This window comes from Lactuca serriola, chromosome 8 (assembly GCF_051521515.1).
Source record: "Lactuca serriola cultivar US96UC23 chromosome 8, Lser_US96UC23_V15, whole genome shotgun sequence".
Lineage (NCBI taxonomy): Eukaryota > Viridiplantae > Streptophyta > Magnoliopsida > Asterales > Asteraceae > Lactuca > Lactuca serriola.
Window position 1 is genome coordinate 127,393,819 of NC_136415.1, and position 61,360 is coordinate 127,455,178.

The 61,360-nt window shown below is 38.5% G+C and overlaps 1 pseudogene; it reads left to right on the forward strand.

The window, feature by feature from the left end:
- The first annotated feature begins 41,117 nt into the window (after positions 1-41,117).
- LOC145065582 (putative fructokinase-7) lies at positions 41,118-41,848 on the forward strand (annotated as a pseudogene).
- The last annotated feature ends 19,512 nt before the right edge of the window (positions 41,849-61,360 follow it).

The window sequence follows — 61,360 nt, forward strand, 5'->3', positions numbered from 1 at the left end:
CCGATATTTTCTAAAAAGACTTTTGTTTATCAAAGTGTGAGATCCATAAGTTGATGCATGAATGATTTTAAAAACATATATATATATATATATATATATATATATATATATATATATATATATATATATATATATATATATATATGAAGGGTATTTTGTATTATAGTTATAATATTTCGAACGAGTAGTATTGAATTCCCCGGAAAACCCGATGTTTCCCGATGCTGAAATGTATTCGTGATTACTGATTTTTGTATTGTCTTAACGAATGAATATTGAATTAATCCATATTGTATATCGTCCTAATTTTGTCTACTTTGATTTCTCGTAAGCCTTAACAAATGAAGAGAAGGGGAGTATTATGTCCCACTACTATCGTAAGTTCCTTTAGGCTGTCGTGGATGCGAAAGACACGATGGTCTAACTCGCATTTGATTACTGTGACCTTACTAGCTTTTCTAGCGGGACACTTTGGCCCACTAGCACAAAAAACAATTCAAAGTCCTTTTATAAAATATTGGGTCATTGAAGGCCCAATAAACATATAAGCGTTATCCCTTTGGGCCCAAATATCATGTTGGTGGGCTTGCAAGGCCCAACAAGCGTGATTTGAAACTCATAAGCCCAAAGTTTGTAGGTTTATTCATTTTAGTCGTCACATAACTCATTTGGAGAGTTTTTGATTTAATGATTATTGTATTGTATTGATTCGAGATCGAATCAATTCGTTTATAACGATATTTGATATTGAGGTTGTATTTGTTTTCCGTTTTGTCGCTAGTCGGACATCTTGTATTTTGGTCTTTTTGAATTAAGTTGTTTAGAAGTATTGATTTGGACCTTTTCACTACCTCTCTTTTAGAAAGTAACATTTTTAGTCCTTTATATAAAAGAATTTCATTTTTAGTCCTTAAAAACATTTTCTTGACACTTTTGTATCATAAACTTGTTGAAAAGAAATTTTTAATCAAAATTGTATTTAGTAAACAGTTTTAGCCATTCCAAAATGGTGTTTCTCGGTTAGAACCCTAAATTTTGCAATTTTTTACAGTTTTGGCCCAAAATACAAAAGTTACATTTTTTATCCTTTTTGGAGTTTAAAAGCATTTTTGACCTTAGAAATAGTTTTATTTCACTTCATGTCCCCTGTTTTACAGAATGTTACAATTCAGCCCCTTAAAACTTCAATTTTCGCAATTTTGGGCTTGTTGGGCCGAAAAGCCCATATTTAGCCCAATAACTCAAAATTTTGCATTTTAAGTCCTTTGAAAATTCTAATATTCAGAAAAATGATTAAAAAATTTGTTTTGACTCTTTTAACCCTCAAGAAACCGTGACTTGACATTTTTTACCCCAAGTTTTGTATTTTTAACATTTTATGTCCTAAAATGGGTTTTATGTTAAAGTATGTTCCTCATAACCTTATAAGCTATTTTTCTTAACTAGCTTAGTGTAAAAGAACTTAGTTTTTGTTTGTTTCTTTTCTCATGTCATAGATCTCGAATTATCACCCCTTTTTGTTACATATTTATCACATAAACACATAACATCACACACATACATGCATAAAATCACACATAGCATACACATACACATAGATCTACACATTTTATTGTATTCTCCACCATAAAACATATGAAAACCGAAAATAGAGGGGTATGAAGCTCACATTGAGTTGTAGTTTCGGTTTTGAAGAAGACTAAAAGAAGAAATTTCAATCCTAGAAAGTCTTCTTGGAGGATCTCGAGTTTTGATGATTTCTAAGAGCGTGATCATGATTTTGCATGAGTTAAGGAAGATTGTTAGTAAGATCAAGAAGATATGTTATGAATCAAAGAAATAACTTACCAAAGATGTGAACTACTTGATGAAAATCCTTAGATTTCAAGCCAAAATTTTGAGATCTTCAAAGGAGAAGAAGATGGTCTTGAGAGTGGTTTAGAGAGAATTTTTGTGAGGTGTGTGTGTTTGTGTTGTGTTCGGCCGAGAGAAGGAAAGAGAGGAGAGAAGAGGGAGTGAGTGAGGTGATGGTTGTATAGAAGCATTAGATTTTGCATGGAAACCCCATAAATAATAGTGAGGTGGCCATGAGAAGTCAACTCTCTCTTTCCTTTGTGGTTTGGGCCGAGAATGGAGAGGGGAAAATGAAAGAATTGGGCCTTGTATGCTTAAGCCCATTATATGGTTATGTTAGATGATTTTTGGCCCTATAAAAATCATAGAATGATTTTTATGACCTATTAGTGCTAATATAAATTTGTTTTGGTCCAATAAGGCCCATTAAAGTTAATCTAGTATGTTTTGGGTTCATAAGGCCCAAAAATGTTCATTTTCATGTATATGGGTCCAATTAGGGACCATTTGAGAGTTCTAGGTTCAAGATAGTTAAATGGGAAGCTCATTGGTCCATTAGGTCCAATAAGGAAGTCCTACTTCAAAGTGAACTCAAATTGGAATTTCAAAGGTTTCCAATTCTTTGTTGACCACTTGTAGGGCTAGAATGTAGTATTTGATGCAGTTTTGTTGTTATAGAATGAGCATCATGCATGCTTTCATGTTATTGATTCATAATTGTTATAAGTGTTGTAGTTACAAGGAACCAAAATTTCTAGTTGTGACATCATCCCCCCGTTAGAGGGAATTTCGTCCCGAAATTCTTTTGAAAGCTAGATTTGAGAATGCGAGAATAGATGAGGGTACTTCCGCTTCATTTTATCTTCGCGTTCCCACGTGAATTCTGGTCTGCGTCTCGCGTTCCATCGAACTTTCTCAATTAGAATGCGGCTCTGCTTTGTACGCTTTTCCTCTCGGTCCATGATTTCAACCGGATCTTCGATGAACAGAAGGTTCTCATTGATTTCGATTTCCTCTAACAGAATGATGAAAGTCTCGTCGGATAAGCACTTCTTCAAGTTGGAGTCGTGGAACACAGGGTGTACACTGCTGAGCTCAACGGGTAGTTGCAATCTATAAGCCACTGGACCGATCCGGGCAAGAATCTCGAAGGGTCCAATGTATCGAGGGTTTAGTTTGCCCCGCTTCCCAAAACGAATCACTCCTTTCCAAGGATAGACTTTTAGTAACACCCTATCTCCAACTTCGAATTCCAAGGGCTTTCATCGTTTATTGGCATAGCTCTTCTGTCTGTCTCGTGACGATTGCAGCCGTGCTCTGGTCTGAATTATCTTCACGGTCGTCTCGCGAATGATTTCCGGTCCTGTTAAGGCTTTGTTTGGCGTTTGCCCTCTCGCTAGCTGGGTGTCTCCTACTTCAGCCCAACACAATGGTAATCTACATTTACGCCCGTATAATGCTTCGAAAGGAGCAACTTTGATACTCGAGTGATAACTGTTGTTATACGAGAACTCGATCAAAGGCAAGTGGGTATCCCATGATCTTCCAAAGTCTATTACACATGCTCGGAGCATATCTTCCAGTGTTTGAATGGTTCGCTCGCTTTGACCATCCGTTTGTGGGTGGTAGGCAGTGCTCATATCGAGTTGTGTTCCCATAGCTTTCTGAAGTGATTGCCAAAAGCGTGAAGTAAATCTACTATCCCTATCTGAGATGATTGATACTGGTACTCCGTGGAGTCTCACGATTTCCTTGATATAGATTCTTGTCAGGTGCTCTATCTTGTATAATTCTTTTATAGGCAGGAAATGGGCGGATTTCGTTAGTCTATCAACTATTACCCATATCGTGTCCAAACCGTCCGGCGACTTGGGTAGTTTGGTCATGAAATCCATGGTAATCCTTTCCCATTTCCACTCGGGAATTACTGGCTGCTGTAGTAATCCAGAGGGCTTCTGATATTCAACCTTTACTTTATCACAAGTGAGGCACTTGCTCACGTAAGTGGCAATCTCTGTCTTCATATTTGGCCACCAATAATGTTGCTTAGCATCCAAGTACATCTTGTCTGAACCCGGATGGATGGAGTATCGCGTCTTGTGAGCCTCTCTCATGTCTACCTCTCTAAATCCCCCAAGTTTAGGGACCCATATGCGGTTCATGAAGTAGTATGCTCCATCTTCCTTCACCTCCAAGTTCTTCTCCATTCCACGCAACGTTTCACTTGTTTTGTTTTCCACCTTCATGGCATCTGACTGAGCTGTTCTGATTTGCGAGGTCAGGTGGGATTGGATGGTTATCGAGAGAGTTTTCACACGACGACTTGAGTATTCTTTCCGACTCAAGGCATCGGCTACCACGTTAGCCTTTCCTGGATGGTACTTGATGTTACACTCGTAGTCGTTCAGCAGTTCGAACCATCTTCGTTGCCTCATGTTTAGCTCCTTTTGATTCAAGATGTGCTGAAGACTCTTGTGGTCAGTGAAGATAGTGCGCTTGGTACCATATAGGTAGTGTCTCCAGATCTTCAGGGCGAAGACCACTACTCCTAGTTTCAGATCGTGGGTCGTATAAATCACTCCGTGTGTCTTTAGCTGCCGGGACGCGTAAAATATCACCTTTCCACGCTGCATGAGTGCACAGCATAAACCCTGATTTGACGCATCGCAGTAGACTATGAAGTCTTCTGTTCCTTCGGGTAATGATAGCACCGACGCGCTGCAGAGTGCTTGCTTCAGAGATCGAAATGTGGCTTCCTGCTTGTCCGTCCATATGAAGGGTACACCTTTTTGTGTAAGCGAGGTAAGTGGCTTGGCGGTCTTAGAGAAGTTCTGGATGAATCTTCTATAATAGCCTGCGAGACCCAGAAATTGGCGAATTTTTGTGGCTGTTGTTGGGATTGCCCATCCTTCGATGGATTTGACCTTAGAAGGATCCACATGTATTCCTTCCTGACTAACAACATGACCCAAAAATTTCACGCTTCGGAGCCAAAACTCGCACTTGGAGAGTTTTGCGTACAACTTTTCGGTTCGCAGGGTTTCCAGGATTTGTCGAAGATGTTGGCCGTGTTCTCCTTCGCTTCGGGAATATACTAGGATATCATCGATGAAAACAATTATGAAATTATCAAGAAAAGGTTGGCATATACGATTCATTAGGTCCATGAATGCGGCAGGAGCATTCGTTAGACCGAAGGGAATTACGACAAATTCGTAATGTCCGTATTGAGTTTAGAAGGCGGTTTTTGGAATATCCTCCTCCCGAACCTTGAGTTGGTGGTATCCGGATCGCAGATCTATCTTTGAGAAGTGACTAGCTCCTTGGAGATGGTCGAATAGGTCATCGATTCATGGAAGTGGATATCGGTTTTTGACAGTGAGCTTGTTAAGTTCTCTGTAGTCGATACACATCCTGAATGTACCGTCCTTCTTCTTGACAAAGAGAACTGGAGCTCCCCAAGTTGAGAAACTGGGTCGGATGAATCCTTTATCCAAAAGCTCACTGAGTTGGCTGGACAACTCTTGCATCTCCGCAGGAGCCAATCTGTAGGGCGATTTGGCGATGGGGGTAGCTCCTGGTACAAGGTCAATTCGAAACTTGACTTGTCTTTCTGGGGGTATCCCCGGAAGATCATCAGGAAAGACATCTGGGAAATCACGAGCTACTGGAATGTCTTGAATTATGACCTCTTTCTTGGATTTGTCTACTATATGAGCCAGGAACGTCAAGTCCTTCTTTCGTAGGTGCTTCTGCGCCTTAATGCACGAGATAAGACGAAGGTTCGTGTTGGGTTTGTCCCCATAAACAACTAGGGTTTCATGATTTGGAGATGAAGGCGAACGGCCTTCTCATGACACATAATTTCAGCATGGTGGGGGCTTAACAAATCCATGCGAATAATCACATCAAAACTCCTAATGGAAACAGGCATTAAGTTTATTTGAAAGACGTGGTAATTTAAGGTTAGGGTACATCCGATATAGATTTCCCCAGTGGATTCTGTCTTCCCATTAGCCATTTCCACCGTAAAGGTTTCATTAAGCTTCTGGGGTTGTTGATTTAATAGGTGTTTGAATTTATTGCTCACAAAACTCCGTTCCGCCCCAGTATCAAATAAGATGCATGCATAGGTGTGGTTTAGGGGAAACGTACCAGTAACAACAGTGGGACCTGAACTGCTTCTCCCCGACCCATAGCTAGCACCCTTCCTGTTCCTGCGTTCCTAGAGTTGTTGGCGTTAGGGCAATTCTGACAGATATGCCCTGTCTTTCCACTTCCGTAGCATGTGGGACTTGACCCCGCATTATTGCTGTTGTTGTTGGTGTTGTTGTTGTTGTTGTTGTTGTTGTTGTTGCGGTTGTTGTTGTTGGTGTTGTTTCCTTGCGGTTGATTCTAGGGAGGATAGGTCCTGCAATACTTTGCAGTGTGACCCTTCCGATTGCAGCTGGTGCAATGCATTTCCCTGCATTCGCCGTTATGGTGGTAGTTGTACTTGTTGCACTTTGGGAGATTCCCAGAATACTGCCTAGGAGCACTTAGATTAGCTGAAGCTGGAGCATGTGGTGTGAAGGGTACTTGAGTGGTTGCAGCATTGACCGCCACCGTTTGTTGCTTCTTTGCTGATTACGAGCCTTGTCGCCCTTTCCTCTTATTGTTCTTCCCTTTCTTGTTGTCATTCTCTTTCTTGCCCTCGGTTTCCGCTGGCTTCTGGCCCTTTTTGTTGTTGTGGTCGTACAGCTTCTTGGCCAATCTATTGGCGCTGTCGAATGTTTCAGGTTTTTCAGCGATCACATTTACTTGAATTGGGGAGGTCAGTCCCAGATGAATCGTTCGATTTTCTTTCCTTCAGACATAATCATGTCAGGGCACAATAATGAAAGCTCGCTAAACTTTGATATGTATGCATCTATATCAGAGTTTCGGACGGTGAGATCCCACAACTCTTGCTCCATCTTCTGAATTTCGCCGCGAGGGTAGTACTCAGCCATCAGCATTTCCTTCAGCTCCGTCCATGGCATCGAGTTGGCTACAGGGAGAGTCATGGCCTCTATATGCCCATTCCACCAGGTGAGAGCCTGGTCGACAAAGGTGAACGCGGCAAACTTCACTTTCAATTCCTCGGGGCACTCACATATTTTGAACACTGATTCCACCTTCTCAATCCACCTTTTCAGGGCTATGACACCACCCGTGCCATTAAAGGTTCACGGATTGGCATTGGTGAAATCCTTGTAGGAGCATGTTTTGGTCGGTCATTGATTTATCCCGTTGTCTGAACTTCCGACCCCTTGTCTGTTGACTCCTCCATTGTTCCCTTGGTGAATTTATGCCATAGCTGCGATGATCGCAGCAGACACAGCTGCTTGGAATGCAGCTGAGTCAACCTCTGGAGGGGTTGGTCCAGGGTTACCGCGAGTTGGTCGTCGAGGTATCTTTCTGTCATGGAACGGAAAGATGTTGAGTGTTTGTGCTTTTGTGGGATTGTGATCCTATAAACTAGGTGTGTGGCGCGAACTTAAGTAATTTCACAATTTAGCATACAATCATGGATATATAACACATAGCAGATTACAACATCACAGTGGAACACATAAAACCTTTCATTAATATTATCCGCATTTTTCGATACATGAAAATTTTGCTCGAAAGAGCAATACATAAGTGGTGCAAATTCGGCAGCATAACGGCTCTATGAGTAGTGTAATAACTTAAACATAGAGTCGGGGGTATATAGCATAGATCTTAGTGACATAGTACTAAAGACGGGTATGACTAGTTCTAGTCATGGTGGGATGTGCAAGGGAGTGGTGCTGAGGAAGTGGACGCTCCCTGAAGGCGAGCCACCTGTCGTTCCGCATCTCGGAGCCGAGTCTCCCACCTCACCTGTCTCATGTGGAACTCTTGGATAACCTCTCGCGTTTCCTGCTCCACACGCTCGACCCTACTCCGCATCTGGTGTATCTGATCGGCGGTGCTCTAGGCTAAGTCGCCAGTGTTCTGCAATCGTCTCACCATGACTGGAAGAGCGCGATCGGCCGGTCCTCCATCCCTTCGGTTAAAGAATTCGCGTGACATGCCAAACGGGGATCGTTGTCCCTGCTGCCTGCTCCATCTCCAAAGATCAATACCCCAGGGGGGTGTAGGACCAGTAGGGCCCACCCGATAAGCAGGCACCCTAATCGGATAAGGGGGTTGATGACTTCAGACTCCGCGTCCGAATCACTCTCTTCATTATCGCTGGGTTCCTCCTCGAGACCTCCTTCGGCTTCCTCCTCCTCATGTTCCTCTACTGGCTCGTCAGGTCCGCCCTCGTCTTCTGCTTCAGGTTCCCCGTCGAATTCCTCCTCGGGTTCCTCTTCAGACTCCTCCTCGGGGTCCTTTTCAGGTTCCTCCTCGGATTCTTCCAGCCATCCGTTATTCCCCTAATTAGGGAAATAAGGATCTCCAGGGTGATGGAAACCAGCCATGCTGTCTGCGAGGGTGTATAAACATGCTAATATCATTCCTAAGACGTATAGGTCGAGTTGCTGTTCTCTTTTTGGTGATAAGGGGTATGCTTTTATGTTCCCTAGCCATCAGGATTTCCTCGAGACATGTGATAGTTGTACCTTGGAGGAATGTAGTTGATCAGGCTACATCCACTCCTTGATACGAATATAAACAGTCTTGGCTTAACCGAGATGCTAGCATTATCTTGTTTGGTTCGGTTTTATGTTATGTTTCCTAATTCACACAAGCATAGATGTTTTATAGTTGTGTTTTTATTTGTTTTGTTTTGTTTTGTTCAGAGTTGGGTTAGTCCCCTTTTTGGTTTATAGTTGCATATCAATGTGTGGTTAGATATGCTAGTTCACTATAAACAATGCTCTGATACCAACCTGTCACACCCCCGAAACAGACGGCGGAAACGTCCGAGGGCTCGCGTGACTTAAATTGAATACCGTCACAATGAATATACATGAATCATAACATAAACGTCACCATGCATCAATGTATTACAACTGAAATTGTTCACATCAAGTACATTGTTCGAGTGTTTTTAACAACATAACATCTAACATTACTTCATAATACTCTTCCGTTTACCTGTTACCTGAGAATACAAGTTATTTTGGAAAAACGTCAACATATGAAATGTTGGTGAGTTCATAAGCAATGTTGTGATAAAATGATTTGTGTAGTTTGTAAAAAACCCAGAAAATCCGATATTTTCTGAAAAGACTTTTGTTTATCAATGTGTGAGATCCATAAGTTGATGCATGAATGATTTTAAAAACACACACACACACACACACACACATATATATATATATATATATATATATATATATATATGAAGGGTATTTTGTATTATAGTTATAATATTTCGAACGAGTAGCATTGAATTTCCCGGAAAACCCGATGTTTCCCGATGCTGAAATGTATTCGTGATTACTGATTTTTGTATTGTCTTAACGAATGAATATTGAATTAATCCATATTGTATATCGTCCTAATTTTGTCTACTTTGATTTCTCCTAAGCCTTAACAAATGAAGAGAAGGGGAGTATTATGTCCCACTACTATCGGAAGTTCCTTAGGCTGTCATGGATGCGAAAGACACGATGATCAGCATTATCGAACAGGTAAAACTCATGATCCAATCTAATAATTATAGCATGCATGATTGTCAACCTTTCTTAGACAAACTTTATGACACTTGTGCAGCCATCCTTTCAGAATATAACAAGGCCTTACATGAGAAGAACAGATCGCCCCAAGAAATGTTTCATGTGAGAGGATGACTAGAAGATAAGAGACTTAAAGTTACCATGTTAGAAAAGGACTTAATGAAAGTGAAGCTATTGAAAATCTTGTGATAACACATACAATTGGGGTTGGTCCAATGGTTATTCAACTGCAAAGGACTCATGTCCTCGTTTTAACAAAGACCGTACATATGTCCTTCCGGATCGAGAGTTTCATTTCCCTGTCAATGACAAAACATTCCCCGAAGACATAAAATGTCACTTTGATAGAATTTATGAACTAAGTAACAACTGTGTTATTGAGGAAATTCTCCACGAATCCTCTGATGCAAAACCAGTCACTGACACAAATTGTCCCAATTCTCAGTCATCTTTGGATGTAGATGAATTAATTGTTTTGGAAGGACCAGACTTAGTCGATGATTGTCCATCTTTACCATCCATAAAGTGTCCCAACAAAAATCCATCCTTGACATACTTTGCGATAGTCCAGTCATCCTTACCGCATACCGCAATCAAAAGCACAGTGACCATTAAGCCTATCCATCATGAATTACCAATTGATAATTTTAAATATGGTCGATGTTCACAAAATCTTGAATTCTCTAGTTCGGCTTATTCAATTCCTCATTTTCTAAAACAATCAAAGATTTCAAGGAAACCACAGTTAACATTTCTGACTGCGGTTCTCCAAAAACTCGAGCAAACAAGGTTTCAAAGAACATATAAAGTCTCGTATCAAAAAGCAGGATGATAAATACAAAAACCATTTCAAACATCCAAACATTTCAAATCATAAGAGTTTAGAAAAATCTGTCACTAACAAAAATCTTTCGAAAACCACTACAGACAAAGAATTCGAAAAAAGGGAGTATAGTAACAAAAACTTTTTCAAACACTCCTGCAAAATCTGCAAAGAAAGTCACGTCTTTTTAAAGGTATATTTTACAAAATTATTCCTTAAAAGATCCAAATTAGAAAGGTCTCTTACCAACTCCTGAACTAACTAAATCACCTCAATCATTTTTAAAGTCAAAACCTAGGAGAAACTCCCATGCAAAAGTTTTTTCAAATCCCAAAGGTCATGCAGTCAAAAGCCATTCATGGACTGGATAAAAGACTCAGACTACACCCTCTAGACCATTGACCAAATCTGTTGTTTGGGTAAAATCTCTTACTACTGGACTTTATCTTCTGAAAACATCACGACCAATCCAGCCTCATAACATTCCAAAAGTTACTAAGCACCCAGGAGTAGGTCTAAACTCGCATGATGCATCTTGTCAGAAAGGTTCTCTTTTGACCCAGGGCTCCAAACTTGCTTGGGTGCCCAAACTAAGCCATTAATCTTGTAGGCAATGTGCAAGGAGGAACAAGAAGAGGATTGGTTAACTGATAGTGCCAACTATGGAAAGCATTAGGGGTTATGATGTGTTAACTATAGGAAAATTTTCAATTCAAAAGGTTGCTTACATAGAAGGCCTCAAGCATAATCTCATCAGTGTGGGCCAACAATGCAAAGCAGGTCATCAGGTTGAATTTTATAATGAATACTGCTACATCATGACAAGTGATAGAAGCACCTGCTTGATCAAATCCAAGTCCGAAGGGACAATGTATCCTTCGGATGCTTCCTTGATCTTTAGAAAACCGTATTTTTGCTTTCTGTCCAAAGCAGTATCCGAAGTTAGCTGGTTATGGCACCGCAAACTAGCTCATCTAAACTTCCGGTATATCAACAACCTAGTGACTGAAGAACTCGTCCGTGGCCTCCTAATTCTGAAATACAATAATGATACACTTTGCCCAGCTAGTGAGTGTGGAAAAAAAATCAAAGGGAAGCCATCCACTAGTTATTGATTCATCAATTTATGAACCATTGGAGCTACTTCACATTGATCTTTGCGGTCCATCTACCGTAGCCAGTCTCCATCACAAAAAGTACATACTGGTTATAGTTGATTACTTCACTCGTTTCACGTAGGTCTTCTTCTTAAGGCTCAAATCCGAAACACCATAGAATCTGATCAACTTCATCAAAGAAATTGAGCTCCAAATCAAGTTGCCAGTCCGAAGAATCAGAAGTGACAACGAAACCGAATTCACTAATCAACTCTTGAATAGTTTCTTGGTTTCAAAAGGCATATGTCACAACTTTTCGGCTCCTACACACCACAACAAAATGGAGTTATAGAGAGAAGAAATTGCACATTGGTTGAAGCATCTAGATCCATGTTAAACTTTGCAAACCTTCCTCTATACTTCTGGGTCAAAGCAGTGGCAACTGCATGCTTTGTTCTAAACCGAAGCATCATTTGCAAGCGTCTCAACAAAACTCCATATGAGGGCCTTAACAACTTTAACCAAATGTCAGATTCTTCCATATTTTTGGATGCAGTTGTTTGGTGATCAACAACAAAGATTATCTTAACAAATTTGCACCAAATTCAAATGAAGGCATTTTTCTTGGCTACTCAACCAATAAGGTAGCCTACAGGGTTCTCATTAGACATACAAGGCTAATAGTCGAAAGCTTCGATGTCAAATTTGATGACTATTATGTCTGCAACACTACTCCATCAAATGAAACTAAAGCTATCCTGGAAGGTGATATCCCAGCCTCTTCGGGTCCCTTAAACATACTTGAAATCAACTACGATGATCTTTTTGACCCCGTAGAGACGACTCATCTCTTTGAAATTGTTGTGTCTCTGGTAGCTCAACAACAACATGTTGAAGTATCTGGTCTAACCTTGTCCGAAGAATTATCGCATGATACTTTCACCTCGCCGGTTGAGGGGGAATGTTTAACTCCATTTCAATTGACAACCATCCAGGGTTCCAGTTATTGAAGATACAACTCCGATATCTACCGCAGAGTCACAACTCAATCAAATATCTCTTCAAACTCTGACAATGAAGAAATAGTAAACATAGACACAAGAACATGTCTGAGGATTATCACTCAAGCATCAATCCATGGGGAACCATCCTTGGTTAAAGGGGAACCCCATCTACAGTTCAGAGAGAACCTCAATCAAATGCGGATCAACATCCTACAGTCCAAGACACTTCTGTAGGTTGCTCACAAGTCGAGGGGAACTGCCTTCTCCAACCACAGAGCTCTCTGATGTTGAAGATAATCCTTCCACCGCAGCCGTTGATCACCAACAACCTCGCGTGCATGTTTGGACGAAGGATCACCCACCAGGTCAAATCATTAGAAACCCATCCCTAGGTATTTAAACTCGATCCTCTAGTGATTTAACCTACCACTGCCGCTATGCAACTTTCATGTCCTCAGTCGAGACTCGAACCATAAAGGAAGCACTCATGGAACCCGAATGGATCACTGCAATGCAAGAGGAGTTAGCTGAGTTTGAAAGAAATAAAGTGTGGAAAGTTGTACCGAAACCAAATGGACACACATTTGTTGGAACAAGATGAGTATATAAAAACAAGCTTGATGAATCCAGTGCGATTGTAAGAAACAGAGAAAGGCTAGTGGCTAAGGGGTACAGTCAACTTGAAGTCGTTGACTACAATGAAACTTATGCCCCTGTAGGCCGAATGGAAACCATACACATCTTCTTAGCGTATGCGGCACATAAGGACATCAAGGTTCATCAAATGGATGTAAAAAGTGACTTTATTAATGGTGAACTAAAGGAAGAGGTTTACTTGCAACAACCTCCGGGCTTCGAAAGTCAAGAATTTCTAAACTATTGCTACAAGCTTGAAAAAGTGGTATATGGTCTGAAGCAAGTACCGAAGGCATGGTATGAGACTCTTTCTGAGTTTCTTCTCATGTCTGGTTACAAAAGAGGTGTGATTGATCCTACATTATTTAGAAGGGAAAATGGTAATCACTTGATGCTCGTCTAAATATATGTGGATGATATCATTTTTGGGTCAACAGATCTAGGTATGGTGAATGAATTTGCAAAGCTCATGACAAGCAAATTCCAAATGAGCATGAATAGAGAGATCAATTTATTTCTAGGTCTTCAAGTGAAACAAGTCCCTCAAGGGATATTCACTCATCAAGAGAAATACACCTCTGAGCTACTAAAGAAATACTCAATGGACAATTCTTCCGTAGCCAAGGTCCCTATGGCCTTCGGATACAAGATTTCAGCTTATCCTTCAGGAGAATCAGGTGACCACAAAAGTTATTGTGGGATGATTGGGTCATTGATGTACCTCACCGCAAGTAGACTGGATATTGTCTTTGCCACATGCTTATGTACTCGATACCAAGCCGACCCTAAAGTATCACATCTGACCGCAGTTAAGAAAATCTTCAGATACCTTAAGGGAAGTAAAGATCTAGGCCTCTGGTACCCAGCCGTAAATGACTTCAGCCTTCAAGCCTTCACAGATGTGGATCACGCCGGATGCAGATTGGACCGAAAAAGTACCTCCGGTGGCTTTCAATTTCTAGGAGGAAAACTAGTTAGCTGGTCTTCAAGGAAGCAGAATTGTGTCTCATTGTCTACCGCATAAGCAAAATATGTGGTCGCAGCCAAATTTTGTTCCCAAGTTCTATGGATGAAAACTTAACTCATGGATTACAGATATAGAACGCTGCGGATACTGATTTATTGTGATTCAGAGAGTACTATAGCAATTCATCACAATCCTATTCACCACTCGAAGACGAAACACATTGAACTCAGGTACCAGTTTATTAAGGATCGCATCCTTAAAGGTAACATCGAACTAATTTTTGTTCCCACTCATGCAAAAATTGATGATGTTTTTACCAAGGCACTTGATGCTACAAAGTTAAACAATTTTCTTGAAATGCTAAGAATGATGAATCCAGATCCGCAATTCTATTTCGATTGATAGGTACCGCATACCACTTTTGGTTTCCGCTGCGGTCCTAGAATAATATACTTATCATATATCTTTTCAGTATACCGCAATCATATATAATACTTATATTCCTTGTGTCTTTAATTTTTTTTGTTGTTTCTAACCTTTTTATCAAGTGTTCCTTTCATCTTCTCTACCGTAATCACACTACTATCCACCGCAGTCATCAGAATGCATCAGCAACTACAATAAATGATTCTGCAATCACTTCATGAATTCACTGATAACGTTGGTTGCTATTTAATGATCTTCATTAAATAAAAGATTCCTCATAAAACATTCATTTTGTAGCATACAACATTTCGGTTCCTTTCAAAATCACTTTTCTGTATTAGACCTATTTTAGGTTAAATGACAAATAAATTATTTTTTCCATAAAAGAAACCTTTTAAGAAATCTCACAGCCCCCAAACTGTCTAATCCGTTTCAACTCCTTCCTTTTTTTACAACGGATAAATCCCACTCACCACATATTTCTCAAACGTGTGAACATGGGTCTGGCATTGAATAAATGCCCCGTTTTTTCAGTAAAATCTTTTATTTTTGATTTAATTTTTGCGTGGTTGATAATGGTTAAAACCCAAGGGTTTTTACCGTTAACAACTATAAATAAGTTAATTCACATAATATTTGAAATCCGGAGAGAGATATAAAACCCCCCTTTTTCTCCTAAGAAGGCTTTACGCTTTTTGAATCCCTAATCAATGAACTTCATCTTCTTCCCTCTTGCTCAAACAGTTTTCTTGCAAGTTCTTCAAAAAACTTTTCTGTAACAATGGTGAAATTAGGCATCTACAAGAAACAATCAAAGGCTTTTGGGTCTGCTCGACCCACTGGCTCTGAATCAACAATCATAGATCAATCTCCTTCCATTGCATCAAGCAATTTCAGGGCAGTGTTTTCCGATCATTCTTCATACAACGATCCGATCAGACTGATGATCTAGTTTCACTCAAAACACCCATTGTTTGGACCATTCAATGCTTTCACTGAAGTTGTTCCATTACCAACCCTGTTCAAGTGCGCATTCAGCGCCTTCCGACCATCTCACAACCTTCTAGAGGTCCATCTTAATCTGGTGGATGATTCTATTGCAGTTCTAACCAAAGCAAAGTTATTGGAAGCCATCAATCTAGGAGTCATGTCTAATACAATGTTCTTCTCCCCTAGCACCAACAATGTGAACACAACCCTATATCAGATGGGTTATTAGAAGAAACTAAGAGGCATTGGAGAATTAAAAAAAAAAAAACAGCTTCCGCCAGTGTGGCAGTTCGTGTGTCACTTCATCATCAGAATCCTTTCCGGCAGAACCGGTGGCCCCGATAACATGGGTATCAAACTTATGGATTTTGTTTGGAGTATCTTTACTGGGAATCCGATCAACTATGGTCAAATTATGTGGGATGACTTTCTTCAATATATCCCCAAAGAGTCTCCTAAAGAAAGCGCAATAGAGCTCACATCTGCTCATTTCAGGTTATTCTGTATTCTTGATCTACACAAACAAGCCAATCTCGACATGGGAGATGATTCAAGACTATTTGTCACTCGCGATCTTAAAAGGTACGCAGCCTCTAAAGATTAATCTGTTTTTGGACTCCTTAGGAGATTACCTGGACATATTTTGGAGTCTATTGGACTCAAATTCCGTGAAGTCACATATCATATTGAGGCTATAGATGGTATTGACCCATACCATTCTTTCCCGCCTCATACTAGTAAGTCTATCCCAGCTCCTACTAAAACCCTAGGTCCTTTCAGTACCGCAGTTCCTATCTCAACTTCAGTCCCTCGTACCGAAGAATAGTTTAGTCAACAAAAAACCAAACACAACAAGAAAATTGTATCCTCCAAGAAAGCTCCCTGTAAAATTGTCCAAAAGGGAGAAATGTTCTCAAAGAAACGCAAGTACAAAACCATTGAATCTTCAGATGAAGCTCCTCCATCTCTCTCCGAAACTCAAGACATACCTGTCAATGTTGTGGAAGACTCTGATCATGGCTCCGATGATCTTTTTAGATGCAAAAAGCTTAAAGATACCCCAAGTCATAGCCAAATGCATGACCGGACTCATACCACAGTCTCTTTATAGACTCTGGTAGTCCTTGGAGCCCCCGCAGGCTTATTCGCTTCTACCCTATCTAACTACTCAAATACATAAAGAGTGTCTATTTCATCAGATGGAGGCACACCCCCAGTTGGATCCTAAGGGATTCCATTGGTACAACACGCCAAAAGGTCTACATGGAAACCCACTTAGACGTCTTTGAGCCTGAGGAGTTGCAGTCCATCCTTCTTTCTGTAACCCAAACACTGCAAACACATGACCCACTGCTGGGCACTTCTTCAGCTCTTGCCAGAACCGAGCCGAGGCCAAACTTTACTACATGTCAAGGAGACCAAGGAATCTTGGGAAAACATACTCCAAAACCATTACATACAAGTGGTTTAGGCATGGTGAGCACCAGTGTACCAGGATCCTTGAACCTGGGGGACACCCCGGTGCGAACCAAAGGATTTGACAGATATCATTCTGATGATTCCTGGACTCGGTACCAACCAAGTACTGAATCTGGAATAAGGAAATATGATGTTTTTTGCAAGGCTTTTCAGGCACGCGAGGCTCGACAAACTCAACAACTTCACCAACGGGAGCAATTCATTCAAACCATAGCTAAGTACTGGGCTGATACAATCAACAACACGAAGACTGTTTATGATATCTTGCAGATTCAAGAATGGATGTCAAAAATGGAGGCAACATTGAAACAAGCTCAGAATCTTCAATATGGTGTTGGTCCATCTCAACCTCCCCCAAATGTTGAAGATCACAACTCAAACGATGATGGCACTTCAATAGACATCATCTTAGGACTGATGTTTGGATTTGATGATCTGGATGTGAATGAAATTGAACAGCCTGTGCATTCAGATGAGTTCATCATAATTTTTTATGAAGAAGAAGAATCAAGTGGATCTCAACACTCTATTTCAAAGCCGAAGAAGAAGAAGAAGATGGCAGCGACAAGAAAAGAATTTCTTTCCCTACAACCCAAAGTCGACCAAATTATGGCCGCAGTCTCCTCCATCAAAACTCAAAACATTGAGCTTCCTACCCCACAGTCGTTAGTTAAAAGGGTTCAAATTCTTGAAACCAGCGAACGACTAGCTGCATAGTGCATCACTCTCAAAATTGAAATGGGTATTGGAGCCCTTGATAACAGTTGCGCTGCGGATCACAAATTTTTTTTTTTGCATTGCTGAAAACCTCATCAAAGAGGTAACCGCACTCAAGGAAGAAATCACAATGCTTATGAGTCAGCTATTGCGGTCCTCCAATCCATCAAGAATCCCAGACGCTCTGTCTCTTCTCCATCTCATGTCAATGAGATTCTCAAACTTACAAAGGAAATCCATCAACTATTGTTCAACAAAGAAATCCCCAACAATCTCTGAGTCTCCGAGTTGATCAAATAATAATTCACTGAAACATTCTCTAAAATCGACAGACTGAAACAGTGGTTTGAGGATCAACAATTTTCTGATTCCTCAAAAGGGGGAAATGATCACGGTCCGTTAAATCAACAAACTAATCCTTCACACTCCAAAACTCCTTTGAGTCATCAAACATCACCCACTGCGGATCAAAACAAGCCTCCAACTCCACAACCTTCACCACAACCATCTCCTAAAACATCAACTCCGGTGCAATCTCATCAATCTCCTCCATTGCAACCAGATTCCCCGCAACAAGAAGTTCAAGAAAAACCCCATCCTCATCAAGAAACTCCTCCTTAATTCAAGAATTTGGAACTAGCAATGTCTTCGGAGCACTCCAATGACTCTCCTACAACTTGTCAACGGAAGAAAGACTGGAAGGCAACAAAATTCGTTGAACTAATTTGGAGAGAACATGGCTTTGACACAACCATGGATGAAAACCTAATCAATTCTTAGGTTAATCCCACTCGAAGATTACTTGATGATGATTACAGGCTAGTTCTAACTTATGTTGAACCACCTTCGGATGGATACTGGGATGTTCCGATTTCACCCAACTCCAAATTCTTCCCTGTCTTTGAACCTTTTGTACGCCTCGCGTACTCACGAACTTAGCGAACTTTTCCCTTTCAGTTGTTAATCCAATAATACTTCGATCCAAACTCATATTTGACTTCCTTAAGGTGGTTAATCACATAAGTTGCCAACTTTATGTGCATTCATGGCTTAATGGGGCTCTAGAGCTCAAAGGAGCTTAACAAATGACTTAATACTTGCATGAGACCAAAACCACCATAAATTTTGAATCTTTATACATAAGAAACCCTTAATGTGTCCAAATCTATAAAGCTAAGCTCCAAAAACGGCCTTAACACCCAATCACCAACCAAGGAGACCCAAAATGACCGAAAACATACCAAAGAGTAAATCTATGAAATGAAATGGAAAGGTTTGAACTTTATACATCACAAGCCACCAAAAGAAGAAGATAAAGTTGGATCTCAAAGCCTTCCTCCAAAGAATCAATCTTCAATCTTCTTCTTCCTCTTCAAGGTACACAAAACCTTCCATAAAAGCTTCACAAGAGCTCAAAATCACCAAACATAGGCTAAAGGACGAAATAGGGTTTTCAAGGGTGAGGAGGTTGATTAAAAAAGGAAAAAAGAGGCTAGCTTATGTCTTATATAGGGTACAACCCTTAAATTTAAGGTTTTCCTTTCCTTATTGTATGCCCAGCGTACGAGGCCTCAGGCCCACGAACAATCACCATTAGTACGTTGGGCGTACACATGAGGTATGCCTCGCGTACTAGCTTCTAAGCTAGTACGGTAAGCATACCCTATTGTACACCCTACGTACTACTTACAAGGGTCAAATTGGAATTCTTCCTATTCTGAAGGGCAACTAGGAATATCCTCATTTCCAGGCGTTACACTTCTACTCATTCGAGTAACTGAAGATACTATATCCAAATGTCACGACTTTCCATTATAAACTTGACTATACGCTTTTTTCAAGGTGGTAGCACTATCAAATTGTGGAGAGATAGAATATATAGGCTTTGGCTACAAAGGAATTTCATAGATAAAATTCCTTAACCATTTTGCTTCTTTTCCAGCAGCTACAAGGGCTACAAATTCAGATTCTATAGTTGAATTTGTGATGCATGTTTGTTTCTTAGAAGCCCATGAAATGGCACTTCCACCAAGAAGAAACTCCCAACCACTTGTAGAAGAGTTCTCCTCAACATTAGTAATCTAACTAGCATCTACATATCCTTCAATAACTGAAGGACACCCTACATATGCAAAACCAAAGTCCATGATTTTCTTAAGATACTTCATCACCCTCCTTACTGCTTGCCAGCGGTGAGAATTAGGATTGTTAGTAAACCTACTTATCTTTCCTATAGCAAATTAAATATAGGGCCTTGTGATGGTTAGAGCATACGTCAAACACCTAATGAGCTTTGAATACTCAAGTTGTGAAATTGCTTCACCAGTATTTGGCATAAGTTTATGTAACGCTCGCAGATTTGGGCTGGCCAATTTAGAGATTGTAAGCGTTAAAAATGAATTTTTGATAGAAGATTACTTAGAATAAATAATCTTAACCAAAGTATATCATATGTTACAAGGGTTAAGTACATATAAAGAATGCTGAAATCCAGCTTATAACGAAGAAGTTATGACCCGTCGAAGTTTTGTGACAAAACCGACACGACGCCGCATAACGTAAAAAGTAAATTTTGATAAACTACTTTTTAGCCTTAGAGATCTAAACTAAAGTAGTTGTATACGTTAAACTGAGAGCATTGATATAGACAACATCCAAATCAGAATCCATATAAGGAAGTTATCAATGTTTTTTTTAAGATTTAGCATAGTAGTGCACAGTCCGGAAAACGAATTTTAGATCGATCAATTTTTAGCTAACAAAACCTAAACAAGAATTTAAGTTATCATTAATAAGAACTCAACGATATAAAGACAGATGAAAACAGACGTCGGATGACCAAGTTATGATTTTTTAACGGACTTTATCTGTCAACGCCTGTTAAAATATAACTTTAAAAAGAACGTCAAAATTAGCTGACGGAGTCTAAACGAAAGTTGTAGATCACGTCACAACCTATGCATGGCTATAAACAACGTCAAAAACGGTGCTCGTATGCGAAAGTTATTAATTTTTTAAGAATGACTATTTTATCTGTGTCCTGTGGCATGTGTTAGCACCAGGCGAAGCCGTGGTGTCTATGCAAGGTCACGACGTGAATGTAAATTTCATGACGTGAATCACCCTGGACAGCATACAAATAGATGGCACAAATCACTCTTTTCCTTACACCTTTCTATCCAACTCTCTCCTAAACACTCCCAAACCCTCTAAGTTTTTCCTTAGCACCTCCTAGGTGTTAGAAGCGAGTCCCAGAGCGCCAGAAGGCCCTGAGATAAAGAGATTTCGGCTCAGAAGTTCTGGCCACACAGAGCCCTCTTCCTCTCTAAACCCCCTTGTAAATGAGTTAAGCTTACCATACTTTAAGTATAACTTATGTTTAAGTTCATTATCGTTATTATGAATCTAAAAAAAAGATTTATCAGTGATTCCAAATCGTTATACTGATTGATCTACTTATGGGGATGATGTCTAGGCTGTGATTTAGTGAGGTGTTTAAGGTGGGATTTCCAAACAGTATACTTCATATACCAAATGGACCCTACCTCCGATATGATTCTATCTGGTTGTTCCTTACTTGATAGATATTGAAGTAGGCTTTGAGTTAATAATGAATCCAGACTAATAATTAGTCGCAATAAATATTAGAATAAAACTTAGGAATAATGATACTAGGTTTTGTCAAAGGAAAAAACAATTGTTAGAAGCGAAGCGCTGCCCGAATTTCGAGTCGTCACTTTAACAAGTGAGTGCATAGTCCCTTTCATGAACATGATTTTAATACAAGTATTAATAAAAGTGTTAAATATATGTTGAAAGTTTATATGAGAGTTATATGCTTATTATCTGGAAATATGTGCTATATGTATATTTGATGATATACGTTATGTGAACCAGGAATGGTTCTATATGTGTTGACATGTATTTACACGATAATAATAATAGAAGTATTATAAACGAGAAGATGAATGTATGTTAATACTTAATACTTTGTATAAAATATTACACTAAATTAAGATAGCGTTGTCGTAACTTAGTTAGTATTGAAAGTTGATTATAAGAATTGTAGGCTTGCTTAGTGATGAAATAAGACTTAAAAGGGATGCTTAGTTCAATTAAGTTGGATATTGGGTAGTATCTTATTAGGGGTACGTGTGTGATCGGAATAGAGTATAGAAACTCTGTTCGAGGAGATTGATGGAGTATGTTCTACGTATGAAAAGTACTTTCCAAGTACCAAGTCTTTTACAAAGCTTTGTGTCTTAGGTACTGCTTGTGTCGGGGTATTATTATGTTCTAGGGTATGATTCCTACTCATACCAGGGTACTATAATGTGCTAGAAGTACTATCATGTACATATTCCCGCTTTTGACACTATTGTGTGTCGGGGAACGAGGGAGTACGAGAGTACTTTATTAGTACTTTTCCATACCTTTATTTTAAAGAGATTTGGAGTCATCGTTTCTTTTATGAATTGATTGGACAAGTTTCATGTGTCAGCGTTTCCTTTCATGAAGTAATTAAGGGAACTTCGTAGACTGCCAAATAGAGTGTGTCAGTAATAGACCTCTACCAGGTATGTCTGATGTTGTATTGCTGGATAAGGTGAGTTTAGGGGTAAAATACCTCACGGTGTCAGACAACTGCTAGGCAAAGTTTGATGTTGTATTGTCGGATAAGGTGAGTCTGGGGGTAAAATACCTCACGGTGTCATACCACTGCTAGGCATAGCTATCTAGGTAACCATCTGGGACTTCATTGTCTTGTTGCTTTAAGAATGGAGGTTCGTGGTGAAACGTATTCCATTCCCCTCATTTGATGTATTTATTGATCGTTGTTTGCTGGCAGGGAATTTTCGAAGTGTCACACCCCACTAAAGCGGAAATACAGGACGTGACAGTACAAAGGGTTTCATTGCAAAATTTAAAAGACAACACCAACCATAGTGTTAAAAAGAATTAAAATTTACAATTAGTTTGAAAAACTTTTTAAAATAAATTATAATGTATTTGAAAGTCAACACATGCAAATGCTCCTACAAGTGTTGTGTCTCAACGTGCTTCTTAGTAGATGATTCCTGAAAAAGCATGTAAACCGAGCGTCAACTACAAAAAAAGTTGGTGAGTACTCACAGGTTTATAACAAAATATAGTTTGAAAGCATGAAAATTGAAATATTGATAACAGGTTCCATAAACAAGTTTTCATTGCTAAAATAAGTAAATAAGTTTTCATGAAAAGAAGTTCGTTGCTAAATACGAGTAATAAAGTTTCCATAAATAGAAGTTTGTTGCTAATATGAGAAACGAAGTTCGTTGTTATCATGAGAAATAAAGTATGTTGCCAAAATGAGATACAAAGTTCATATTCTCATGGGAAATAAAGTCCGTTGCTAAAACGGGTAAACACGTTTCGTTGCTAAAATGAGTATACAAGTTTCGTTGATAAAATGAGTATAAAAGTTTCATCGCTAACTTGAGTATACAAATTTCATTAATAAAATGAGTATCATATGTTTCATCGCTAAAATGAGTATATAAGTTTCGTTGCTAAAATAAGTATATAAGTTTCATTGTTAAAATGAGTATACAAGTGTCATTGCTAACATAAGTATACAAGTTTCGTTGCTAACATGAGTATACAAGTTTGGTATGTGTATAAAGATTCCATTCATGAGTTCACAACCCAAGCTTAATGACTTAATCATGCCCTATTTACTAATATGTGTATCCCAAACATAGAGAATAAAATGGTAAAATGCACTCAAGCGAATCGTGCGAGTGAGGAGTTGTCTACTTCCTGATAGCGCTATCCATAATGACCATGGCCTCAAAAGAGTTAATAAGTTGTGTTGAATGATTCCATGGACTTAACCATGATACAGTACTCATGAGTTAAAATAACATACACATACATGCAAAATATAGCAACCAAGTTTGATACAAGTCAAATTAAATACAACAAACAATAAACAGTTTTTGGACATGCTTTTCCACCCCAAAACATTTAAAAACCGAAAATAGGGGGAGTTATGAATACTCACAATACTTGAGATAATACAAATGGTGCCTTGAACTTCGCTCCACTCGTACCACTATCGATTTCCTACAACGATGTTACATACTAATGAGTCTCTAATTGAAATATAATACTGCTATACTTACCACTACAATAGAATTATGCCAATAATCTGTCAAAATTTTGATATTGATAAGTTATAAATATTTTTCTGTGAAAATTAAATTTCCATGAATCAATTATTATATAACAACTTAAGTGGAAAAATTCTCATTATTGAAATGTTAATATTTAACATTTTAAGAGGTGTTCCAATGATTAAATATTCAAAAACTAAATCAATTTAGTTCTAAAATTTTCCAAACTTTGTATTTAAGTTTCAACTGAAGTCAAAGAGGCTAAGATAAAATTTCTTGAATTTTTGATTTGTCTAACTATTTTTCACAATTTTAATTCCATGAATAATCATAAAATCATGGAAAAATAGTAAATTATCATGAAAATTTCTTATAATATTTGTGTAACTGTTTTATAGTGTACATAATTTGGGAAAATTATTTAGACTTATTTTTGAACAGTAAATCCCTATTTTTAGAATTCAAGTTTGTTTAATACTAAGAAATTAGAAATTAATAGTAAACAGTTCAGATAAATCCTTAAAATATTTATTTATGGTATAATGTAATAAAATATTTTCTGGTAAATGTTTATGACTTTTAGATAAGTTTAACTATTTTTCCATAATTTAATTCATTTAATATAAATTAAATCTTGGAAAAATAGTAAAAGATTATGGAAAATTCATCAAAATTTTTTGTGAAGCTTATATAATATATAGAAGTTTTGAAAAATAATAAATGTGATTGCATAACTTGGAACCCCATTTTTGTTATTTATTTTCCTTAATAACAATAAAATAAAAACTAGTGGTAAATAGACATAAAATTTTCTCAAACTTCATGGGGGATGTTGGTTTACAGTATAGGTCATTCATGAATGTTTCCAGAATTTATTTAGTAGTGTAAGTATTTTTTTATACTTTAACACTCTATTTTTTATTATTTTCATGTAAAAATAAAGAAAACATATATTGAGCTGAAAATTTCCAGAATGCATCTTCATACAATTTAATAACAGTGAAAAATCGTTTTCGTATTTTGGATGTCGAAAAACATGCCTAAAGGCTCAATATATTATAGAGAAAACTTGGTTTTTGTGATTTTGGTAAAGGTTAGTGATGTCACTTTGATAATTTTTGCAACATGTTCCAAAGACTTTTGAATCAAAATGTTTTGTACCTTTGATTTTATGATGTTATGGGTTCAAAATAATTTTTGAAGGATTTTTAGTGATGAATAAGTCCTATGAACATGCAACACAAAACTAGTATTAACAGAAGGTGCTGTTAGAGCAACAATTTTTACAAAATTGTTAAAAGTCGAAATCTTAATGTTTTGCAGTGAGACCACTTGGGCTGGAAAGGTAACTCTCATCATTATAAATAAGGAAAAGAATCATGATGTTTGGTTAAGAAATGAGTGAGATATGGCAGTTCAAAGTTAGGTGAAGTAATCTAGCAGATTGCATGTATGATGATTTGTTAGAAAAGTGATTTTTCATCATTACTTTGAGTAAATCCTTTGAAATATTTTAAAGATATCATGATAAACTCATATTCTAGTCATGTTTCCAGAGATCAAAAGATCAAAACTTATCAAAATGCATACATGCATTTATGAACAAAATTTTGTTTCTCAAAAACTCTTAACTTGAGTTTGATGTTTTAATCCTTAAAATTGATTTTTTCACTAAGATAATGAACATGCAACCTTGTTAATCATACATGAATGGTGTTAAAACACATCCATGATGTTCTAAAAACCATTTAAACCAAAAGAAAACAAAGATGTTAAAAGGATTTTTAGATTCCATTAACTTGCTTAAAAGTGAAATCATACACCGTATTACGATAAGTATTGTGTAAACAGGAAGTAGGTTTTTGGAAATTGTTTACACGTATCATAGTCTTGTCTAGCAACAAAATAATGGGTAGTCTCATTATGGGGGTGTGCATGAGACATGAACGGAGAGTAGAATTATGTTCTGTGACACTATCAGGTGTCGATGTATGGTTTATGTAAATAGGTAGGAAATAGTATTCCTTTGGATAGCCAGATATAGTAGGTCTGATCTGACAACTGACAAGTATGTTTGTGATGGGTTTTAGCCATAAGAACATCCTATGTGCTCATACAAACCCTAATGCTTGGATCTAGGTTTCTCTATTGTACATGCAATTCATCCAAGACTATAAACCCTAGATCTAATATATGATAACATATGAATTAGGGTTTAGATCATACCTTAATTGTTATGTAGCAATAACAATCTCAAATCCTTCTTGTATTGACTTTAGAAAGCTTAGAGTCACAAATGTCACTCCTCTAATGGTTCACAAACACCAAGAGCAAGAGGATGAAGAAGAGAAGAGAAGGAGGCTGCCCGAAACATGTGGAAACCCTAACCAATTAGTTCACCACGTTTTTGGGGCTTAAGGGTTCCTTAAATAGTGAGGCTATTAGGGTTATCTAACAAGGAAACCCTAATTTGGATGCTTAGGCCCTAAACAACCCATGAACCCTTTTCTAAAAGGCCTTTGTACGATTTCTAATGGGTTTCCCCATAGAATTCGTCCACCCCTTTAATAAGGAGTTCATTAGCTCAATATTCAACTATCACACAATTGACAGTTCTAGTCCCTTAAGTTTAATTAATCTCTTTTAGCCACAAACTTAATTCTTATTAATTCTTGACTAATATTAATTAAACAATATGATTTCTCCTTTAATATATTATTCTCATAATATATTAATAAATCATAATTAATCCTTTCTCTCCATAATTCATCCTATCAAGTTGCTTTGGTGAAGGCAACCCAAAAGGACCATGCACCATCGGGTCAAGTACATACCAAAAATAGTTATGGACTTAGACACTAATCCAACAGTCTCCCACTTGGATAAGTCTAATAACTATTCTGCATATGACTTCAGATCCTGATCTGCAATCGTAGCTTTCCAAAGCCACTGTCAACTCTGATCTTATCAAATATGCATGTCCTTAGATAAGGGATCATATATTCCTCCATTCTAGATATCGTATAGACTGAGACATGGATCTAAATCATTCTCTTTGTCTATGTGCTGTATCCCAAATTCAGATTTATGACGACTGACAACAGACTACAATTGAACACATCAATTTAGTACCGGCTTGGCCAAGCACTTAGGTGCCATCACTAAATCATCGAGGGGCCCACAGATATCGCTCTTATCCTACTTTGGATAAAAGGAACGGATAAACTTTGACTCAATGCTCTCTTGCACTCACTCACCAAATCACACACAATAATATGTTTTATAACACCAAGTTACTGGTGCGTTTACATACTATCAATGTGCAACCGACTCATAAGATACAACTCACACATCTCGGTTTCAAGAATATAAGATGTTATCGTCTCACCAATCACTCGTGATACAAATCCATGAAGTGATCCAAGTGAGTGTGGGTTTAATCCAATGCTCGAATCATATTCATAAGCACTCATGAATGTTGCAGCGAACAATTGCTTATGTCTAATACACTTTAGACAATCCACACACCAATTCACGATAGTCTTCATTCATATCTACTTCCAACATATGAACGACTGTGGTCCGTTTGAATAATTTGACTGTTCTTAACCAATTAATTTATTCAGGAAGTCAAAACATGCAAAGTGAAACACAAGGATAATACAAAGTCGCATACCCATCGTGAAGGTTCGCTGGAACGCCAAGCGGGGACCCGAATTCACATGGGAACGCGAAGATCAGATGAAACAAAAGTACCCTCATCTCTTTCATGTTCACTAGTATCTTTGCTACTTTAAATTTCGGGACGAAATTCTCTCTAACGGGGGGATGATGTGGCAACCCGATATTTCAACTCCTTGTAAGGACCAGAATGGGTCAAGTATTGTAACCGCTTCTAAGTAATAAAATTTACTTTCATAATAAAACGTACAAATAGTTCTATTTAATTTCCTTCTATGATTAAATGTCTTTGAACCATGATCGTATGTGAAAAGAACGCCCAAATCCGACTTCATATAGCGAAGATGTGATTTTTCCAAGTTTGGCTTAGCAACAGACCGCTAAAAACTCGAATCGGAGATTGAGCGACTTTTGGCCGGAATGACCTAAACGAGAATCGAAGGTCTCGACAATGGTATTCCAGCGGTAAAAAGTCTGGCAAAAACCGACATCAGATAAAGAAGTTATGAATTTTCTAAGAAATTCCTTAAACACGATGGATTTTTAATAAATAATAAAAATATAATTTTGGAATTTGCCGACGGTGTCTAAACGAAAGTTGTAGAGCGTAGTCTCACCTACGCGAGGATATAAAGACCATCGAAAACGGAGTTCGTATGAAGAAGATATGGATTTTTGAAGTTTATTAAATAAATTATTTATTTATTTAATTCAAAATTCGGATATTATCCGAAGGGGAGTCAGCATCCTCCTCCGAAGTACGCGCTGCGTACTCCTGTACGCCCCGCGTAACCGAGAGGATTGGCCTCGGATCGTCCACGTCGCCATATCCGAGGAATCCGATCCATCCGACCCGTCCGACCCGACGTCCCATCCGACCCACCTCCCCAGCAACCCGTCCCATCCGAACCGAGGCAGTCGAGGCTTCGGTCATGCATGACGTACGCGTACGCAGCGCGTACGAGCGTACGCCCCGCGTACCGAGGCAGACCATCCTTCCTATAAATAGAATGCAAGGGTTTCCAAAGAAAGGGTTCATTTCTCTTCTCTCTCTCTCAACTTTGCCTCGTTTTCCGTGTCCGTTCAAACCCGAAGCTCTGGTCTTTTTGGCTCAAGTCCCGAAGGTCGATTTTACTCCCGAGATTCCCGAGAATCCCGAGGAAAATCCGTTTCCCGAGACGAAACTCTGCCCGGTTTTCCATCTCGCTATCTTCAAACTTTCAAGTGAGTTTCATACCCCTAAATCAACCTTTTTAATTAGTCTAAATACTTTATTATGCTTTCAAAGGGGGGGATTACAAGTAAAACACACGAGTATTATCGTGCGTTACATAAAGAAATTCTTTTATATACTGTTATATATTCAAATCACATGCGATTTATAAACATTTAAAGGAACTTATATATATATGTATATATGTATATATATATAACATATGTCACAATAGCATTTTACCTTTTAAAATATAATGTTCTTGTAATGCATGTATAAACTAAACTATTCTTAGATTTTTCTTGTCTATCCTAGACTCTACACCCAAAAATCTATACTTTCATAAACAAGCGATTCCTTTCTCAATGTTTCTAAACAAACAAGACACGTTTTTTTTGGAAACTATAATAGGTATGGTTTTACGAAACAAATTTCTAACTCTTATGTAGTAGAATCACATATTTCAAGAAGTTCACTTTCGTGTACAAGAACAAACGTAACATTTTAACAAGTAGATCTGTTTTTATACCACGGATTTGTGAGACACTAACTTCATGTACGTTCGAGTACACATTTCAAGTCCTGTATTATATACCAGAATCCCTTGGAGGGGGAGCATGGTGTTTGTGTATAGATCTATACGGGCTTGACAAACCCGCGCCCTGACTGTTAGCTGCAGTCCACCGTTTGGGGTGACAAACGTCATAACATTTCAACGCCTGAAGAACGTTGTGTATAGGCATTCAGAGTCAATAGTATGGTTATAAAACTCACAAGGGGTATTAAAATGCATTGATTTACAAGGTTTTCAAATTCATTGGTTCTTTTACATTTACATACATTTTAGAAACAAACATTGGTCTTGAGTGAAGGCTACTTTTATACTAGTAGAAAATATTGGATTTTCTAACCACAAACAAACGAAGATAAAACATTTCAGTTCATTCAAACATTGTCACTTAAATACTTATGAAATTCACCAGCTTAAATGCTGATCTACTCTTTCAAAATTACTTGTATGTCCCAGGGAATCAGTAATTTCAGGTATTCATTTCGCTTTTGATGAAGGGATGCTGCGGCGCCATTTTAATCTCGTATTTTGACATCATATTGTAATTGAGTTTTGAACATGTAACTTTTGACAAATGTAAACTTTCAATTATATATATGATGGTTGTATTGCTTTCTTTACTATGTATTCATTTGTTACGTTACCACATGAAGTCATCCGCCCCCGAACGTTTCCGTCGTTCAGGTTTGGGGGTGTGACAGATTGGTATCAGAGCAATGTTTATAGTGAACTAAGTATATCGAACCACATAAGATATACAAACTATAAATGCTTAGGGGACTAATAATCTCTGACAAAACAAATTTTCTTTTTACACTTAAGCAGCATTTCGTTCAATTTAAATTGGTAGTTCATTTAAGTACAAATACATGCCTACCACGAACTATTTTCATGTTATACAACTATACAAGTATTTAGACAAGTTGACACTACGATTGGGACTCGATATATGTAATCAGATTTTGGACAAATATAGCGTGATCAACTATATTTGCCCAAGATTGGACCAACGTATATCGAGGAATGATCGTAGTAAGCAACAAGTCAAAACTTACCAAACCATTACAAGAATCAAACACAAGCACTTAAATACTATAGGAGTATTTGCTATCTAAACTAGTTTAACTTACATGTTTTACATGTTCCGGCTTTACTCGATTCTTATAACCCTTTTTCTCGTACAGTCAAATGGCTGGATTTCACCACCCTGGCGACCCCTACTTTCCCAACCAAGGCAACGGAGGATGGATCGAAGATGATCCCGAAGAGGACGAGGAACCCATAGAAGTGGGTGATGACTCCGGTACCGACTCAGAGCCGGAAGTTATCGATCCACCACCCATTCAACCTCCCGTCTTCGTAAGGAACTTTCAAGGACCGACTCCCGTCTGGGGAAGTCACCTCCACCATTGGAGCCAACAGCAAAACCTACGCCCTCCCTACGGCATGTGCCGGGAATTCTATGATGTCCGCGGCGGAGGTTCGGCTGATCGAGCACTCCCGGTAATGGTGGGTAAGTTAGCCAATCAGTCCTATCAGTCTGGAGTACAAGCTAGTCGACTCCGGGATATCAACGTGGAAGTGCAGGTTCACACTTCTGACATCCGTAGGCTGGACAAGATGCAAGACAACGCCCAATTCCAAGCTGAATCGTTTCAAGCGCAAATGATTGCAGCCCTCGCCGAACTAAGGGAACAACAAGCCACTTTCGATAGGCGTCTAATGGAGTCAAAGCAATCAGATACGGAATCAAGCTCCAAGCGCAACCTTCGACGCAAGTAGTGCTTGTCTAGGACTCAAATTTTGTTATAGCTTAGGACCTCGGCTAAAAGTCTTTAAATTTCTCGAACTTTGTAATCGGAGACCCTTATGGGGGTCAAATTTTCATGATCGTTGTAACAACTTTTATATTAATATAAGTGGCACTATTACTACTATGTTGAGTATTTCGTTCGAACATTGAATGGTCTTTGTGAACCCAAACACTCGTTTCATACCTTCAGTCTTACAAATAACTTTCATTTTTCTATTTTAAGACTTATACTTTCATCTGTTGTTGAACTATAGCGATTTAGTTCATGAGACACATACATTTTTCCATTCTATGAAATTCTTATCCTTGTCTTTTCAATCTATAGTTGAAGGATGCCTCCGCGTAGGAATCCAAGGCGAAACAACGGTGAGGAAGCACCTATACCACCACCACCTCCACCACCTCAATTTGATGCTGTTATGTTTCAAGCAGCAGTCACCGCGGCAGTGGCAGATGCCATGTCACAGATCAATAACTCGAGTACTAATGGCTCGGGATCTGGCACACACCTATCCAACCATGGCGAGAGTCATGGACCACCTCGAGAATGCACCTATAAGGACTTCACTAATGCCAAGCCCCGGATGTTTTATGGTACTGGTGGTGTGATGGCCCTGAGGCAGTGGATCGAAAGGACGGAGGCAGTCTTTGAAATATGCTCCTGCCCCGAGCACAGCAAGGTCAAATTTGCAACTTTCACCCTTCTCGATAAAGCTTTAACTTGGTGGAATGGCCACGTTAAAGTACTCACCCTAATCGTGGCAAACTCCATAAGCTGGGAGAACTTGAAGGCCATGATGATGAGAGAATACTGCCCACGGGGAGAGATTCAAAAGCTTGAACACGAGCTATGGACTCTCGGAATGGTTGGTACCGACATCGCTCCTTATACCAACAGATTCTGCGAGCTGGCAATCCTTTGTCCATATATGATTGCTCCCGAGAGCAAGAAGATAGAAAGGTACATCTGGGGACTGACGCCCCAAATGCGATCAAGCGTGTTAGCTTCTAAACCTGACACCTTTGAAAGTGCTAAGGAACTGGCACAATCTCTGATCGACTACGGAGGTCATCAGAACTCAACCACTTCTGCACCAGCCCCACAGAAAGCAAACAACAACTACAACAACTACAACAACAACAATGGCAGGAAGAGGGCATGGATTAAAGGGAAGGGTGGATCTTCCCAAGAATCCGCAAAGAAACAGCTGGTGTCAGTAAATGCGGCCACTGTACCTGCTACAGCCCCTACAAATACCTACCCAACAAAGCCTTATATAGGCAACCTCCCAAAATGCACCAAATGCAATTACCACCACCATGGACTTTGTCGAGCTATGCAGTGCGCCAACTGCAGCCAGAAAGGGCACACAGCCCGTTTCTGCAAGGAACCCGCAAAGCCGATCACTCAAATTCCCGGTGCGGGTGTAGGGCAGGCTTGCTACGGTTGTGGCGAGGTGGGCCACTACCAGAGAAACTGTCCTAAGGCAGCAGGCACCGGAGGTGTGAGACGAGTTTTGGCAATAGGCCACAACGAAGCTGTAGCTGACCCAACTATTGTTGCTGGTACGTTCCTTCTCGATAATTCATACGCATGCATATTATTCGATAGTGGAGCGGAGAGAAGTTTCGTGAGTCAAAACTTTATTCATTTACTTAAACCTAAACCTAGCAAGTTAGAAAAATCATTCACTATAGAGATGGCCAATGGAAAAACCGAAAACACAAATTGCATATACATGGGCTGTACGTTAACATTAGACGGCCATTCTTTCCCAATCAATCTCATGCCGGTTCAAATTAAAAGTTTCGACGCCATAGTCGGCATGGATTGGTTGAGCCTTCTTCGCGCCGACATCATGTGCTTTGAGAAAGCAGTCCGTCTTAACCTCCCAAACAACGAAACATTAGTTATCTACGGCGACAAATCTAGTGCAAACCTTCGCATCATTTCGTGCATCCAAGCTCGAAAGTGCTTGCGGAAGGATTGTCGAGCATTCCTAGCGCACATCGTCGATACAAGTCAAGAACTGAAGGACATCAAGAGCATCTCGGTAGTACGCGACTTTCCCGATATCTTTCCAGAAGAACTGCCAGGATTACCACCGCAACGCCAAGTCGAGTTTAGAATCGACTTAATTCCAGGAGCTACCCCAGTAGCGAAGTCGCCTTATCGTCTTGCACCAGCAGAGATGCAGGAACTTTCCAGTCAACTTAATGAACTCCTTCACAAAGGATTCATAAGACCAAGTTTCTCACCTTGGGGAGCACCGGTCTTGTTTGTAAAGAAGAAAGACGGATCGTTCCGTATGTGCATCGACTACAGAGAGCTGAACAAACTTACTGTCAAGAACCGCTATCCTCTACCCCGTATCGACGACCTATTCGATCAACTTCAAGGGGCGAACTACTTCTCCAAAATAGACCTGCGATCCGGATATCACCAATTACGAGTTCTAGAGAGGGACATTCCAAAGACAGCCTTCCGAACTCGTTATGGACACTACGAATTCGTGGTGATGCCGTTCGGATTAACCAATGCACCAGCAGTATTTATGGACCTAATGAATAGGGTATGCCTCCCTTACTTGGATCAGTTCGTCATCGTCTTTATCGATGATATACTTATCTACTCTCGAAGTGAGGAAGAGCATAGTCAACACCTACGAAAAGTCCTAGAAACACTGCGAACGGAGAAACTCTATGCGAAGTTCTCTAAATGCGAATTTTGGATTCGAAGAGTCGAATTTTTAGGTCACGTTGTTAGCGAGAAAGGTATACACGTGGACCCTTCCAAAATTAAGGCTATTGAGAACTGGTCGGCACCAAAGACACCTACAGAAATTCGTCAATTTCTAGGTCTAGCTGGCTACTATCGCAGATTCATAAAGAACTTTTCGAGCATTGCGAAACCTCTTACTTCATTAACCCAGAAAGGAGTGGCCTTTGACTGGGAAGTGAAACAAGAGAAGGAATTCCAGACACTAAAACAGGCCTTGTGCACCGCACCGATACTATCCCTCCCCGAAGGGATAGAAGACTTCGTAGTGTATTGCGATGCTTCAAATCAAGGACTTGGTTGTGTTCTTATGCAAAGAGGGAAGGTTATCGCTTATGCCTCCCGACAGCTTAAGACACACGAAGTGAACTATACGACACACGACCTCGAGTTAGGAGCAGTGGTATTTGCTCTGAAGATCTGGAGGCACTACTTATACGGAACAAAGAGTACTATATTCACCGATCACAAGAGCCTTCAACACATTTTCGATCAGAAGGAACTCAACATGCGACAACGACGATGGGTTGAGTTACTGAATGACTACGAATGCGAAATTCGTTATCATCCTGGCAAGGCCAACGTAGTAGCCGACGCCCTCAGTCGAAAGGAATACACTGGTCGGAGGGTCAAATCTCTGACCATGACTATCCATTCCCACCTATCCACACAAATTAAAGAAGCACAAATGGAAGCTTTGCAACCTGAAAATGTGGCGGGTGAATCCCTGCGAGGAATGGAGAAGAATTTAGAAGTCAAGGGTGGCGGAGCCTACTATCTCATGGACCGAATCTGGACCCCAAATCATGGTGGTTTCAGAAACGTTGTCATGACCGAGGCTCACAATTCAAGATATTCCGTTCACCCGGGTTCAGATAAAATGTATCTGGATCTTAAGAAACTGTACTGGTGGCCTAACATGAAAGCAGAAATTGCTACCTTCGTGAGTAAATGTCTTACTTGCGCTAAGGTTAAGGTCGAGTATCAGAAACCGTCAGGACTACTACAACAACCAGAGATACCGGAATGGAAATGGGAGCGGATTACTATGGACTTCATAACCAAGTTACCCAAGACGACAAGTGGACTCGATACCATATGGGTCATTGTCGACAGATTGACCAAATCCGCACATTTCCTACCCATCAAGGAGACTGACAAAATGGAGAAGCTTACAAGAACTTACTTAAGGGAAGTAGTGCGACTGCATGGTGTTCCGATATCCATTATCTCCGATCGAGATAGTAGATTCACTTCAAGGTTCTGGCAATCACTACAAAGTTCCCTGGGAACTAGGCTAGACATGAGTACAGCCTACCACCCACAGACAGACGGACAAAGTGAGAGAACAATACAAACTTTAGAAGACATGCTGAGAGCCTGCGTGATTGACTTTGGAAAGGCATGGGATATTCATTTACCCCTTGTCGAATTTTCATACAACAATAGTTATCATACAAGCATAAAGGCTGCTCCGTTTGAAGCCCTCTATGGTCGAAAGTGCAGATCCCCTCTGTGCTGGACTGAAGTTGGCGATACCCAGTTAGCTAGAGGAAGAGTTCCTGAAAGCACTCTCACAGGTCCGGAGATCATACGTGAAACAACAGAGAAGATCGTTCAGATTCGTGAACGATTGAAGGCCTCAAGAGACCGACAGAAAAGCTACGCTGACCAAAGGAGGAAACCTTTAGAATTCCAGGTAGGAGACCACGTCTTATTAAAGGTCTCACCGTGGAAGGGTTTAATACGATTTGGAAAGCGTGGGAAACTAAATCCAAGATACATAGGGCCTTTCGAGATTCTTGCCAGGATCGGCCCTGTGGCTTACAAGCTTAACCTACCGCGCGAACTTAGTAACATCCATCCAACCTTCCACGTCTCAAACTTGAAAAAGTGTCTGTCCGACGAGACTCTTGTTATTCCACTCGACGAGATCGAGATCAACGAGAGCCTCAACTTTGTGGAAGAACCAGTAGAAATCATGGATCGAGAGGTCAAACAAACAAAACAAAGTCGCATACCCATCGTGAAGGTTTGCTGGAACGCCAAGCGGGGACCCGAATTCACATGGGAACGCGAAGATCAGATGAAACAAAAGTACCCTCATCTCTTTCATGTTCACTAGTATCTTTGCTACTTTAAATTTCGGGACGAAATTCTCTCTAACGGGGGGATGATGTGGCAACCCGATATTTCAACTCCTTGTAAGGACCAGAATGGGTCAAGTATTGTAACCGCTTCTAAGTAATAAAATTTACTTTCATAATAAAACGTACAAATAGTTCTATTTAATTTCCTTCTATGATTAAATGTCTTTGAACCATGATCGTATGTGAAAAGAACGCCCAAATCCGACTTCATATAGCGAAGATGTGATTTTTCCAAGTTCGGCTTAGCAACAGACCGCTAAAAACTCGAATCGGAGATCGAGCAACTTTTGGCCGGAATGACCTAAACGAGAATCGAAGGTCTCGACAATGGTATTCCAGCAGTAAAAAGTCTGGCAAAAACCGACATCAGATAAAGAAGTTATGAATTTTCTAAGAAATTCCTTAAACACGATGGATTTTTAATAAATAATAAAAATATAATTTTGGAATTTGCCGACGGTGTCTAAACGAAAGTTGTAGAGCGTAGTCTCACCTACGCGAGGATATAAAGACCATCGAAAACGGAGTTCGTATGAAGAAGATATGGATTTTTGAAGTTTATTAAATAAATTATTTATTTATTTAATTCAAAATTCGGATATTATCCGAAGGGGAGTCAGCATCCTCCTCCGAAGTACGCGCTGCGTACTCCTGTACGCCCCGCGTAACCGAGAGGATTGGCCTCGGATCGTCCACGTCGCCATATCCGAGGAATCCGATCCATCCGACCCGTCCGACCCGTCCGACCCGACGTCCCATCCGACCCGGCGTCCCATCCGACCCACCTCCCCAGCAACCCGTCCCATCCGAACCGAGGCAGTCGAGGCTTCGGTCATGCATGACGTACGCGTACGCAGCGCGTACGAGCGTACGCCCCGCGTACCGAGGCAGACCAGCCTTCCTATAAATAGAATGCAAGGGTTTCCAAAGAAAGGGTTCATTTCTCTTCTCTCTCTCTCAACTTTGCCTCGTTTTCCGTGTCCGTTCAAACCCGAAGCTCTGGTCTTTTTGGCTCAAGTCCCGAAGGTCGATTTTACTCCCGAGATTCCCGAGAATCCCGAGGAAAATCCGTTTCCCGAGACGAAACTCTGCCCGGTTTTCCATCTCGCTATCTTCAAACTTTCAAGTGAGTTTCATACCCCTAAATCAACCTTTTTAATTAGTCTAAATACTTTATTATGCTTTCAAAGGGGGGGATTACAAGTAAAACACACGAGTATTATCGTGCGTTACATAAAGAAATTCTTTTATATACTGTTATATATTCAAATCACATGCGATTTATAAACATTTAAAGGAACTTATATATATATGTATATATGTATATATATATAACATATGTCACAATAGCATTTTACCTTTTAAAATATAATGTTCTTGTAATGCATGTATAAACTAAACTATTCTTAGATTTTTCTTGTCTATCCTAGACTCTACACCCAAAAATCTATACTTTCATAAACAAGCGATTCCTTTCTCAATGTTTCTAAACAAACAAGACACGTTTTTTTTGGAAACTATAATAGGTATGGTTTTACGAAACAAATTTCTAACTCTTATGTAGTAGAATCACATATTTCAAGAAGTTCACTTTCGTGTACAAGAACAAACGTAACATTTTAACAAGTAGATCTGTTTTTATACCACGGATTTGTGAGACACTAACTTCATGTACGTTCGAGTACACATTTCAAGTCCTGTATTATATACCAGAATCCCTTGGAGGGGGAGCATGGTGTTTGTGTATAGATCTATACGGGCTTGACAAACCCGCGCCCTGACTGTTAGCTGCAGTCCACCGTTTGGGGTGACAAACGTCATAACATTTCAACGCCTGAAGAACGTTGTGTATAGGCATTCAGAGTCAATAGTATGGTTATAAAACTCACAAGGGGTATTAAAATGCATTGATTTACAAGGTTTTCAAATTCATTGGTTCTTTTACATTTACATACATTTTAGAAACAAACATTGGTCTTGAGTGAAGGCTACTTTTATACTAGTAGAAAATATTGGATTTTCTAACCACAAACAAACGAAGATAAAACATTTCAGTTCATTCAAACATTGTCACTTAAATACTTATGAAATTCACCAGCTTAAATGCTGATCTACTCTTTCAAAATTACTTGTATGTCCCAGGGAATCAGTAATTTCAGGTATTCATTTCGCTTTTGATGAAGGGATGCTGCGGCGCCAGTTTAATCTCGTATTTTGACATCATATTGTAATTGAGTTTTGAACATGTAACTTTTGACAAATGTAAACTTTCAATTATATATATGATGGTTGTATTGCTTTCTTTACTATGTATTCATTTGTTACGTTACCACATGAAGTCATCCGCCCCCGAACGTTTCCGCCGTTCAGGTTTGGGGGTGTGACATGTTTGTCTAAGATACATGCAAATAATTATTTTTCCAAGGTTCATATCCTAACTAGCATGGCATGGGGAACATGAATCAAATAAAGCTAGTAGAAATACTTACCTTGTAGTTGTAGTTGATTCCTTGGAGTTTTAGAGCCTAGCACCAATAGTGTGGATGCCTCAAATGGAAATCACAAATCACCACAAACTTGGAACTTTGAGAGAATAGTCACTACTATCTTGAAATCGGCCCTCACCTCAACAAGTGTCAACTAGTATGATTTCAAGAGCCAAGACCTCCTTTATATAGTGTGGTGGATTATGGTTACATCCATGTAAATCCTAATACCCATGTCTCTTCATTTCCATGAGATCCATGGGTTAAAGCTCCATGGAGTATCCATGGACTTCTTCCATGCAAGCCTAGCCCATTCCAAATAAGCATAAGCCCACACTATATAAACATAGAAGCCCATATTTAATTAGTAATATCTTTGATCACTAAATTAATCCTAGATTAATTATAGATCACTACTAATTAAATAATATGATCTTATATTAATATATTAGAACTTATAATATATTAATAAATCATAACTTGTACTATTCTCAAATATTATCCATAAATTGTTCGGGTGAAGTGCAACCCAAATGGACCATGCCAGGTCGGGTCAAGTACATACCAAATATAGTTATGGGCTTAGACACTATATCCAACAGTTTCCCACTTGGATAAGTCTAGTAACTATATTTGCAAGTATAACTTCAGGAACCGATCAGCAATCGTAGCTCTTTAAACTCTGTTGAACTAGAACGCGCCATTTAGATAAGTGATCATATAATCCTCTATTCTAGATATCAGCCGGACAAATACATGGAACATTGTCTTGCTTATTGTCCATCATTTGTTTCCCGATTTCCGATTTGTTTGACATAGAACTCAACTGAACACATCAATTTAGTTCCGACCGGGCCCGGTAGATAGGTCAAAACAAAATCATCGAGGGGCCCAGATATCAGCTTCTAATCCAAGAAGGAACAGATAAACTTCGACTCATATGTTTGTTCTACCACTCATTGAATTACACACAAAGGCACGTTTTATAACATCGAGTTACCAATGCGTTTTCGTACAATCAATGCATAACCAACTCGTAAGTAACAAATCATATCTCTACGTTTGAAGACTTATATGATATTACCGTCTCACGGTCACTCGAGATAAAATTCCATGAAGTGATTCCAGTGAGCGTGGGTTGAGTCCAATGCTCAGAACTTATGAGCACTCATGATTGTTGTAGCCATGTCCAACACCTTGGACCTCTGCAACCAATCATGACAGTCTTGATTCATACCTACTTCCGACATATGACCGACTGTGGAGGTTTGAATAATATGATATACCAAACATAATTATTCTGGAAGTCAAAACATGCAAAAGAAATATAGTAAACGATCGACAAGAGATAGCAACACTTTACTCATAAATAAAACACCTTTTATTCATCATCAAATGTCAATTACACTTTACAAATTTCATAAATTTATCTAACTACTAAAACTTATATCATCCTTTAGCCCTATGCTCTGAGCATGTTGGAGATGCTTAACCCTACTCAGTCCCTACGTGAGGGGATCTGCTGGGTTCTCATCCGATGATACCCTCTTCGCCATGAGGAGTCCTTCTTCGATTCGATGTCTGATCAAATGGTATTTTCTGTCGATGTGTCTGGATCTCCCGTGATCCCTTGGTTCCTTGGCTAAGGCAACCGCACTATTGCTATCACAGAAAATCTCCATTGGCTCTTTTATAGCTGGTACAACTCCAAGGTCTCCGATGAAGTTCTTTAGCCATATAGCCTCCTTTGCTGCCTCGCTTGCCGCTATATACTCTTATTCACAAGTAGAATCAGCCACTGTCTCCTGCTTGGAACTCTTCCAAGTGATTGCTCCTCCATTTAAGGTAAGGACCCAGCCCGACTGAGAGCGGAAATTATCCCTATCAGTCTGGAAGCTAGCATCACTATACCCTACAACTCTCAAGTCATCACTCCCACCGAAGGTAAGGACCCAGTCCTTAGTCCTTCGCAGGTACTTGAGGATATTCTTTACCGCAGTCCGGTGTTCCTTGCCAGGGTTCCCCTGATACCTGCTAACCATGCTCAAAGCAAAGGATACATCAGGTCGAGTACACGTCATAGCATACATGATCGATCCTACAGCTGAAGCATAAGGAAGTCGACTCATCTCTGCTATCTCAGCCTCAGTACTTGGGCTTTGTGTCTTACTCAATCTGGCGTTACACTGAATGGGTAACTCACCTTTCTTGGAGTTATGCATGTTGAATCTTTTCAACACTTTGTCCAAGTAGGTACTTTGACTAAGTCCAATTAGTCTTTTACTCCTGTTTCTCAAAATCTTTATCCCTAGGATATAGGCAGCTTCACCAAGGTCCTTCATATCGAAACACTTCCCAAGCCAGGACTTTACTTCCTGCAGGGTTGGGATGTCATTTCCTATGAGTAGTATGTCATCCACATACAGTACCAAAAAACTGACTATGCTCCAACTAGCCTTGATATAGACGCAAGATTCATCTTCACTCCTTGAAAAGCCAAATTCCTTGACTTTCTCATCAAAGCAAAGATTCCACCTGTGAGGTGCCTGTTTCAATCCATAAATGGATTTCTCGAGTTTACACACTCTATTGGGGTACTCTGTACTGAGGCTGCTCGAAAAGGCATCCTGAGCATTTGGGATCAAGCAGATGTTATCAAGGTGCAAAATTTCATAGTGGGTTGACTTTTTTTGACTTAAACCTTTTGATGGGTTATTGACTTTTCGGGAAATTACAGATTAGTGAAGATGAAATTGTGTTCTTGACTGGAGGTGATGATCCCTATGATGACAAAGTTGTCTTGACCAAACTTTTTCACCCAAATCTCAAGTTGTTGATAGTCATAGAAGGTCCTAATGGTTGCAGATACTACACCAAGGTTATTTTTGTAAATTTAATACGATTGTTGGATTATCTTAATTGATATCAATTTGTGAGTTTTATTTTCAGGATTTTCATGGGAAAGTTGGTGGTGTTAAGGTGAAGTGTTGATACAACGGGTGCAGGTGATGCTTTTGTTGGATGACTCCTCAATTTGGCCAAAAATACTCAATTATTTAAGGTTAAACATTTAAAAAAATTGGCTGAAAAAATCATTTTCTGAATATATTGATTTTTAAAAGATTTATGTCATGCCCCATTTTAGGATGAAAATAAGCTAAGAGATGCATTGAGGTTTGCAAATATTTGTGGGGCCATTACAGTTACAGAGAGAGGAGCGATTCCATCATTGCCTTCCAAGGAAGTTGTTCATAGGAAGTTGGAAGAATCCGAATTTGAGAGTAAACTTCTTATTCTTTTCTGTGATAAAAGTCAACCTTTCAAGCACAAATGATGGATACACTCCTCTCTAGCTGTTGTTCAAGCTTTTTAGTTCACCAATGGTGCTTGATCCCAGACCTTCTCCGAAAAGTTTCCTGTAATACAGATACCAAGACCATATATATATATATATATATATATATATATATATATATATATACTTATTACTTATAGATACCAAGACCACCCCATCCTTTGTTGATGATGCCCCTTTGTCCAGATATTTCTAGGGTTTTAACGATTGTCTGTGTCATTTTCTCAGGCTCTTGAACTGGCTGACAATGGATAAATAAAATTGTGGGAATTTATATTTAGATTACTTTTTTTATATATAATATAAATTATAAAAAGCATAAAAGAACTGATGATATGGATAAATAAAACTCACAAGGCTACCAAACCCAATGTAGATAGGCTTTGGGCCAACTTCAAGCTAGCGTACAAGTTCTTCAGGGGGTTTGTAGTTTGATGCGAGATCAAGCAAACAAAATCCAACCACATAAATTTTAGGTCCCCAATCTGTGAATATTATGATTTGATTAATCCATCTCATATAATAAAGTCTACTAAATAGTTAATACAGGGAAAATTTACCATTTGGTTTAGGAACAAGATGAGGACTCCATATGTATCCATGTGGAATATCAGTCTCAGAGCCTTGAGAACCACTAAAATACGTGACAGGTCACAGATTCAACTTTTTCTTCCTAACATCATTGATCATGTCTCGAATTCCAAGCTAGATTAAAGAGTCAACTATCTGATATGACAACTGCAACAACACATGCAAAATACAAAAGTTAATTATGTAATAGAAACAAAAAGAACTACTAATATTAACGATTGAACTTACTCTATATCCAGCTGGTTGCTTGACACGGGATAGAGGATGAGGAAATTCCTCTTGTTGAAGAAACTCCATGTTTAAGTTAGACAATATCCTAGCTCGATCACACTCTGGGATAAGGATAATGGGTTCATCATCAAGATAGCGAACCAGATCTCCATAAGGGCCCACCATCAGAAGTATATCATCCCAATACAGCAATACACTGTCCATTCCACACCAAGCAAGTTGCTCTGGAGCTAGGGTAGAATGTAGAAGAACCAAAAACAAGAAATCATTATCTAAGGAGAAGATAATGAAACCTGATTGAAGCCTTGAAGTTGCAAGGACGTCAAACTGAAGACAGAAAGAAGAAAAAATTTATTTATGAGAGAAGACACATGAAGAATGTACCTTTTGGGAGTGAACCAAGAAGGAGTAGGATCAGATGGGTCTCCTTGACGGGCGGCGCGTAGGTCAGCGACTGTGGCAGAGAGGAGAGATGGGCTGGAGGAGAAGGCGGAAGTACGTGCTTAGGTTGACGGGGAGCTTCGGCTTTGATTTCGTTCCAGACCCAGTCGCATTCGTTTTCTCAGACATTGACAGCGGTTTGTGGAGACGATGATGGCATCGTGGACTACGACATGGCGTTCCAATATTGAACCAGTATCTTGAGATGGCGGAAGTGTGTGCTTAGGTTTCTAGATGCACTCCAAACTCTTAAAGCTTATCGGGTTCGATGTTGGTGGTGGCAGATTAGGGCTTGTAGAGAGAGAGAGAGGTAAAGGAAGACAAGTCGATTCAAAAGGATGTGCTGATTCAAAAGGAGTATTAGGGTTCTATTGTAGGATTCTAGTGTGGATTGAGTTTTTAAGGTTCAATGGCGGTGGCAGTGGCGATGGCCTAGGGTTTACAGAGAGAAGGAAGGAGTGAATGAAAAGGGAGATACTGCGGAGAGAGGGTAGAAGCGGGGTTCTTCACAATTTTAGAATTTCAGACGATTTCATTTTCCCCCTTTAAAAACGCACGTTTAGGCAAAAAAAAAAATAAAGCGACACATTTAGAGGACGCACACTTTATGAAAGGCGCCCTCCGCATTTCTTTTTTTTTTCTTTTCTTACACTAATTTTAGGGCACGCACAAATGCGTGTCCACTATCCTTCAAATTTTGCAAAATTGACATTATTTTTTAGGGCACACACCAATGCACGTCCTCTATCAGCGAGTGTCATTGTTTGCGCGTCATTATAGGGCTGTTTTTGTGACATCCCCAAAATCTCGGCCAGAAAAGACCGATTTTCATTTATGCTTTTAAATATTTTCAGAGTAAATCCTTTTGATTTGAAAGAGTTGCGGAATTTGTTCCCAAAAACAAAAAATGATAAAACAATGTTTACCGAAGCATTTCATAAAAGAAATGTATTTTCATTATAATCAAAACTCGGGGTGTCATGTTCCGATACAGACCAATAAGCGTAAACGAATACATTACAAGTCATATAACAAATATAAACATATGCAGACTTGTAAACAAAACAACTTGATGGATCATCCATCTCATGCCCTTCCGCCACTTCCTGTAATACAATTTAAAACTGAGTGGGTCAGGCTTGGGAGCCTGGTGAGCATATAGGGTTTTCAACCCACAATAAATATCATATTTAATTTTCACCAACCAACAATAACCCAATTACCCATTCCCGTTATTCTCACTTTAATGTCCCTAAAACAACTAACATAAGGGACCTAGTCTAAGAATATTTCATCGGGGCGACAACACATGCTTCGGGGGTACCTCAGCAATATAAGTCAAATAAGGCAACCATGAGGGGCATGGAGTACAGCGAATGAACGCCCAAGTTCATTAACACCTACAGGTGGCAAACCTGCTAATGTTTCCACAAGACTGTCTAGAATAGCCAGTGGTCATCATCTAAACTCCGTTAGATAACTCAATCAAACAACAACGAGGTCTCTCATCTGTTTATTACACACCAACTATCTACCCATGTTCTACCCAACATATTAGTAGATAAAAATATACATTTGTATACATAGTTTAAAGAAAACCTATATAGCATGCTTTAATCAACACATACATCACATAACAGATGAGGCACACACACACATAACACATATCTCATAAAGAAATAAGCAGATCTATAAGATAGAAGAGAGTGAATACATTCACACATAACACAACCAAATATATACACATAGCACGTATTTTTATATAAAATACTTCGTATTATTGTATTAGAAAGAAAATAACTACACACTCACACTTATAAACAACAATATAATTAATACACTCGAACCAAACTCGTATTATTATTGTGTTTAAGAAAGTTAGTATACACTCACTTGATCAGAAGATGATCCGATAGCACTACGGCTTATAGAAGTAGTATTCCTCAGTAGATCTGGAAGATCTCCTCGAAAATCGAACTTCTCGCGGGCAGAGCTTCGACTCGGGAACCGCACTTCTCGGGATCTTCGGGGTCTCGGGACTTGCCTCGGGGCTAGAGTATGATACCGGGGCTTCGGGATATTTCTGGCACGCAAAACGATGCAAAACGGGAGAGAGAAGAGAAGAAATTGGCAATTGGGTCGGCTGCCTTCGGTTCCTATTTATAGGAGGCTGGAGCCTCGGAGTACGCGGGGCGTACTGCGTTACGCGGGGCGTACTGCCCAAAACGTCATTGCTTACGTATCCGAAGTGCTCGAGTGCGAGTGTCGACATCCCTCGGAGTACGCGGGGCGTACTCGAGTACGCGGGGCGTACCTCAGATCAGATGGGTGACTCCTTCGGATAATGCTTCCGAATTTTGATTTAAATTTAAATACAAAATGATTAATAAACTTCGGAAATTCATAACTTCTTCATACGAACTCCGTTTTCGACGTTCTTTATATCCACGCGAAGGTGAGACTACACTCTACAACTTTCGTTTAGACTCCGTCGGCTAATTTTGAATTTATTTTTATTATTTATTTTTAATAGGCCGTGACAGAAACTTTCGTTATAAATTCATAATTTCTTCGTTTGACGTCCGTTCTTGCCTAACTTTTTATCGCTTCGACACCAACAATGAGATCTTCGATTCTCATTTAGATTGTTTCGGCTAAAAACCCCTCGATCTCAAATCGAGTAAAACAGGCTGCACACCGCTAAGCCGAAACTTCGATAAATCATAACTTCCTCATACGAAGTCAGATTTGGGCGTTCTATATATATTCGGAAACCTCGTTTCAATTACTACAACATTAATCAAATATATTAAGTTTATTTTACACTTAAATTTTGACGCTTATTTTTATTCTTAATTAATCAAACCACATAATTAAGCAATTAAGCACAAAACACAAAATACTCAAATAATACAATCTTATTACTTCAAAATGGGTTACAAAGGTCAACCTAGACTATTACATTGCTACAAATGGCAAGCCCGAAACACAGGCGTTACAATTCTCTCCACCTTAGAATGATTCCATCCCCGGAATCACACATCAACAAACAAATGCGGACAGCGACTCAACATGTCACTCTCCGACTCCCAGGTGAGATTCGGCCTATTCGTGTGTTTCCATCGGACAAGCACTAACCCAACCATTTTGCGTCGCAACTTCTTAGTCTTTCGGTCAACAATTGCCTCTGGTTCTTCAATCAACCTTTTGTTCTCATCAATTCTCAATTCAGAAATTGGAATTATATCGGGAACTTCTCCCGTGAACTTCCTCAAATAACACACATGAAAGGTGTTGTGAATTCCATTCAGTTCTTCGGGTAATTCGAGCTTGTAAGCTTGATTCCCAATCCTCTGAAGGACTTTAAACGGTCCAATAAACCTTGGACTCAACTTTCCCCTTTTTCCAAATCTTATAAGTCCCTTCCACGGCGAGACTTTAAGCAAAACCGAATCTCCAACCTCAAAAGTCATCGGTCTTCGCTTCTTGTCAGCATAGTTCTTTTGACGATCTTGGGCTGCTAACATTCTTTCCCTAATTATTTTCAACTTTTCAGCAGTTTGATGAACCATCTCCGGTCCCATAAACTGCTTTTCCCCAGCCTCAAGCCAACAAGACGGCGTACGACACTTCTGTCCATACAAAGCTTGATAAGGTACCATCTTAATGCTCGAGTGAAAACTATTATTATAGGAAAATTCTACCAACGGTAAATGTTCATCCCAATTACCTAGGAATTCCAAGGTACATGCTCTCAGCATATCTTCAAGTGTTTGTATTGTTCTTTCACTCTAACCATCAGTCTGCGGATGGTAAGCTGTGCTTAAACATAACTTGGTACCCATTTCCTCTTGTAGACTTTTCCAAAACCTTGAGGTGAAACGGCTATCACGATCCGATACAATCGTTAACGGAACACCGTGAAGCCTCACAATTTCCTTCACGTAAGAATTCGCAAGCTTTTCCATAGACCATTTCTCCCTGGCCGCTATGAAATGCGCACTCTTAGTGAATCGATCAACGACCACCCAAATCATGTCGTGACCATTCTTTGTTCTGGGCTGTTTAGAGACAAAATCCATAGCAATGTCTTCCCACTTACCCATAGGCACAGACAATGGTTCTAAACTCCCGTAAGGTTTCTGATGTTGTGTCTTGACTCTCGCACAAGTTACACACTCGGCCACATACTTTGCAACATCAAGCTTCATCGTCGGCCTCCAGTAGTAGGGTTTCAGGTCCCTATACATTTTAGTGCTACCTGGATGAATTGAGTACATGGTTTTGTGAGCTTCTTCCATCAGAAGATCCCTAATTCCTCCTGACTTAGGTATCCAAATACGATCTTGGAATACCTTCAGTCCATGACCGTTAGTACCAAACACCAACGTTTTACCCAAACGTTCCTCCTTTCGGTCATTTTTCTCAGAAGCTTCCTCTTGAGCTTTCTTTATACTTTCCAAAATAGTCGAGACAACTTCAATTCTCAACGCTCTTGGCCTTTTCCTTTCAAGATTGACTTTCCGACTGAGAGCATCAGCAACAACATTAGCTTTACCGGGGTGGTAAAGTATCTCGCAGTCGTAGTCTTTAAGTAATTCTAGCCAGCGTCGTTGCCTCATATTCAATTCTTTCTAATTAAAGAGATATTGGAGACTCTTATGATCAGTGAAAAGTTTGCACTTCGTGCCATAGAGGTAATGCCTCCATACTTTCAGAGCGAAAACTACCGCTGCCAACTCCAAATCATGAGTCGGGTAATTCTTTTCGTGCTCTTTCAGCTGTCGAGACGCATATGCTATCACCTTTTCTCTTTGGGTCAAAACACAACCCAATCCAACACCAGACGCATCGCTATAAACAGCAAAGTCTTCAACTCCATCGGGTAGAGAAAGTATCGGTGCCTCGCATAGCTTCTTCTTTAACTTCTTGAATGCTTCTTTATGCTTCTCACTCCAAGCATAAGTAGCTCCTTTGTGGGTTAAAGTTGTCAATGGAGTAGCAATCGAAGAAAAACCTTGGATAAACCTTCGGTAATATCCGGCTAATCCTAAAAAGCTTCGAATCTCCGTGGGACTTTTCGGTTGTTCCCACTTCATCACAACCTCAATCTTTGCTGGATCAACCATTATACCTTCTTGGTTGACCACGTGACCCAAGAATTGGACTTCACGAATCCAAAAATCGCATTTGGAGAACTTTGCATAAAGCTTCCCCTTCTTCAAAACTTCTAACACTTCTCGCAAGTGTCTGCCATGCTCCTCCTGGCTTTTCGAGTAAATCAGAATGTCGTCTATAAACACTATCACGGATTTATCAAGGAATGGATTACAAACCCTATTCATCAAATCCATGAACGCTGCCGGAGCATTGGTTAGTCCAAACGACATAACCAAGAACTCGTAGTGTCCATATCTAGTTCTGAATGCAGTCTTCTCGATATCTTGCTCTCTTACTTTCAGCTGATGATATCCTGAATTAAGATCGATCTTCGAGAAATAGCTCGAACCTTGCAATTGATCAAACAGGTCATCAATCCTCGGCAACGGATATATATTCTTTATTGTTGCCTTGTTCAGCTCTCTGTAATCGATGCACATTCTCATACTTCCATCTTTCTTCCTCACAAATAACACCGGAGCTCCAGGCGATGAACTATGTCTAATGAAACCTTTGTCCAATAACTCCTGAAGTTGCATCATTAGCTCCTTCATCTCCGTCGGTGCTAATCGATAAGCTGCTTTTGCTATTGGTGTGGTTCCTGGTAACAAGTCTATTCTGAACTCCACTTGTCTATCAGGTGGTAATCCAGGAAGATCTTCGGGAAATACTTCCGGATAATCACACACCACTGGAATGCTCTGCATCACCTTCTTTTCTTTCTTAGCATCAACCACAAATGCTAAATATGATGTACATCCCTTGGTCAAACACTTTCTGGCTTTCATTAGAGAAATGATACCAGAATTCACTCTGTGTTTGTCCCCATACACCATAAACGAATCTTTCCCAGGCGGGTTTACTTTAACTATCTTCTTTTTGCACAAAATTTCGGCATCATTGGCGCTAAGCCAATCCATTCCCAACACGATGTCGAAACCATTTAGTTCGATAGGCAATAATTCCTCGTGAAACTTATTCCCATTCAGATCAATTAAGATGCTTTTCATACGATGACTAACAGGTACAAACTTGCCACTAGCTACTTCGACTAATAAAGCATCATCTAGTCTATCAATAGGCAAAGCTAGCTTTCTACCAAACTCATGCGAAATAAAGGAGTAGTTGGCTCCAGAATCAAACAATATATGAGCAGGTAATTCGTTTACGAGAAAGGTACCTGAAGCGACATCAGCTTCATCTTTCGCAGCCTCAAGTGTCATTTGGAAGGCTCTTGCCTTCGGCTTTGGTGGAATGTTGGGCCTAGCTGCCTCCTTCTTCTTCGGACAGTCTTTCAAAATATGCCCCTCTTCATTACACCCAAAACACATCCTTTTGTTGTTCGGACATTCATTGGCAAAATGTCCAACCTTTCCACACTTTTAGCAGGTCACATCCTCGCTACATTTCCCAAAGTGCCTTTTCTTACACTTATCACACCACTTTGCTTCGCCTCCTTTTCCTCCAAACTTTTTCGAATCAGATTTTGAAAATTTGATCTTCTTACTGGAACCAGATGTTCCTTCAAACTTCCTTTTCTCACCAACCTCAACCTTGACGGTGGTTCTCCCCTTGATCATGTTCTCCACAGACTTGGCAGCCCAGATAGCTGCCTCTAGAGTAAGTGCCTGACGTACTGGCACCTCGTACTCCCATGGAAGTCCCTTCGCATACCGATCCACCTTTGTCAGCTCGTCTGGAACGATACGCAAGGCAAACTCCATCTTATCGGTGAAGTTATTGGTGTATTCATCAACTGACATGCTGCCCTTCGTCAATGTCAAAAACTTATTCTCCAACTCCAACAGATTTTGAGCCGAGCAGAACTTACGCTTAAACTGCACCAAGAACTCTGCCCATGACAATTGCAGTGGCTCGTTAGGGCTCAAAGTCTTCCCTAGAGTGTTCCACCAACGAACGGCTCCACCTCGGAATTGTCGCACGGCATAGATAGTTTGCAACTTACCTCTGCAGCCACACGTCATGAAGGCTAGCTCCATTTCGGAGATCCAATCCATAACCCCAATCGGATCCTCCTTTCCATTGAAGGTCGATGGTTTGCAAGTCAAAAAGTCCTTGTACTTACATCCCATTCCATCATTCCTTCCTTCATGGTTATCTTGCCTAACTATCGGTGGGTTGGCTGGACCAACAGACCCACTGAAGTTTCCACCTTCTGAGTGCCCTTCATTTAATTCAGGCTCTTCAACACGAATCGACAGTTCTTCACGATTCTGTTGAAGCAACCACCTAGTTTCATCCATCTGACGATCCAACATCGTCTGAATCATCAATTGCACACCAGCCATGGTTATTGGCTCAGGTGCTGCTGCTACGACAGGTATTGGCTCAATCACTAGTGGTTGATTCCTGTTTTCGTCAGCATTTCCAACTCCACTTCTTGTTCTCACCATTTTGATCTACACCGAATAAGGTGAAATTAGATCCTCAATCATGATAGATATTCAAATCATCCTTATCACTCCGAAACGTTTACATGCTAGTTCTAATATCGTAGACGTACGCTTAGAATCCTACACACATAAGGTTTCTAGATCCGGTCGGCAACAGACCATAGATCCGAACAAATAATATCATATATGGCAACATATAACATTTAGCACATAAAGCATTTCAGGCAACTTTCCTAAAATAAACTAGTGCTCGTGTCTAAAACACAACAGACACACATCTCAAAATTCCACTTAGCATTCTAAGTTTAAGTCTAGAAATCCTACAAATTCCTAGTTCGCTTAAACTAATGCTCTGATACCAACTGTGACATCCCCAAAATCTCGGCCAGAAAAGACCGATTTTCATTTATGCTTTTAAATATTTTCAGAGTAAATCCTTTTGATTTGAAAGAGTTGCGGAATTTGTTCCCAAAAACAAAAAATGATAAAACAATGTTTACCGAAGCATTTCATAAAAGAAATGTATTTTCATTATAATCAAAACTCGGGGTGTCATGTTCCGATACAGACCAATAAGCGTAAACGAATACATTACAAGTCATATAACAAATATAAACATATGCAGACTTGTAAACAAAACAACTTGATGGATCATCCATCTCATGCCCTTCCGCCACTTCCTGTAATACAATTTAAAACTGAGTGGGTCAGGCTTGGGAGCCTGGTGAGCATATAGGGTTTTCAACCCACAATAAATATCATATTTAATTTTCACCAACCAACAATAACCCAATTACCCATTCCCGTTATTCTCACTTTAATGTCCCTAAAACAACTAACATAAGGGACCTAGTCTAAGAATATTTCATCGGGGCGACAACACATGCTTCGGGGGTACCTCAGCAATATAAGTCAAATAAGGCAACCATGAGGGGCATGGAGTACAGCGAATGAACGCCCAAGTTCATTAACACCTACAGGTGGCAAACCTGCTAATGTTTCCACAAGACTGTCTAGAATAGCCAGTGGTCGTCATCTAAACTCCGCTAGATAACTCAATCAAACAACAACGAGGTCTCTCATCTGTTTATTACACACCAACTATCTACCCATGTTCTACCCAACATATTAGTAGATAAAAATATACATTTGTATACATAGTTTAAAGAAAACCTATATAGCATGCTTTAATCAACACATATATCACATAACAGATGAGGCACACACACACATAACACATATCTCATAAAGAAATAAGCAGATCTATAAGATAGAAGAGAGTGAATACATTCACACATAACACAACCAAATATATACACATAGCACGTATTTTTATATAAAATACTTCGTATTATTGTATTAGAAAGAAAATAACTACACACTCACACTTATAAACAACAATATAATTAATACACTCGAACCAAACTCGTATTATTATTGTGTTTAAGAAAGTTAGTATACACTCACTTGATCAGAAGATGATCCGACAGCACTACGGCTTATAGAAGTAGTATTCCTTAGTAGATCTGGAAGATCTCCTCGAAAATCGAACTTCTCGCGGGCAGAGCTTCGACTCGGGATCTTCGGGGTCTCGGGACTTGCCTCGGGGCTAGAGTATGATACCGGGGCTTCGGGATATTTCTGGCACGCAAAACGATGCAAAACAGGAGAGAGAAGAGAAGAAATTGGCAATTGGGTCGGCTGCCTTCGGTTCCTATTTATAGGAGGCTGGAGCCTCGGAGTACGCGGGGCGTACTGCCCAAAACGTCATTGCTTACGTATCCGAAGTGCTCGAGTGCGAGTGTCGACATCCCTCGGAGTACGCGGGGCGTACCTCGGATCAGATCGGTGACTCCTTCGGATAATGCTTCCGAATTTTGATTTAAATTTAAATACAAAATGATTAATAAACTTCGAAAATTCATAACTTCTTCATACGAACTCCGTTTTCGACGTTCTTTATATCCACGCGAAGGTGAGACTACGCTCTACAACTTTCGTTTAGACTCCGTCGGCTAATTTTGAATTTATTTTTATTATTTATTTTTAATAGGCCGTGACAGAAACTTTCGTTATAAATTCATAACTTCTTCGTTTGACGTCCGTTCTTGCCTAACTTTTTATCGCTTCGACACCAACAATGAGATCTTCAATTCTCATTTAGATTGCTTCGGCTAAAAACCCCTCGATCTCAAATCGAGTAAAACAGGCTGCACACCGCTAAGCCGAAACTTCGATAAATCATAACTTCCTCATACGAAGTCAGATTTGGGCGTTCTATATATATTCGGAAACCTCGTTTCAATTACTACAACATTAATCAAATATATTAAGTTTATTTTACACTTAAATTTTGACGCTTATTTTTATTCTTAATTAATCAAACCACATAATTAAGCAATTAAGCACAAAACACAAAATACTCAAATAATACAATCTTATTACTTCAAAATGGGTTACAAAGGTCAACCTAGACTATTATATTGCTACAAATGGCAAGCCCGAAACACAGGCGTTACAGTTTTCTAGTAGTGCACTTTCACTAAGAGAGATTTTAAGGAGATAACAATTATGTAAATTGCATTCTCAAATTCGATTATGATTACGGCATCCCTCTTCATAGTTCGAATTCTGAGATTTGGCAATTAGTCTGAACATTTGGGACTTAGTAAAATAAGTTCTGAATTAGTTTAGACACACATGTGAGCTGTCTAAGGAAAGGTGTGTGATTTTGAGAAGCTTAGATAAAGGCTTATCGAAGCATAACGTATTAGAAACAATGAACTTTAGAAGTCAATAAGTATTGTTTTCTAGATGTTTAGTTGATTTCTAAATACGTGTCAAAGCTAGTGGGAGCATAAATGTTATGATGGAATGGATATAATCATCATGTTAATGGGAGCATGATTATTATTCAAGTATTGCAAGTTAGCAATATTAATTATAGAAAAACAAAAGTTTCACTTTGCAAAGTTGCAGGGGTAGAAAAGTTGTTTTTGCTATAATTAAGGGAGAGAATGTTTTACTTCGTTTCCAATCTAAAAGCTTAGATCGAGAAATTTTAATTGTATTTAGTCAAGGGTATATTTATTATTTGCATTCTCAAAATAAGATTATGATTACGGCATCACTCTTCATAGTTCGAATTTTGAGAACACGGCAAATAGAAATATTATGACGATATTATAGTAAGAAACTGGTAAAGTATCACGTTTTTCATTATGAATTGTATCCCATATGCTTCGTGTATAGGATCAATTGCATATGTTGTAATATTCGACCGTTCTAAAATTTCCAAATGCCTAGGGCATTTAGTGGGAAAAAGGAAATAGAACCGGTTTTGACTAAAATAATTAAACAGCTGCCAAAGACAATCTAAGGTTCGCCAAGGATTGGTCGCTTGTGGACAATTGAAAGTATAGTCATGGATGGACCATATTGACATTATTATGAATATATAAGATTCTATTTAGAATGAGTTGTCATATGGAAAATATGGAAATGTTTCCATATTGGGAGTTGGATATCGAGAATAAATGTCTAGATTAGAAACTTTTATGCAAGAATGATGTTCAAAGGAATGTACTTTGAATATGAGACTTCATGACTATGGAATTGTCTTGTAACAATATCCAATAGAGCGCTTTGTGATTTCATTCGCAAAGTCTTGGTGACTTTGGCGCCGTGACATTACGAAAGGACTGTTGCATAAAATGTTAAAGTCTAACATATTCTAGTAGTGGCGAGAATTCTGTATTCCTACACTAATGGATTAGGAATTGTGAAATGAGTGTGATTGAAAATGTTATTCAATTATACTATTTCACAAAGTAAGGACCATAGGTAAACATAGTGTGCATGCTAAGAGCATGGGACAATTGTAGTTATAATTTAAGTAAGAAGTTGATTATCCGAAACAACAAATGATGACTAATCAATATGGTGATTAAATAAAATGTTTTATTTACACTCAAAGGTTTGAGGCCATATAGGATTAGTATTATTCTTGTGTTTTACTTTGCATGTTTTGACTTCCCGAATAATAAGATTATTTAAACCCTCCACAGTCGCTCATTCTTTGGAAGTAGGAATGAAAGAAGATTGTCATGAATCTGGTTGTAGATTGTCTAAAGTGTTTTAGACATAGCAAAAGTTTGCTGCAGGGTTTATGCGTGCTGTTATAAAGTTAGAGTATTGGATTAAAACTCACTCTCTCTTGGATCGCTTCATGGATTTTATCACGAGTGATTGGTTAGACAATAATATCTTATATTCTTGAAACCGAGATGTGTGAGTTGTATCTTGCAAATCGGTTGCACATTGATAATATGTAAACACACCAGTAACTTGGTGTTATAAAACATATTGTTGCGTGTGATTCAGTGAGTGAGTACGAGCAAGCATTGAATCGAAGTTTATCCATTCCTTTTACCCAATGTGGGATAAAAGCGATATCTGTGGGCCCCTCGATGATTTAGTGATGACACGTAAAGTGCTGGGCCAAGCTAGGACTAAGTTGATGTGTTCAATTGTAGTATGTTGTCAGTCGTCATAAATCGGAAGTCGGGAAACAATATATATAGACAAAGAGAATGATTTAAATCCATGTCTCAGTCTATACGATATCAAGAATGGAGGAATATATGATCCCTTATCTGAAGAACACGCTCCTGATAAGCTCAGAGTTGACAGCGGCTTTTAAAAGCTACGATTTCGGATCAGGATCTGAAGTCATACGCAAAATAGTTATTAGACTTATCCAAGTGGGAGACTGTTGGATTAGTGTCTAAGTCCATAACTATTTTGGTATGTACTTTACCCGATGGTGTATGGTCCTTTTGGGTTGCCTTCACCAAAGCAACTTCATAGGATGAATTATGGAGAGAGAGAGAGAGAGAGGATTAGTTATGATTTATTAATATATTATGAGAATAATATTTTAAAGGAGAAATCATATTGTTTAATTAATATTAGTTAATAATTAATTAAAAATTAATTTTGTGGCTAAAAGAGATTAATTAAACTTAGGGGACTAGAACTATCAATTGTGTGATAGTTGAATATTAGGAGAATGGACTCAATATTAGAGGAGTGGACGAATTCTATGGGGAAACCTATTAGAAATCGTCCAAGGCCTCTAAGAAGGGAGTCCATTGGTTGCTTAGGGCCTAAGCAGTCAAATTAGGGTTTCCTTGTTAGATAACCCTAATAGCCTCACTATTTAAGGACCCCTAGGGCACCAAAAACGTGGCTAAGAGTTTCCTTAGGGTTTCTAGACGTTTTTGAGTGTCTCTCCTCTTCTCCTTCTTAATCCTCTTGCTCTTGGTGTTTGTGAGCCATTAGAGGTGTGACATTTGTGACACTAAGCTTTCAGAAGCCAATTACATGGAGGAATTGAGATTGTTATTCCTACATAACAATCAAGGTAAGATCTAAACCCTAATTCATATGTTAATATCATTATTGTATGCTAGATCTAGGGTTTATGGCTTTGGATGATTATTGCATGTTCATTAGACAAACTAGATCCAAAGCTTTAGGGTTTGCATGTACACCATAGGAATGATGTAGTGCTCAAAACCCATCAAATTATCAGTATGATGATATGATTACCAGGCGAGGCCCGATGACTGTATGGTATGCTATAGTCTTTATGATTATTGCATATGCTAGTATGGTTATATGTTATATGATTATATGGTTATATGGTTATGTGTGTACCGTGCGAGGCCCGATGACTAGAACATATGCTAGTGTTTATGATCATTTTATATGTTAGCATGATTATGTGATATATTTTATGTGTATAGTGAGCGTTGCCCATGGACATGGGAGGCCTGAGGATAACAGATCTGTAATCCGAGCGGGGCTTAATGTCGGGCGGGGACCGATGCTGAGTGAGACTCAAGACCGGACGAGGCCTGATGGAGGGCGGGGGCCCAGTATGTAATTTATGTATGTGTGGTGTGTGGTATCTTGGGGTACTCACTAAGCTTTGTGCTTACGGTATTCAGTTTATGTTTCAGGTTCTTCGGTTTTAAAAATGGAAGGGTTCGGGATGATTGCAGAGCACACACCACATATTTCCGTATTCTGTTAATTACTCTGTTTTAATGATATTTTTCTAAATCTTGATTACATTTGGTTGTATGGAGTTGTTGTGTATTAACGGTTTATTAATATGAAAACGGAAATTTTGTGTCCTTATTTTGGGATGTTACACCTTGTGTGCATCAAAAACTACAAAAGGAATAAAGTTGAAGACAATGCTGAGATTTGGAAGATGATTTTGTGGTATATAATGGTTCGCAATGTACTTTTACAGACTTTGAAGCTTATGGCATAATTTCGACTGCTCTCACTAAAAGGGAGATCATAGGGGTCGAAATCTAGATAATGAAGAGTCGAAATACATTGAGTCTGTAAGGGTTCGAAATCCAAGTGATTTCGACTCAGTATGTATTTACAATGCACATTTCAAATTCGAATCTAGAATGTATAGTCCTTGTATTTGTTGTGTCTGTAATACCCTATAAATAGGGTAAGTATTAGAGTCGAGAGTAACTTTTGTGCTCTTCAATTTTGTAAACACTCTCAACTTCTTGTACTCTTTATAGACTAATACGAGTCAATCAAATCTTATTTACACGATGTGTTCTTCCTGTTTTCTTTGATTGATTACGTACTCGTTACTCGGTTCTAACGCACATCAAGTTCCGGTTACATAATCGACGGTTTCGAGACGGCTTTGATTCCAAAAACGAATATTAGCTATTCGTACTCACCCCTAGCTATAACGACTAAAAAGACCAAATCCTATGGATTCTAAAATCGTAAAAACCATTTTTCTAAAAGGACCATTTATATATAAGAATGTAACCATACCTACAAAAATACACATAGCTAAATGGTATAAACGCGTAATTTACCCCAGATAATAAAGATTGGAATCATGTTGGGGCTGTTTTTGAAAAGACAGAAATTAGATTCTTGAGGTTTGGGAATTAAATGTAGATTGGGTCCCACATTCGGTCAAAGATTCTAATTTTTCCCTTGCCTTTTTAAGTCAAGTCCCTTAATTTTTCTTTTTCAGATTTGCTCCCTATTCACCTTTTTCATCTATACCAATTACCAATTATTGGTTTTCGTTTATTATTTTGGATATATCTACAGTTTACTTATGAACAAGATCAATTATAGTTATTTTTATTTCTAACCTACCTAAATAAGGCTGAACATAAAATTTATATAACCGAAAAAACAGGTCGAAGGTGTTACAATTTGTACAAAATAATCATTAGATGCATAGATAGTATATTGTCAAGATCGGGATCCTACGTATGATCGTTTTTGGTTTGCAAGATCGGGATCGAGATCTTAAGATCTCATAAAATATAACATAATTTTAATTTATAATATAAAAACATTAAAAATATTTCAAGCTTTCAATTTTTCGTTCAAAAGTTATAAAAACTTTAAAATATTAGTCAGAAGTCATAACACAAAATGATAAACGGTAAATTAGTAAACGGTAAAAGACATAAAATAATAATAAAAATCATTTGAAAAAAGAAATCAAGGAAAGGTAGGATTGGATCGCATCCCGATCCTACCTACAATCTTACCCCAAATACGATCCGTTTACGATCCGGTTCGTTTTTCATACCTAGGATCGTAGGACTATACGATCCTACGATCAGGATCGCGATTTTGACAACCATAATACATACGATGTCTAAATTGTATAATACAAAAAATTATATTACTGTTACAGTGATAAGATTATTGTAATCATATTTAACATGTTAATTGTTTATAAATAAAGATAAAGAGAAGGATATCAAATTATATCAGTCCAACACTGTCTATTCCATTTCAAATCGTAAGAAATAACCTATTATTTAAATATATATGTATTTTCTTCACATTAAAACCAATTTTATAGATGATTATTTTTTAATAAGAGTAAAAAATAAAGAATTAGAAAATTTTCACAAAGAATATGTTAAATACCTTAATTTTTTTATTGATGATTTATATTATATATTCAAGTTGAAATTGAAATAATATATTTTAAACAAGTATGTATATGAAAAAAAATAAGCTTATTATTAACTGGATGCTGGTTTAACCACCATCAATGTTACTTAGCATGGTCATTTGAGATGTAAGCATCAAATACGGTTGTTGCAAATCAAAATATTACATATCTGAGAGTACCTACCATTCTACAAAACGTTGGCTTAGTACTAAAGTAATTTTTTATTTATTTCATTGTATTCCTATGTCTTAAATATTTCCTTAAAATTTTCTTTTGAAGTTCCCTCCAATTAATATAGCAATTATAAAATGTTTGAACAATTTCATAAACATTCCATTTTGGTTAAGAAATTTATTTTAATTGTTGTTATTATAATTATAAATATTTTATAAGATTTTTTGGGTTATCTTATCAAATGCTTTTTTTCATAAGCAATTAGATATTATGCAATTGATATTGTTTTATTTATACATTATTTAGGCATTATTTTAGTACACTTTAAACTAATATTTGGTTAAAAACAAAGATATTTGATACTTATTGAGTTGAATTAAATTTTGCAGCTAAAATGATATTCTTGAAGAAAAATAACTAAAACTAACAAAAGTTGGAATCTGAAAAGACTGGAGTTGAAGCTGAGAGCTAAATAAAGCTTAAAATGAAGAAAAAACATTTCCACAACATGGCTAGAAAATACTACGGCGTGACTCTTAGAAGAATCTAAATTATGTAAGTAGTGATGAAGCTCACGACGTGAGCATTATAATCTCACGTAGTTAGAATAGAAGTTCCAGAAGATAACTACGATGATAACAAGTTTCCTTGTTAGACATGGATTTATATCGATTTAAAACAAAATTCTTTCAAAAATAATTATATGTTTTCCAATCTACAAGAAAAATATATTGACTTAATTAAGATCTAATAGAGATACTTAATGATCATAGATACATAACATGTGATAGATCGAAATTGTTTAGTAAGTTACATATGTATGATATTGTTTATAAAATTTACATATATCTTGCTAACCATTATTAGGTTGCCCTTTATATGAAGTGCTTACGAAAAAGACCGTGTATGTGATGTATATTGGATTGATCGGGACATCTACATTGCATGTCTATGATTATATCATATTACATTATTGAACAAAAATATTGATTTTATATGATATTTACTAAAAGAAATTATTATAATATGAAATTAATTTCTAGAAAAATATTTTTTTTGGAATATCTGAAAAGTTCTTTTGTGTGTCAGAAATATGTAGGGTAGAAAGCAATGGTGGTACTTTGAAGAACTATCAACATCATGAAAGGCTTTTAAAATTCATGATTCCGGTCTCATATCAGCTATCACTTTACAAATATGATAATTACAATAATACTACTTTTAAAATTATATTTTGTATTTTTTATAAGTTTAAAATATTTTTTTAAAAGATAGTTAATTTTAGAAATTAATATCACCGAGTTATTAGACCGGTGAGAATGGCTACAGTCTCAACCGCATCTCGGATGCCACATAAGCACAAACACCTCCTCTTGACTACGGTTAGGGTGCGGCTAGGACCGCACTACAGTATTTCATGGGAACGCTCCCTTCGTACATTTTTCAAACTTAATGAGTGTTGAACGGTCGATTTTTTTTTCCTTTTTAACCTTTACCTACTTATATTTAAACCTCTCAAACCTTGTAAATTCTTAACCAAACAAACTCACAAACATTTCATATTTTACCATCTTTTTGTTTTCAAAACCTTTAAAAATATCATCCTCCAAAAAACATACTAAACAAAAAACATTGAAGATGAGCTTCAAATTGTTTTGACGATGAATGAGGATGTCAAAAAACGTTATGCTAATCATTTTTAATTGATAGTTTTTTTTTCTAAGTTTTTAATCATTTAATGTGTTTTTTTTAAGTTGTAGGTTTAATATTTCTAGTTTGTTTTTCTAAACTTTTAGTTTTTTTTAAGTTATGCAATGTAATGATATTTTTTATTTTTAATTAATGAAATATTATGTTTTTAAATAAAGTTTTTATTTATTAAAGAAATAAATAAAATAAAATAAATTAAAAAAACTCAAGTGTGACACCATTCATTGGATGTGGCAACAAACCGTACTTTTATGGTAAAAGCACACATTGCACCTACATGGCACTGTGGTTTCATGAGGGAGTGTGACACCACTCCCTCAAGCCTTAGTATCACCGAGTTAGTGACTCGTCAACGTCATGATTAGATCTCGAGACATCCAATCTAAAGGTAAAAATCATATTTTTATGTTTGTTTTACTTTACATTTTATTTTTAATGAAAAAGAACATTTAAAATACTTTTTCTCTTATTTTGTAAGGTTCAAAAATATCACTTTAATTTAAAAGTTTTTTATAAATTTAAATAGAATTATTTTATTACATTAACTTTAAAATGTATATTATTAAAATAAATTCAAATTAATTGTGATATTAATATCAAGTGATTTGTAGCTTAATGGTAGAAGATGTGGGTGTTATTGCGGTTTGCAGATCTCATCATAATTGCGTTTTGGTTTAGCGGTGACTAAGGGTGTTCGCAGTTCGCTTTGAAACCATGAAACCGACCAAA